Raw genomic sequence first — 72,089 nt, forward strand, 5'->3', positions numbered from 1 at the left:
TTTGGTGATTAATTGGTGATAAGAGTCTCACAGATTTTCCTATTGATGCTGGATTTCAGCTGGGATCCTCAGATCTCAGCCTCTTGAGTGAGAAAGAATACAGGTGTAAAGCATCACCTGTAGTGTGTTCTTTGAAAAGCGATTCTATCTGTGCATGCAGACCTCTAAATTCAGTCAGACAGTAAAAATGATGTTTTGGTTATAATTGCCGATCACATTCATTCCTTAAGGACATCGTTCAATGATGCATTTATTTGATATGTATAAATGTTCTATTTTAATGTACATTCCTTTATACACATTATGAAATGTATGAAAGGTGTAGAAATTTCAGATAGTCTCCTGAGATGAAGGATAATAAATATAGCATGTTGTAATAGTATACCATACCATAGTAAAATAGTAACTAATATCTAATAAAAATTTAAATGGGTCAAAATGTTAGTTATTTTTCTCTGTGTACTTTACCAGAATAAAAATGGTTCATGAAAAGAGATGGGTGCTTTTTTCTTTATTGCGATTAATTATACACACAATCATTTTTACACGTATAAGGATCATCATTATGATTTCCAAAGCTTGTGTTAACAAAAAAATACAAAGAGATCAAGCTCTACATAGGAAAAAAGTTTAACTCTTGAACATTAATGATAAAGTTGTATCTTCTTGATTAGGTGATAGCAAGATAACTAGAAAGCCAAGAGAATGGGAAAAGATTTTACTAGCTATACATTAGACAAGAATGTCATATCTAAAATATACTTAGAGCTAAAAAATTAATCCACCCCCAAAGAAATTCTTGAAAGGGCCAGGAGCATAGCCTAGTGGTAGAGTGCTTGCCTAGCATGCACCAAGCTTGGGTTCAATTCCTTAGTACCACATACACAGAAAAAGCTAAGAAGTGCTGCGGTGGTTCAAGTGGTGGAATGCTAGCCTTGAGCAAAAGAAAGAAGCTCAGGGACAGTTGTCAGGTCCTGAGTTCTAGTCCCAGGACTGGCCAAAAAATGAAAAGAAGTCCTTCAAAGAACAACAACAAGCACCTGGTTAATAAGTGGGCTAAACATTTAAAGAGAGACTTCTCTGATGAAGAAATAAGAACAGGCAATAGATACACAAATAAATGTACTCCACCTTCGGCCATAAAGCATTTGTCAATAAAAACCACATTGAGATTTTATCTCACTCCAGTTAGAATGGCCATTATCAAGAAAACAAATTATAACAGATATTGTTGGGGATGTGTCCAAAAGGGAAACGTTACTACACTGTGGGAATGTAATCTTGTTCAGCCACTTGAGAAAGCAATATGGAGATTCCTTAAAAGACTAAACATAAAACTTCCTTATGACCCAGCAATCTCATTCCTGGATATTTTACCCAAATGACTATAACCAGGCTGTACTAAAGCCACCAGCACAACCATGTTAAGGTTTACTATAGCCAAGATATAGAATCAATCCAGATGCCCCTCAGTGGATGAATGGATCAAGAAAATATGGTATATGTGTATATACACAATGGAATTCTATGCTTCAATTAGAAAGGATGACATTGCCCCATTTGTAAGGAAATGGAAAGACTAGGGAAAATTATATTAAACAAAGTAAGCCAGACCCAAAGAAGCATAGGCTTCATGGATTCTTTTTCTTTTTTGTTGTGGGTCATGGGGCTTGAACTCAGCCTAGGTGCTGTCCCTGAGCTCTTCAACTCAAGGCCATCATTCTATCCCTGAGCCTGGGCGTTTTCACTGAGCTCTTCAGCTGAAGGCTACCATCCTACACTTGAGCCAAACCCCACTTCCCATTTTCTAGCGGTTAATTGGAGATAAGAGTCTCTGGTCCTTTTGTGCTCAGGCTGGCCTTGAACCTTGATTTTCAGATCTCAGTCTCCTGAATAGCTAGGATTACAGGCATGAGCCACCATGCCTGATGTTTTCCCTCATTTGTAATATCAGAATATGCCTGTAAATTTAGAAGTAAACCCAATGGATAGGAAAAAACAAAAAATTATACTTGCACATGATTAAGTAAATAGGACTCTAAACATCCACACAGTGGGAACAAATGAGGATATTCTTAGGAGAGAATCACAAAGGCTCAATACTTAGGCGCATATAATCATATCATTTCATGTTTATCAAAATGAACTCCAAGAAACAGAAATGAAGTTTGTTTTTTTTTTTGCCAGTCCTGGGTCTGAGACTCAGAGCCTGAGCTTGAGTCCTTGGGCTTTCTCAAGGCTAGCACTCTGACACTTGAGCCTTGGCACAATTTTGGCTTTTTTTCTGTGTATCTGGTAGTGAAGAATTAAACCTGCGCCTTTGTTCATGCTAGGCAAGCATTCTACCACTAGGCCAAACTCTTATCCAAAATGAAGTTTTTTTAATTTTTTACTTTTTGTGGGCTTTTCCCCCCTCCTGTTTTTCCTCTTTTCTCACTGTTTTTGATTTCTATACTTTTATCTTGATTATAAGTTTATCTGCTTTGGGGAGGGAAAGGGGAAGCACAGAGATGATGGGACAAAGAGTGAACTAATTCAGTAGTGATACTTGCTAGACACAATGTTAGAAATGAACTATAAAACTTGTGGTCAGAAGGGACAAAAACAGGAGAAAATGAGGGAAGAGATGACACTGTTCAGAAAGAAATGTACTCAATGCATAACATATATAACTCCCCTGTACATTACCTCTGCAGTAAAAGCAAAGTAAACCAGACCCAGAGGGAAAAATGTATACCCCAGGCAAAAACATTAGACCCTACCTGCTAAAAGCCACAGGACAGACAGATGGCTTTTCATGGCAGATCACTTGCTGAATAAGTACCAGGCTCGGATTCCAATCTCTAGTACTGCAGGAAAAGCAAACACAAACCTCAGATCACAATCTTATTTACCACTCCTGAGAATACATGCAAAGGAATGTAACTTGGCATATAGATGCAGGCACACCCAAGTTTATCAGGGCCCTGTTCACAATAGTTAAGCTGTGAATCTGTTCAGGTGCCTATCAATGGATATAAAAATTGTGGTACATATACACAATGCAGAACTACTGAGCTATAAGAAGGATATCATTATTTTGTGAATAGAACTAAAGACTATCTTGTTCAGTGAAACAAGGACAGATATCAAGGTGCATTGTGTTCACCAATAAGTGTGTAAAAATGAAACAGCCTTGTATATACATGACTCATTGATGCTACTAAGAAAGTTAAGAAAGTCTGGTAGAAAGACACAGATAAAAAGAAGAAAGACAAGTATCAAGATTTGTCTACTATGGCACATGCAGATGCTATATACATGCACATGTGAATAGTATTGAAACAGATTGTAGCTATGAAAATAACACAATTGAAACCATGAAGATTCTAGAAGGAAGGATAAGGGAGGAGGGAAAGAAAGAGTAATGCTGGGTGTGAATTTCATTTAAACTGGTTATATAACTGTATGGAAATATAAAACCTGTGTATAAATACTTTCATAGGATAAAACAAAAATTTAAGAATGATACTGTGATTCAGGCACTGGTGGCTCACACCTGTAACCTAGTTCTTCAGGAGGCTGAGATGTGAGAATTGTGGTTCAAAGCCAGCCAGAGTGGGAATGTCTGTGAGACTCTTGTCCCCAGTTTACCACCAGAAAATCCAGAAGTGGAGCTGTAACTCACATGGTAGACTACTAGCCTTGAGTAAAAACTGGGGACAGTGCCCGGACCCCAAGTTTAACCCCCAGGGCTGTCATTCACATACACAAAAAAATCCCAACCATGAAAAAGAAATTTTACTTAGAGATAAAACTACTAAGAATATAGAAAATGATGTTTGATTCTTCATATATATCTAACTCTCCAAATTTATATGTAATTTGTGTGCTGTTAGTGTCATTAACAATTTTTTTAAATGTGCTGGATTTTATTTATTGTTGTTATTATTATTATTATTATTATTATTATTATTATTATATCAGTCCTGGGGACTGAACTCAGAGTCTGAGCACGGTCCTTGGGATTTCCTCAAGGCTAGTGCTCTACCACTTGGGCCACAGCACCACTTTTCTATGTATGTGGTACTGAGGAATTGAACCTGGGTCTTCGTGCATGCTAGGCAAGCATTTTACCACTAGGCCAAACTCCAGGATTCTATTTTATTATTTTTGAGGTAGGGTCTTAGTAGGTAGCCAAGCTTTGAACTTTTCATTCTCCTATGTCAGTATTTGAAGTTCTGAGATTATAGGCATGAGTCACCTTGCCTTTGTGTGTACAATTTATTTTATTAAGATTCATGGGAATTAGAAAATATTCACAGGGGTGACACTGGTCAAGATGCATTGTATTCATAAGCTGTTTTGTTAAATGGCAACTCCTCTGCATAACTACTTAAAGATAAATTTGAGCAAAGAAAAAGGAAAATAAAGATTTATATCTTAAAGGTCAGAAGAAAGGAATCCAGGTGACATAGCCCCCTTGAGGAGTGAAAGGTCTCAAGCCTTACCAAAAATAATAGGTTTTTATTTTGTTCCTATTTCATCAACATTAACAAGTCCTTAGAGACGGAGATACCATGAGCTAATTTGCCTGATAATCAGTGTTCAGCCTTGAGCTCTCAAACCTAGATGATTGTAAATAACCAGCTGGTGTTCTCCAGTTTTGAAGTTTACTAATTCAAGTCCAGTTGTCTTGCTTCATATCTATCCAGACTTGAGGCTTGTGTCAGGAGTCCACACAGGATTCTGTTATTCTGTGGGTCCTGAGGACAGAGCTTTCCTCTCCATCACGCACCACTGATCACGGAGGGGATGGGTAGTCATTTCTTTCTCATTCTCCCTGGTAATGGTAGCATAGTCTGGTGAGTGCTGTGGGTGAGCCTGGCAGGCTGGATTTGGGTAGCATTAAGAACCTTACCATTAAGATGCAAAGATGGAGCAGCTAGCTAAAAGCTGTGCCCCAAATGCAGAGTCTTCCACCCTCCTTCCATCCAGTGCCCCCCATCCCCAAGGGTGCATGGATCATTTTCATTTGATATGAAATCATTTTCAATTTCCTCTCTGATTTCTTCATCGGCCCAGAGATCATGCAAAACTTTGTCATGCTATCTCCATGTGTGTGCATATTTTAATTAATTTCTCATTTTTTCCCCTTTAGGATCCTTGAAGATATAGAGAATTCTTTTCTTTCACTTTGGTATTTGTTAAGACTTGCTTTATGGCCTGAAATGTGATCTAACTTATAGAAAGTTCAAAGGGTCACTGAGAAGGGCTGGTGACTCACCCCTACAATCTGAGCTACTCAGGAGGCTAATAGAGTATTGTGGAGGTATCTATCTGTTAACCTTATTTTATCTATGGTGCTGTTTAACTCTTTCAGTTATCTTTGTGATTTTATTTTATTTATTGGTCTATCCAATGTTGAAAACACTGTATAGAAGTCATTAATTGTTATTGTATCTAGTTTTATTTTTCTGGTCCTGAGACTTGAATTCTGAGCATTCTGTACATTGTTCTTTAGCTTTTGTACTCAAGGCTGGCACTCTACTACTTGAGCCAGATTTCCATTTTTGGCCTTTTGCTGGTTATTTGGAGATAAGAGTCTCATGGACTTTTCTGATCCACTGGCTTGGAACAATGATACTGAGATGCCAGTCTCCTGAGTAGCTGGCATTACAGGTGGGAGTCACTAGATATTTTATTGTACTCAAAGCTTTACCTGGATTGCTCAAATACACATCACTTGGGTGTATCTCTAAAATAAATGGAATGCATGAAAGGACAAATGATGGATGATGGGATTTGTCAGAAATTAATATTTTGGACGAGATTTTCCTCTCCCTTGAGAATTTCCATGTTGGATTATTTAATCTGAATGTAGTTTTAGTGTTACACACTGGTATAGTTACATTTCTTTCTTTTGACACCATTTTTCAATCTTCAAAAGGTGCTCAGGAAACATGGATGCCCACAACCTAACCCCAGTCACCAAGTTCGATCTCCTGAGCCTCTCAGATGACACTGAGCTACAGCGCGTCCTCTTTGGGCTCTTCCTGTCCATGTACCTGATCACAGTGCTCGGAAATCTGCTCATCATCCTCACTGTCACCTCTGACCCTCACCTCCACACACCCATGTACTTCTTCCTCTCCATCCTCTCCTTGGCTGACATTGGCTTCACCTCCACCACGGTCCCCAAGATGCTGGTGGACACATGGAGTCACAGCAGAGCCATCTCCTCTAGTGGGTGCCTGACTCAGATGTCCTTTTTTATGCTTTTTGGTTGTCTGGACAGTCTGCTTCTGACCGTCATGGCTTATGACCGCTTTGTGGCCATCTGTCACCCCCTGCATTACAAGGTCATGATCGACCCTCGACGTTGTGGCTCACTGGTTGTGGTGTCTGTTGTCATAAGCCTGATGGTGTCCCAGTTACATAACTCTATGGTCTTACAGCTCACTTTCTTCAGGAGTGTGGCCATTTCTCATTTCTTCTGTGATCCTTCCCAGCTCCTCATCCTGGCCTGCTCTGACCTCTTCACCAATGACCTTGTCATGTATTTTGTGGGTGCCATGTCTGCTTTTCTCCCTATTTCGGGAGTCCTTTTTTCCTACTCTAGAATAGTTTCTTCCATAGTCAGTGTGTCATCACCAGGCGGGAGATAGAAAGCTTTCTCCACCTGTGGGTCTCACCTGTGTGTGGTGTGCTTGTTTTATGGCACAGGACTTGCGGTGTACCTCAGTTCGGCGGTGTCAGTGTCTCCCAGGATGGGGGCAGTGGCTTCTGTGGCATACACAGTGGTCACCCCCATGCTGAACCCCTTCATTTACAGCCTCAGGAACAGGGACATCAAACGGGCCATAGGGAGACTGCTGAGGAAAGTCTAATCTCAGTGGGATCAGACTCTTCCTTCTGGAGAAAGCAGCAAGCCCACATTGAGACTCAGAAAACAACAACAACAAACATCTCCCGTCGCTGACCATGTCATTCATGTTTAAAAAATTGTTATTGTAAAGGTCATGTATGGAGAGGTTACAGTTAGGTAAGTCAGGTAATGAACACCTTTCTTTTTGGACAACGTAAACCCTTCCCTTTCCTCCCCACCCTCCACAAGTTGTAGAGTTCATTTTCAGCATAGTGTGTAGTGAGTATCACTGCTGAATTAGTTCATCTTTTGTCCTACCATTTTAGTGCTTCCCGCTTACCCTTTGCAAACAGGTAAACTTATAAGCAAGACAAAAGGCACAGAAAACAAAAATAGCAACAGATAGAAAACAAAGACAAAAAACCCCTTTCGTCTCCATTTCTTGGAGTTCATGTCTATAAATATCATTTTATATGACCGTATGCACAGAGCTATTGAGCCTTTGAGATCCTCTCCTAAGAATATCCTTCTTTGGTCTCACTGTGTGAATGTGTATAGTCCTGTACATTTATCATGTTCAAATGTGTCTTTGTCTTTTATCATCCAGTGTGTTTACTTGTAGACTTATAGGCACATTCTAATGATAAAAAATGGTGGAAACCATGCAACCCATGTTTCATTGGATCTCGCTTACTTCACTGAATATAATTTGTTACAAGCCTTTCCATTTTATTATGAATGGCACAAAGTCATTCTTTCTGATGGAAGCATAGAATGCCACTGTGTACATATAAGCACCATATTTTCTTGATCCATTTCTCCATTGAAGGGCATCTGGGTTGATTCCATATCTTGGCTATGGCAAACAATGTTGGAACCAATATGGTTGCCCTGGTAGCCTTAGGGTGGATTTGTATGTGGTCAGTTGGATAGATGACCAGGAGTAGGACTGCTGGGTCATATTATTTTGAGGAACCTCCATACTGTTGTCTAGAGTGGTTGAGCAAGTTTACTTTCCCACCAACAGTGTAGCAGAGTTTCATTTTGGCTACATTCCCACCAGAATCTGTTATTGTTATTTCTTGATAATAACCATCTAACTGGGGTGAGGTGGAATCTCAATGTTGTCTTTATTTGCATTTCTTTTATGGCAAGAGATGTTGAACATTTCTTCATGTGTCTATTGGCCATTCTTACTTCTTCTGAGAAGTCTCTCTTTAATTCTTTATTTTTTTGCCAGTCCTGGCCTTTGCCCTCAGGGCCTGAGCACTGTCTTTGGGCTTTCAAAAAAGCTAGAGCTCTACCACTTGAGCCACAGCACCACTTCTGGCTTTTTCCATGTATGTGGCACTGAGGTATCAAATCTGTGTCTTTGTGCATATTGGGCAAGCATTTTACCACTAGGACAAACTCCGGGCCTCTTTTTAATTCTTTTACCTCCTTATTAAATGGGTAGTTGTTTATCTGAAGATTTTTTTGAGGGCTTAATTTTTTGAGCACTAGGTAAATGTTAGATATGAGACCCTTCTTGTCTGAAGCATAGCTGGTAAAAATCTCCTATTCTGTGGGCTTTCTATATATCTTGTTAGCCATGTTGGCCCTGCAGAAACTCTTCAGTTTGATGCGATCTTTGGTTTCTTGTTATACTGGATCTTTTCTTAAGAAGTTTTGACCTGTGCCTAGGAACCCTAGTGCTTTCCCTACCTCTTCCTGTAATATTTTCCTGGTATCTTGATTTACACTGAGAGATGCCTAGGCTGGCTTCAAATAATGATCTTGAGATCTCAGCCTCCCGAGTAGCTAGAATTACAGGTGTGAGGCACAGGCGCCTAACTAAATTTTTACTCTTATTTTTCTTTAAGCATAATTTTCTTGATGTTTGTGTGTACTTCTATTCAGTCCATTGGCAGTCTTTTTTTTTCTAGTCGTGGGGTTTGAACTCAGGGCCTGAGCACTGTCCTTGAACCTCTTCCTCAAGGCTAGAGCTCTACCACTTGAGCCTCAGCACCACTTCTGGCATTTTTCTATGTATGTGGTACCGAGGAATCTAACCCGGGTCTTTGTGCATGGTAGACAAGCATGCTACCACTGGGCCAAACTCCTGATCTCACCTTAGAAGTCCTTCAGATGGTTATTTTGAACTTGCTGTCAGATAAATTAGAGATCTCTATTTCTTTAAGGACGACTTGAAACTTTTTTATGTACATGTGTGAAAATGGGACAATGAAGCTTGTTGAGATTGATTTCAGAAGAGGAACAGATGAGAGAGTTCTTGTGGGGCTGATTTTGATCATGCTACATCATCTTCACATGTGGACATGTTAAATGGAATCTTCTTGTATAACTGATGGATGCTTTTTATTGAAATAGGTGGGAGGAACATAAATATTTTCTCAACAATTTAATGTATTTCTTGGCTTGATTCGCGTTTGCCCCCACCCTTTCATTTTGCAAGATTGTTCTTTTTTCGTGGGTAATGGGGCTTGAACTCATCCTGGGCATTGTAATCCTGAGCTCTTTAGCTCAAGGCTACCTCTCTACCCTGGAGCCAAGCCCCACTTTCCAATTTGTAGAGGTTAATTGGAGATAAGAGTCTCTGGTTCTTTTGTGCCTGGGCTGGATTTGAACCTTGATCCTCAGATTTCAGCCTCCTCAGTAGCTAGGATTACATGTGTGAGCCACCACACCCAGCTTATTTGGGTGATGTTTTTTTGCCAGTCCTGGGGCTTGAACTCATGGTCTGAATGCTATCCCTGAGTTTCCTTTGTTCAAGATTAGCAGTCTACCGCTCTACTTCCAGCATTTTGGTGGTTAATTGGTCATCTGAGTCTCTTAGACTTTCCTGCCCAGGCTGGTTTCAAACTATGTTTTTGTTGTTGTTCTTGTTGTTTTTGTATTTTTCAGATCTCAGCCTACTGAGAAGCTAGGATTACAGGCGTGAGCTACTGGCATCCATGTTTATTTCTTTTTTTTAAATTGTATTTTATCGTTAGGGTGATGTATAGAGGAGTTACTGATAATAGGTATGTTACTTCTTGAACATTGATACCCCTTCCCATTTTTTCCCAGCTTCCCCCCTCCACTCCCTCCCAGTTATCTTGATTTTCCCCCTTTCCCTTCCCATTTCAAATAAACACATAAACATATATACAATATACCAGGTACCAAAGTCAGATACAGTAACAACATGAGATAAACCATAAGGTGAGAGGGAGGGGGGAGAGAGAAGGAGAAGAGAAATACATTCACAAGTAGGTTAAGAACAACAAACACAAAGATAAACCTCTTGTTTCCATATCCTGGAATTAATTTTGCATATCCTCATCCTGTATGGCCATATGCACACAGCTATTGAGCTATTGTGATCCTCTGCTAGGAGAATCCTGGATGTGTACTAGTTTTTGCAAATGAGGGAAACCAGGGAGCTATGATCCTTTAGGTCTGGCTTACATTATTTAATATTTTTTCCAAGTTTTTCCATTTCCTTATGAATGGGTTGATGCCATTCTTTCTGATGGCAGCATAGAATTCCATTGTGTATAAATACCACATCTTCTTGATCCAATCATGTACTAAGGGGCACCTATCTTCGCTATAGTAAATGATGGCAGCTGTGTTCTTTATTCTTTTGCATGGTTGTGTTCTTTGTTTATATTGGGGTATTTAGTAAAGTCAAACATATATACTTGTTTCTTTGCTTTTGTTTGTTTAGTGTTAGTTCTATGGCTTGAACTCAGATCCTAGGGCTGAGTTTCTTTTGCTTAAGTCTAGTAATCTACTACTTGAGCTGCAGCTGGGCTTCTGGACTTTATTTTTCTAACTGGAGATAAAGAGCCATATGCATTTTTCTACCTGGGCTGACTTTGAATGATGTTCTTTAGATTTCAGGCTCTTGAATCCCTAGGTTACAGTTATAAGCTATCAGTGTCCAGTGAGTAGTTGAAAATTTAGACAAGTGAATATATGCATACATGAGATTTAGAACCACTAGTTAAGCTATTTAAGAACTTTTAAAATCCTTACTACAATGCTCCTGTGCTAGATAATTTTTACCCTCATTTTCCCAATAAGAAGTTGTCCATATGTGTTTTTAAGAATTCATGCATTTTCTCTTTTACCTCTTCTCAGTTAAACCATAGTGAAAGGAAACCAAATAATGAATCTGAGTTACTTTTAAGTAGCAAAATTAAAGCATTTTTGTGTGTATGTATGTATATGCCATATCTGGGGAGGATTGAATTCAGGGCCTTGGCACTGTCTCTTTTCTGGGTACCTCCTAACTCAAGGCTGATGCTCTACCATTTGAGCCACAGCTCCACTTCTGTGAATTCTATTCTCAGTAGCTTCCATTCACAAATGGAGCAAGAAAGAGAAGTTCTTACAAATAAACCCTTCAAGTGTAACCAAAAGCACTTATGTAAGCCCATAAGCACTGTCCTGAAAGGTAGGAATTTTAATTAGCGTGCTGTATGTTTTTTATCAGATAACAAGAAATTATCTGTTTTGCAGGGTCCTGGTGGTTCACACCTGTAATCCTAGCTTTTTACACAATATGCTTGTGATGCAATTTAAAACTGTCAAGCAGGTGGAAATTTCAAATTTTTCCTGTGACCCTTCTTGAATTCTTCATCTCAGCTGTGTTGACACTTTTCTTTAGTCACCTTGTCAAGGATTTTCTAGTTGTTCCCTGTGGTTTCTGCCCATGTCAGGAATCTTCTTCTATTATAAAATTATATCATCCATCATGAGGCTTTTCCTCAGGTGGGAAATGCAAAGCCTTCTTCACCTGTGGCTCTCATCTCTCTGTGGTGTACTTATTTTATGGAAGCGCCATTGGTGCGGGTCAACAGTATCAAAGTCTCCTAAAGAGAGTGTGGTGGCCCCTATTTGAACCCCTTCATCTACAGCCTGAGGAACAGGGACATCAAGTGTGCTTTATTTAAGCTGGGGGGCAGACTAGTCCAATGACGTTCACTACCCTTGTTCCACTGTCCAAGGTATTTATTTTTGGCTTCTTATGCTTATCATCCTATGCCAGACCTGTGCTTCTTCAGACCTGCATCCTCAGATCTCAGACTCCTGAGTAGCTAGGATTACAGGTGTGAACCATCGTGCCTGGAGAGATAGGGGTTTGTTCACTCATCTGAGATTCAGAACTCTCCTGAATCACAAACCTCTTGTACCACAACACCACTTCTGGCTTTTGGCTGGCTAGTTGGAAATAAGAGTCTATTCTTGCCCAGGCTAGCTTTGAACCTTGATCTTCATATCTCAGCCTTCTGAGTAGCTGAGATTACAGGTGTTAAACCACTGGTACTCATTTCTACTTAGTGTTAAATTTGACCTGCCCAGTTCTTCATCACAGCTACCTCTACCATCATTCTTCCCATCTTGACTATTCCCCCCACAAAAAAATTAATTTGAGGTTTCCCACTTCTGTTATCACAGACATACATTGTTGTTCTTTTTTGCCAGCCTTGGGGCTTGAACTCAGGGTTTGAGTACTGTCCTTGGGCTTTTTCCTCAAGGCTAGAGCTCTACTGCGGGGCACGTCACATCAAAGGTAAAAGGCCCACCTCATGGCCCAGTGCTCACTTCCCGGTTTTGGAGGTCCAACCTGCCTGTCTCCTGGTTGGGAGGTTTGGCTATGGATTGTGATGTAAAATAAGGCTACCTCGAATCCATGGATTGGCCCCGCCGCCCTCTCTGACCTCACCTACCTCCCCCTGTCCTGCCTACTTTTATGTTAATAGATTCCTGCTTCTTACTTTAGCCCCTGGTATCTTCCCATTAAACGAGTCTGCTGTGACATTCTCCCTGGCGCGTCTGTGTCTTCCCTCTGGAGAAGGGAGGGCTGGGTGAAGGCGGCCAGCCGGCCCTATCCTTTCTCGGTCTCGTCTTAGTCGGGGCGTGTTCTCTTTGCCCTTCCTGCTGGTCAGGAGGCAAAGAGTGCTAAAAACCCCTACGCTCTACCACTAGAGCCACAGAACCATTTCTGGCTTTTCTATGTATGTGGTGTTGAGGAATCACACCTGGGTCTTCATGCATGCTAGCACTCTACCACTAAAACAAACTCCCAGCCCCTTTGTTCTTTTCTGATTCATACACCTGCTCTCTCCCCAACTAGCAACCTTCCCATTAAACTTACTTTTGCAAAAATCTGTTTTCCAACTTAGTGTTTAGCTTACCCTTCTTGACATTCATGGAACTTTATCAATTGTTTATTTGTTCCTTATCATCTATATTTTCCTATAATGTGGTCAAATGTAATTGAAGGATTTTGTATTTTGTGCAGGTCTTGGGGCTTGGACTCAGGGAATGGGCACTATTCCTGAGGGTTTTTTTCCTCAAGGCTAGCACTCTGTCACTTGAACCATAGCCCTACTTTCAGACTTACGGTAGTTAATTGCAGATAAGAATCTCACAAACTTTTCTGCCTGGGCTGACATTAAACCATGATCTTCAGATCTCAGCTTCCTGGATAGCTAGCATTACAGGTGTGAATACTGGTGTCTAAGTCATTTTTGATGCTATTAAATGCATTCCCACTTGGGTCTGAAGTGGGAACTCAAAGCGATCTTGCCTACCCACTCTGTATGGATCTTCTGTCCAAGGCTCAGTGAACAGTTGTGCTTGCTGTTGGCAAGGGCCTCTGTAATAATTTTGAACCAGGTCAAGAAATATTACTTTGCACCAGTGGCTCATGACTGCAATCCTAGCTACTCAGGAGGCTGAGATCTGAGGATAATGGTTCAAAGCCAGCCCAAGCAGGAAAGTCTGTGAGCCTCTTATGCCCAATTAACCACTAGAAAACTGGAAGTGGCACTGTGGCTCAAATGGAAGAGTGATATCCTTGAGCAAAAAGAGCACAGGAACAGAGCCTAGGCTCCATGACCCACACAAAAGAGAGAGAGAGAGAGAGAGAGAGAGAGAGAGAGAGAGAGAGAGAGAGAGAGAGAGAGAGAGAGAGAAATTTAAGAACTTGTTCCTTACATTCATTATTCATCCATTCAAAAAGAAGCCAAGACTTTAGAGAATGTCTAGCCCTCAAGGACTGATCGATAGCAGAAGTATAATAGCCTCAAATTGGAAATAATCCAAAATGTCCAGTAACTGATGACTAGATAGACAGAACAAGAAATATTTATACAATAGGCTATTATTCAAAGGGGTGAATTACTCTATAGATGAATCATACGTTGATAAATTATGTCCATAAACAATAAAAAGGGGCCTGGAGTTTGGCCTAGTGGTAGAGTGCTTGCCTAGCATGCACAAAGACCCAGGTTTGATTCTCTGTACCATATACATTGAAAAAGCCAGAAGTGGTGCTTTGCGTCAAGTGGTAGTGCTTTAGCCTTGAGAAAGCTCAAGATAAGCTCTGAGTTCAAGCGCCAGGACTGGTAAGAAAAACAAAAAACATAAACAATAAAAAGTATTCCTTTATCTAAGCACCAGTGGTGGTTTATGTCTGTAACCTGCTACTCAGAAATGCTGAGATCTGAGCTTCACAGATGGAAGCCAGCCCAGGAGAGGAGAGTCCATGAGACTCTCATCTCCAGTTAGCCAGCAAACGAAAGAGAGACATGTGCCAAGTTTTAGAGCACTAGCCTTGAGCAAAAACGTTCAAGGACAGCATGCAGGTCCTGAGTTCAAGGCTCAGGATTGGAACACACACACACACACACACACACACACACACACACACACACACACACTGTACCCCCATAATGTGCATAACATGAAACACATGCATTGCTGTATGGTTTCTTTGGGGGTATTGCCTCATTTTTGGTGGGGTGGGGACTTGCTTTTACTTTATATTCTACTTTCTGCACGGATTCATTCACATTTTGTCTTCCCACTTCTAGGATGCTAGCACCTGTGTGGGCTGCCAAAGTCATTAAAGACATTTCTAGTCTTCAATATGCTTGATGGCTCAGTAGCAGAGCCACAGGAACTGTGGTGATGATGGGTTATTTCTCATACAGTTCATTTTTGGTACAAATGGGATCCTGAAAGTCAAGGCTGTTGAGACTTCCTGTAACACTAATATGTCACTCAGGGAGAAACTTCTATTTTAAAATTAAAATCTTTTTTTGCCAGTCATGGGCTTGAGCTCAGGGCCTGAGCACTGTCCTTGGACTTTCTCAAGGCTAGAGCTCTCCACTTGAGCCTCAACACCACATCCGGATTTTTTCTATATGTGGTACTGAGGAATCAAACTCGGGTGCATGCTAGGCAAACACTTTAACCACTAGGCCAACCTCCTGGCCGCTGAAATTAAAGTCGTAAAAATTTTTTTTGTGCCAGTCCTGAGGCTTGAACTCAGGGATTGGGCACCTTGAGCTATTTTGCTCAAGGCTACTGCTCTGCCAGTTGTGCTAGATCTCCATCTCCAGTTTTTGTTTCGTTTGTTTGTTTTTTGGTGGCTAAATTGGAGAAAAGAGTCTCATGGGATTTCCTTCCTGGGCTGGCTTTGAACTGCCATCCTCCGATATTAGCTTCCTCAGAAGGTAGGATGACAGGTGTGAGCCACTGGCACTAAGCCTGAAATTAAAATTTTTAATGGGAGACAGCAATTAGTGAAGTTTGATAAACAGTCATGGGAAACTTCTTGTTTAGAATGAGAAAGGCGATTAAAAATCTCCAGGGCATTGATCATATTAACTAAAAATGATCAAACATAGTAGATAAAGAAAAAAATTAGAGAAAACAAATGTATCTGTCTTTAGAGATTTAGGGGGCTGGCAAGACATTTATTCTGTCTCCCCTTTAAAGTAAAGAACAATTAAATGAAGGAGTTGCTCTGAGAACTCTTTTCTCAAGGTCTTGGAAATATCCCCAAAGAAAACATGGGGATTCTTAAGGCTTAGGGATTACCTAAGGGGGATATCTCCTTGAGCTTGATTGTTTTGTTTGTTGGAAAAAGTTACCAGGGGGAAAGGAGACGTGTCAGACAGGGTTCTATGATGCAGTCTGAAAGTGATGCGTCATAATTGCAAGAGCTTATTTAGAAGTAAATGAAAATTAAATGGAAGCAATAGGGACCCAATAAAGGTCCAAAGTTTCTAAAGTATCTTCTCCAAATTAGTAAGACAAGCCTCCCTTATTAAACACGAGAATTCTGAGCTCCTTTCACAGATCTTTTAAGTCTGAAACTCCTGGAGTCAGACTCAGATTTTTAATGAGCTCTTAAAGTCATTTCTGCATGGTTGAATTTGGGAACGTGTGGCTCTAAGGGGTTTGTTTGCATGAATAACTTTAATGAACAACGATAGACCCATAGAGGACTGCCATTTTCAGATTTCAGGGCTCTCTGCCTCCTTCCGAATGCTCATGTGTACATCTGAAGAAAGAATGATGTGTTCATTTTGGAATTCATTAAAAATACTCTGCATTTTTTTCTTTTGGGAACACTGCACTTTTTCCGTATATTTTTTTATTGTAATTAATAGAAGGGTTACATTATATTCATCAAATAGAAGGTGCATTACTTCACAAATATTGATACCCTTTCTCATGTCCTGTTTCCCATTTTCCTCCCCTCTCCCCCCTCACAACTTGATTTCCCCCTTCCCTCTCCTATTTCAAATAACCAATTAAGCATATATAAGATATATCAGATAACAAGGTTAAGTATTGTAACAATATGGGATAACCAAGGGACAGTAAAAGAAATGAGAGATAACATAGTACATCAAGGACAACAATCACTCATTATATTGCTTTTGTTTCCTTATCCTGGAGGTCCTTACATTTAGTGTTGTACTATTTGGCCTAATGTCTCTAGATTTTGTTCTATTTTAAATCCCTGCTAGGAGAGCCCTAGGTTCCTACTGATTATGACAAATGAGGAAGACTTTTGGGCCTATGTTCCTTTGAGTCTGGCTTACTTCACTTAATATGATTTTTTCTAAGTCTTTCCATTTCCTTACAAATGGGGCGATGTCATTCTTTCTGACAGCAGCATAGTATTCAATTAACACTGAATTTTTTTTAAACTGCCATTTCTTATTGTTTCTATGTTCAGTGGAATGTTATTCCTCATATGAAAATCAAATTATTTATCTTATCTATTTTTATTAAAGAGTTTATTAACATTGATTTTTACATCATATTTCAAATGATGTATTTAACAAATAAATATTCAAGAAGTGAATCTCTATTAATCACTGGCACTTACATTTTAGAACATAATTAAAATTAGGCTGAGGGTTTGTATATCATAGATACATATTTGCCAATCCTGGGACTTGAACTCAGGGCCTTGGCACTGTCTTTGGACATTCAAGGCTAATGTTCTGCCACTTGAGCCACAGCGCTATTTCCAGCTTTTTCTGTGTATGTGGTACTGAGGAATTGAACCCAGGCGCCATGTATACTAGGTGAGCACTCTACCATTAGTCTGTGCTCTGGCCCCAATTATTTATCATTTTAAATGGGCATCTTGATCTTTTCCATTTGAATGTCTGCATGCATGCTTCTCCCTTCTCATGCACATTGGCAATTCCAGGTGGCATTACAAATTACAGACAACAGCTGGGAGTCTGGCGTACTGGTAGAGTGCTTGCCTAGCATGCACAAAGACCTAGGTTTGATTCCTCGGTACCACATCCATAGAAAAATTTCAGAAGTGGTACTGAGGCTCAGGTGGTAGAGCTCTAGCATCGAGAAAGTCCAAGGACAGGGTTCAGGCCCTGAGTTCAAGCTGAGGATTGGCAAAAAAAATTAGATGTAAATTTTGATTTCTATTGTACTGAAGTAGATATATTTACCTGAACACGTAATGCATATTTATTTATTTTTGTTTGTTAATGCATATTTATATCATAAGAGTGATGCACATTTAAATTCCTGGGAGAAATTGGTCAGATGTGGGGCTTGAACTCACAGCCTGGGTACTGTTCCTGAGCTTTTGTGTGCAAGGCTAGCACTCTACCACTTTGAGTCACAGCACTGCTTCCAGTTTTCTGGTTCAGGATCAGGAGAAAGGCTTTGTCTCCAAGGTGGCTCCGAGCGGCTGGCGGCGATCCACACTGTCTTCTTGATTCAGTTTTCTGCCTTTTTCCTCTCTGCCTGAGACCACTGTGGTGCTAAAGCTTACTTAATGTTGGTCTTTGGGTATGAACTTTCCCCTATGATTTTAGAACTGGTATCTTGGTGAGAGCACAGAAAGACTCACACTAAACCGTAGCCATCTTCTGCCACTGACAAGTTCTTTTATCTCTATTAGTATTAGTATTATTTTAATAGTTGTACTAAGGATTTGACAGTTACCAAAGGAGTTTTTGAATATAATATATCTCCATCAATGTCACTTCTCCAAAAATGTCACCTTCCCCTACTCGTGCCTTCACTCTCTCCTCGCCCCGAACTTTTTAATGACCCATCTGCTTCTTTCCATTTCACTGAGAGAAATCATACAACACAAAGCTTTGACTTCTCCCCCATATTAAGCTCAAATTTGAGAGCACATATTCATATTATAGTAGAAGGACAGTGACATATGTCTTAATAAAACCCCTTATTTATTTCTACAAAATGAAGATTTTATCATTATGTTTCTGAGTATCAGAAAATGAGGTAATGGAAATCTAGAGGGTAGGACAGAAGATGGTAGAAGAATGAAGACAGAAGGGGGGAAATGTTATTAAAGATTTTATACATACCCTTCAAAATGAAGACAATTTAAGGGAGGGGAGTTTGGGTAGAATTAAGGAGAATGAAAGTGTTGATAAGGATCAAGATGCATTGTGTTCATCAACTGTTTTATTGAGTGGAAACTCCTTGGACAATTACTTTAATGTAATTCAAATGTTTATCTTTTTTAAAAAATAGAATATTGAAGACATTGTTGATGTTGGGACAGTTGGGGAGACAGAAAGGGTATCAACAACCAAAATACATTGTACTCACAAACTGATATGTTGAACTGTATCATCTTGCTACAACAAATTAATATTAATATGGTAATGAAGAAACCAGTGCACAACTACATAAAATCCTATTCTTTTTTTTGCCATTCCAGGGGCTTGAGCTCAGGGCCTGGGCATTGTCCTTGAACACATTTTTTCTCAATGACACTATTCTTCCACTTGAGTCACAGCACAACTTCTGGTTTTTATTTTCTTTTTATGAGTTTCAAGGGAATTGAATGTAGGGCTCTGTGCATAATAGGCGAGGTCACTACTCTAGGCTACACTCCTGGCCACATGTCATGTATTGTTTTCATGATTCTGCTATCTCTGTGTTGGAAATGTCCAGAGACTTGGCCTATTAATACACACAGTTTGGTTAATTGTGACCTGTGGGTATTAATCCTTCAAGGCCATGTAGAAGCCAGGATGAACCATCCCTTTCCTATCTCCAGAAAACTGGTCCTATATCTGTCTCCTCATCAACACCATCTCTGCTCCTTCTGTGTCTTCATCTCTTTCCTGAGGACAGAGGCTGGACTTATGCTGGGCACCAGATCTGGGGTGCTCAGATCTGTCTACCTGGGCCATAGCTGAAGAGGGTAGCAGCTTAAACAATAGAATGGGGTGGGATGGGTGGTGAAGGAATATTTTCTCTGGAGCATGAAGACAGGTAGGATGGTTTGGGCATCACAGGTGGTGAGGATGCTCTTGTAAAACCTTACACACAAGGAGTCTGGAAAGTGTATGTCAGTGAATTTGCAGGTAGGGGTTGAAAGTTAGGGGTACCAGTATATGTAATGGAGAATTCTATAGCTACTGTGCTTTTCGTTCTCATTTGTGGGTCACCAAATGTAGCAGCATATAAATGGTTCAAACCACTTTCCTAAGTTCCTGGAGGTCCTTTCATTTTGCCTCCTCCTAACTTCCTACATTTTGCTAGTTAATTGAAAACAAGAGTTTCTCAGAAACTCTTGTCCCTGCCACGGACTGGCTTCCACCTGTGAATCTCAGACCTCAGCCTCTGTAATAGTTAGGATTAGAAGTGTGAGCCACCTGCCCCTGGAACACTGTGTATTTTTTTTAAGAATGTTTTTTATTTTTATTTATTTATTTATTTATTTATTTATTTATTTGTTTGTTTGTTTGTTTGTTTGCCACTCCTGGGCTTGAGCTCAGGGACTGAGCTCTGTCCTTGGGATTTCTCAAGGCTAGAGTTCTACCACTTGAGCCTCAGCACCACTTCTGGCTTTTTCCTGTGTATGTGGTACCGAGGAATTGAATCCAGGTTTCGTGCATGCTAGGCAGGCACTCTACCACTAGGCCAAACTCCTGGCCCCAACACTGTGTATTTCTGAAGAGCAGGCTATTTCAGTTTCCTCCTATTCATGTGGTTAAACTATAGAGAGGAGTTGTTCGATCAGAATTCTTTTCTGCCACACTTTACTCAATTTGCGTGTTCATTGATCCACATGACCCAATGTGTATTCATATATGCTGAAAATTGAGATTTAATTTCTGTGGTTTAGAGAAGGACAAATACCTTTTGTTTCTCTGAGCCTGACTTATTTCACTCAATACCACATTTTCAGGCCTGCCCATTTACCTACAAATGCCATAACACCAGAAGAGGCAAGTCTAGGGGAATCAGAAGTAGATTCCTGCCTGCCTGATGAAAAAATAGAAATGAATAAGGAGTGACTGTCCATGGGATTGGATTTTCTTTTCAGTGGGATAAAAATATTCACTGCACTAATGGATAGGAAACTGCTTTGTTCTCCTAACTCAATATTGCTCTAGTGGCTTGAACTACTGCTGGCCCTTCCTCCAGGAGAATCTTCCTGAAATCCTCCAGCCCAGTTTACAATCCAGAATCTCAATCTACACATAAAAGCCCACTCTCCCACCCTGTCAGTGGATGGCCTTCCAAAAACCTAGGGCAGGGCTCTGTCTCCAAAAAATAGGCCTCTAGACAGCGACATGCAGCATAAACATGTAAAACTCTTAGATCCCTTCTGCTGCCCTGGAACCTGCTCCCCCACACTACAAAAGGGTGGGCTTTACTGTCAGGTGATCTTCCTCTAGCCAGCCTTTATGTTCTTGGCTTTCCAACGCAGCTGTGTGTCACTGGGCAGACTTGTACCCAAAAGACAGGAATAGGCATCACAGAATGAGAAAATTATAGAAGTAAATCATTGCAACAATTCACAAACACTAGAACAATGTACTTCATAGATGGTGCATTGTTCAAACTTGTAAATACTTTGAGTTTCAAATATTTAGAGCTGAAAATACCTGGATATATGTTTTCCTTTGTACCAAAACATTTTTGTTTTTGAGCAGATGTCCAGGTGATAAAGAAGCACAAAATCTAACCCATGTTACTGATTTCCTTCTCCTGAGAATCTCAGAGGATCCAAAATTACAGTCCATGCTCTTTTGGTTCTTCCTGTCCGTGTACCTGATCACTGTAATGGGAAATCTGCTCATCATCCTGGCCATCAGCTCTGACTCCCACCTCCACACCCCCATGTACTTCTTCCTCTCCATCCTCTCCTTAGATGACATCTGCTTCATCTCCACCACCGTGCCCAAGATGCTAGTGAACCTGCAGAGTCACAGCAGAGCCATCTCCTGTGTAGGCTGCCTCACACAGATGTGCCTCTTCATCTTTTTTGGCTGCATGGATGGTATGCTTCTTACTGTGATGGCCTATGACCGCTTTGTGGCCATCTGTCACCCCCTGAATTACCCTCTCATCATGAACCCTCATCTCTGTTTCTCCTTGGTTCTGCTGTCTCTTGTTGTCAGCTTCTTGGAAGGACAGCTGCACGTGTGGATGGCATTGCAGATAACCCATTTCATGGAAATGGAAATCCCAAATTTCTTCTGTGACCTTTCTCAAATTCTGGATCTTTCCTGTAGAGACACATTCTCAAATGATGTCTTCAAATATGTTGTTGCTATCATTTATGGATTTCCTACAATCTTTGGAATCCTTCTCTCTTACTATAAAATGATTTCTTCAGTGCTGAGAATTCCATCATCAGGAGGGAAGTACAAAGCCTTCTCCACATGTGGCTCTCACCTGTCAGTGGTGTGTTTACTCTTTGGGACAGCATTGGGTGTTTATGTTGAATCAGCTGTGTCACATTCTTCCAGGGGCAGTGCTGTGTCCTCAGTGATGTACACAGTGGTCACTCCTTTCCTGAACCCCTTCATCTACAGCCTGAGGAACAGGGACCTCAAAAGTGTCCTGATTAGGCTGTTCAAACAAGGAGTTGACACCAGGAGTTAGGAAATCCATCTGTAATACGGTTTTGCATTGGAAGAAAATTTAGCTCACATTCCTGTAAATTCTACCTGTCTGTGCACATTCTTTGTATTTGTCTGGTATTATCAATATAATTGATGACACAGGAGCAGTAGAGAAAATTGCTGGCCATGTCAAGGATATTAATAGTCAGGATTCAACTGATTTAAATGCATAAAATTTTAGTTTGCAAAGATGACACATGCCTGGAAATGATATTCCAACTGAATTTTACAGTGGTTTAGATATGACGTTTCTGTCATTGATATTTTACCTCAATAAAACTGGAGAAAAACATTATTTTGGTTTTGGTAACACTGGTGTTTGAACTTGGGCTTTCTCATTTCTTGGCAAATGATTTACGACCAACACGTTGTTTTTAGTTATTTTATACATAGGTTCCAGGGATTTTTTTATGGTTCAGGGGGATGAACTCAGCGTGAGTGCGTTCCCTGAGCTCTTTAGATCAAGTCCAAGCCCACCTTTGACCATAGTCCCACTTGACATTTTTAGAGGTAATTTTGAGATAAAAGTCTCAAGTCCTTTTGTGCCCAGGCTGGTTTTGGACCTTAATCCACAGATCTAAGCCACTCGAGTAGCTAGGATTACCGGCTTGAGCCACCCCAACGGCTAGGATCTAGTGCTTGTTACAGAACAGGACCGGCCATATGCCCAGATTTCAGGGGTGAGGCTCTACTTCCTGACTAACAAAAGTAAGAAGGGTATTATTTTCGAGGTTTCCTTGTTTTTTTTTTTTTAGTTTGTTTGAAGCAGTGCTGGTGCTTGAACTCAGCGTCTGGACACTGTCCCTGAGCTTTTTTGCTCAGGTCTATTCTTCTACTACTTGATGCATAACTGCACTTCTGGGTTTGTGTTTGTGTGTGTGTGGTGTGTGTGTGTGTGTGTGTGTGTGTGTGTGTGTGTGTGTGTGTATCTTTAATTGGAGCTCAAATTCTGATGGACTTTCCAGCCCTAGATGGCTTTGAAACTGAAATTCTCAGGTTTCTGATCCTGAGTCTCTTGGATATTCTGTGTGAACTACAGGTACACAGCTAAACCTGTTTTACTCCATAGAAACCAATAAATGATTATCATTTGTGACTGGGTAGGAAAATGAGTACATAAGCTATCTTACATTACAGAAAGTTTATTGATTTAGAGAATATGTTTGAGACAAATACTATGATGTAAGATCAATAATGTAAAATGTATTTTTTTAATTATCGGGAGAAGAATGTGTGCTGATATCATTTGTGTGCTTGCTTCTCCACACATACTTAACTGAAACAGTTTTACAATAGTTTGTATTTCAAAGAAGTCACTGATGATAGTTAAAGACTATATCATTTAATAATTTGACTAAGCTACTTTTTCTCTTTAACACTTTTCTCTTAACTTCCTTGTAGAAACACATTTCACATTAGCAAGTCCATACACTTGTACAAAGTATCCTCATCAGATTCACCTCTTCCATCATTCTTCTCTTCCACCTACCCTTTCACCAATGTGCACATTGAGATCCAAATTTCATTTTTTACACACATGAACATGGATTATCATGACTGCATTCTCCTATGGCTCCTGGTTTCCATTCATTCTCACACCTCCTAATGGAACCCCACTCAAGACAGTGATATTCAGAATATTTCTGTTGTTAAATTGTCCTACTCAAAAATCTTACACCTTGGAATTGAATTCCTCTATATGCTATAGTTAGCCAAATTTTTTGCCAGTCCTGGGTCTTAAACACAGGGTCTGGACACTGTACTTAGGCTTTGTCAAGGCTAGAGCTCAAGGCCCATTGAGCCACAGCACCACTTCCAACTTTTTTTTCTACTGAGGAATCAAACCCAGATGTTCGTGTATGCTAGGCATGCAGTCCACCACCAGGGCAAATTCTTGGCCCCAATTAGCCATATTTTTGAAGCTTTGCTTTCCAGAGGACAAATATAAAATCTAATGTTTGGGACATTTTTTACCTCTCATCCATGTTAGTGACTTGATTGGGATTTGTAAGCTTTGGATTAATTTTTCAAACTGTGAGTTCTGCAAATCAGGTTCCATGATGGTAGGAGAGCCTGTCATCAGCCTGTCCTCTGGCATCTCATCAAATCTCCAACACCATATGATCCTGCAGCTGGAAATCCTCCATGTCCACCTATACAGAATACATTCTGTGAGATTCTTTTTCCTCTTCTTTTCTTGTCTTTTCTTCTTTACCCATCCTGGAGCCTGAACTGAGCGCTGGGGCACTGTCTTTGCACTTTCTCAGGGCTAGTGCTCTACCACTTGAGACATAGCCACTTTTTCCTTTTTCTCTCAATGTGGTATCAAAGAATCAAACCCATAGCTTTGTGCATGCTTGGCACGCACTGTACCACCTAAGCATGCTCCTAGCCCTGCATAATCCATTCTGAAGAGAGAAAGCTGTGTTTTTTGTTCAGCTGTGGAGCTTAAACTTGGGGCCTGTGCACTGTCCCTGATCCTCTTATTCTCAAGAACAGTGCTCTCCCACTTGAAGCATTTAGGTTGAGTAAACTGGAAAAAAGTTTTGTTTACTTTTTCATATATTTTTATTGTAAATAAAAGAAGGGTTACATTATATTCACCAGATAGAAGGTACATTACTTCACAAACATTTATACCCTTTTTCATGTCTGGGTCCCCATTTCACTCCCCCCACTTCCACCCCTCATCTTTTTTGCCCTGTTCCCTATCTGATGTCAAATAACTAACTAAACATATATACAATATATTAGATAACAAGGTAAAATACTGTAACAATATGAGATAACCAAGGGATAGCAAAAGAGATGAGAAATAATCAGTAGAAACCTTGGGATCTCCTGACAGAGATTTACAATAGAGCAAAACCTAGATACATAAGGCTATACATTTTGACGCTAAATGAAAGGAACTCCAGGATATAGGAAAAAATCCATATAATGAGTGATTGTTTTCTTAAAGTATAGTTTGTTTTGGGTACCTATGGCTCACACCTGTGTTCCTAGCTATTCAAGGCACTGAGATCTGAGAATCCCAGTTCAAAGCCAACTGAGGCAATAAAGGCCATGAGAATCTTATCTCCAATTAACCATCAAAGAGCCAAAAGTAGAGGTGTGACTCAGGGGTATAAAGAGAAGAAACATCTCAGTGAGGTTCCCAGAATCTGAATACAAGTCCTTGAGGTATCATACACACAGAAAGAAAGAAAGAAAGAAAGAAAGAAAGAAAGAAAGAAAGAAAGAAAGAAAGAAAGAAAGAAGAAAGGAAGGAAAGAAGGAAGAAAGGAAGAAAAGGAAGGAACCAGGATGGGAATTAGAAAACCTGGAAGAAGAACCAGGATAAAGAAAAGAAATCTCCTTAGAGATAGATGGCTCAGCATAGTATTTTCTAGTGCTGAATCATAGGTATGAATTAAGGGTGAGAAACCAATTGTCTATGTTTTCCAGAACGTTTACAAGGATCATATCTTCAGAAAATGTCACTATTTCTTTATTAATAAAGAAAGTATACATGGGTTTTTCTTTATAGATTGGATGAGATTGAGTTTCACCAACCAGGATGCCTTCTGTGGATTTTTCTCCAGTGATCTTGAAAGAGGAGCCTCTATTGTTCTTTGATCCAAAAACATTCCATATAATGTTCATTTTCTTTCTTTCTTTCTTTCTTTCTTTCTTTCTTTCTTTCTTTCTTTCTTTCTTTCTTTCTTTCTTTCTCTATTTCTTTTTGTCTCTCTTTCTTTTTCTTTCATGTTTTTTTGTTGTTTTTTTATAGTCCTGGGGATTGAACTCAGGGCCTGGGCTCTATACTGAGCCTCTCTGTTCTCAAGGCTAGCACTCTACCTCTTGGAGCCACAGCACCACTTGCAGAGTCTTCTGTGTATGTGGTACAGAGTCGGTCAACCTAGTGCTTCCTACTTGCTAGGCAAGCATTCTACCCCTAAGCCACATGCCCAGCCCCTTCTGTTCTAATATAGTTGAATGTCTAACATGAGTACCTAGAAGTTGATTGAAATGAGGAATGTAGAATAGAGTACCATTTTACAAATATACATATAAACACCTGCTGGATCACAGGTGACTATGAACAAATGCATTGACAAACAATGGACTATACAGGAGATGATGCCAATGGTGTGATTTTTTTGAGCCATGAACTTATTAGGTAACCTAAAAAATATGAAGTAGCTTGTACTTGAATTGTTGGGGATGGGGATCAAACCAAGAGGAAGGGTGTAGAAGGGTGAAGATGGAATGGTAAGGGAGAAAACACTCATGATACTCAGTAAGCATATTCAATATTATCCACTATATGTGAAAATGAAAGTAGGACAATCAGGAGATGTATAGGGTTGAGAGATATGGGGTGGAATGATGAAAGGTGTGACGTGGACCCATATACATAAAGTGACATACTAAATTGTGAACACTTTGACATCCACTTAAAAACAATAAAACTATTCCTTGAAAGGAGTGTGGTTATTTCCATGCTGACTTCAATGGTCACTTATACACCGAATAACTCAATCTGAAACCTTAAAAGCCTTTATCTACAGATCTGGCCAGATGCTCTGATGTTACCATTGCGCATGTGAGCCTCTTTCTCATGGTTAATAAAAGTTGCATCATACATTGGGGTGGAGAATTAGTTATTTGTTTGTACCAGTCCTCAGGACTTGTTACTATCCATAAATTTATTTCCTGAAGACTGGTGACCTATCACTGGAGCTATACTCCACTTCTCTCTCTGTTTGTGTGTGTGTGTGTGTGTGTGTGTGTGTGTGTGTGTGTGTTTAGTTGAAAATCGCAGTTTTATGGGATTTCCAACTGTGGCTGACCTCAAAATGCAAATAGTGAGATTTCTTCCTTGTGAGCAGCTAGGGTAGCAACCATGGTCCAACAGAGCCTGGCTGTTAGTGTTTTGGGTCAGGAAAAAAAATAATAAATGAACTTTCCTTGCAAATTTACCTAGAAAAATGTTAAATACACTCTCTCACATGACAGAAAGTTCATGGGCCTGTAGAATATGGTTGAAACAAATGAAACGGCCTAAAATAAATCATATGATATGTGTGCCTCATAGTTCATAGTTTTTAATTATGGGGAGGCTATGTGTGTCCTGATGTCACTTCTGGAATCTGCTATAGCATACTGCCACGTGCATTTAACTGATAATTCTAAATAAAATTTTGCATTTTACACGAGTAATTGATGAGAGTTAAATATAAGTTACATTCTGTTTTTAACCTTTTTTGTGCTGGTCCTTCTGGCTGAACTCAGGGATTATACACTGCCCATGAGCTTTTTGGCTCAAGTCCAGTGCTCTACACCTTGAGCCACAGTGCCATTTCCAGCCATTGCTGAGTTGTTTATTGGAGATCAGAGTCTCACAGACTTTCCTGCCCATGCTGGCTTACAAGCCTGATGTTGTAACTATAAAAGCATGATGAAAGAAATTAAAGAGGACACTAGGAAAGGGAAAGACATCTCATGATCATGGATAGGGAGAACCAACATAATGAAAATGGCTATACTGCCAAAATTGATATAAAATTCAATGCAATCCCCATCAAAATGCCAAAGACATTCTTTACTGAAATAGAAGATATAATCCAAGGATTCATATGGAACAAGAAAAGACCTAGAATAGCCAAAACAATTCTAGGTGGTATTACAACCAGACTTAAACTCTACTATAGATCCATACTAACAAAAACCGCTTGATATTGGCACAAAAACAGACCAGAAGATCAGTGGAACAGAATAGAAGACCCAGAAATAGAACCACATACCTATAGTCAACTTGTATTTGACAAAGGAGCCGAGATATACAGTGGAACAAACAGTCTATTCAATTATTGGTGCTGGGAAAACTGGGTAGCCACATGCAGAAAACTAAAAATTGACCCTAGCCTTTCGCCATGCACAAGCATTAACTCAAAGTGGATTAGAGACCTCAATGTCAGACTGGAAACTGAAACTGCTACATGATAAAGTATGAGAGACACTGGAACTCATAGGCAAAGGCAAAAGATCCCTGAACAGAATCCCAGGGTCACAACAGATTGGAGGGACACGATAAATGGGACTACCTAAAAATATTGTCATTTTCACGATGTTGATTCTTCCAATCCAGGAGCATGGGAGGTTTTTCCATTTCCTCAGTTCTGCTTTAATTTCCTTTTTCAGGGTTTTAAAGTTTTCATCAAAAAGGTCCTTTACATTCTTATGTAAGCTAATTCCTAGGTATTTTATTTTCTTTGAGGCTATTGCGAAAGGAGTTGCTTTCCTGATTGTTGCCTCGTTCTTCTCACTGTTGGCATAGAGGAAGGCAGTTGATTTTTGAGGGTTAATTTTATAGCCTGCTACCCTTCCAAAGTTTTGCATCTGCTCGAGGAGCTTGGGAGTAGAGTCTGTAGGATTCTTTTTCTTTGCCAGTCCTGAGCTTGAGCTCAGGGGTTGAGCACTGTCTTTGGACTTTCTCGAGGCTAGCACTCTACGACTTGAGCCTCAGCACCACTTCTGGCTTCTTTCTATGTATGTGGGGTACCGAGGAATCCAACCCAGGTCTTCATGCGTGCTAGGCAAGCACTCTACCACTATCCCAAACTCCCGGCCCCAGTCTATAGGATTCTTTAAATACAGAATCATGGCATCTGCAAAGAGGTATAGTTTTACTTCCTCTTTCACTACTTGGATCCCCTTTATGCTTGCTCCTTGCCTTATTGCACTGGCTAGGAATTCTAATACTATGTTAAAGAGGAGTGGAGAGAGTGGGCATCCTTGTCTTGTTCCTGATTTTAGAGGGAATGGCTTTAGCTTTTCGCCATTAAGTACAATACTAGCTGTGGGTTTGTCATAGATTGCCTTTATTATACTGAGGAATGTTCCATGGATTCCTAATTTCTCCAGAGCTTTTAGCATAAAAGGGTGTTGGATCTTGTCAAATGCCTTTTCTGCATCTATTGAGACATTCATGTGATTTTTGTCCTTGCTCCTGTTGATGTGTTGAATTATATTACTTGATTTGCATATGTTGAACCAGCTTTCCCTCCCTGTGATGAATCCTGTTTGATCATAGTGTATAATTTTTGGTGAGTTGTTGGAGATGGTTGGCCAGTATTTTGTTGAGACGTTTTGCATCCATATTCATCAAGGAAATGGGCCTGTAGTTATCTTTCTTTGATGGATCTCTGTCTCTTTTGGGGATGAGGGTTATACAAGTTTCAAAGAATGAGCCTTCATTTTCAATTTCTTTGAAGAGCTTGAGGAGTATTGGTGTGAGCTCTGTTTTGAAAACTTTATAGAATTCAGCTGTGACTCCATCTGGCCCTGGGGTTTTCTTAGGTGGAAGTTCTCTTATTGCCTTTTTTATTTCAGTGCTTGAAATTGGCCTATTTAGTTGGTTTAGGTCTTCTTAGTTCAGTGTGGGTATGTTAATATTGGCTAGGAATTCATCCATTTCTTCTAGATTCTCAAATTTGTAGGCATGAAGGTTTGAGAAGTATTCACTCATGATCCTCTGGATTTTGGTAATTTCTGTCGTGATATTACCATTCTCATCTGTGATTTTGTTTATTTCGCTATGCTCCCTTCTTTATTTGGTAAGATTTGCTAAGGGCCTGCCAATTTTGTTAATTTTTTAAAGAAGCAACTCCTTGTTTTGTTGATACTTTTTATAGTTTTTTTGGACTACAATTCATTGAATTCTGCTTTGGTTTTAATAATTTGCTTCCTTCCAGTGGGATCAGGGTTGGTTTGTTGCTCTTCCTCCAGACGCTTAAGGTGACACGTTAAATTGGGGGTTTATGATTTTTCCAATTTGTTATTGTAGGCACACAGAGGTTAAATTTTCCTCTGAATACTGCCTTTGCTGTGTGCCAAAGGAGCTGGTATTTTGTGTGCTCATTTTTGTTGAATTTCATAAACTGTTGGATTTCTGTTCTGATCTCTTCGATGACCCATTGTTGATTCAACAGTGTATTGTTCAATCTCCATGAGTTACAGGGTTTTCGTTGGTGGAGACTGGTGTTCAGTTCCAATTTGATGCTCTTGTGGTCTGAGAGAGTGCAGGGAATAATTTCAGTGTTTCTGAATCTGCCCAGGTTTGTTTTATGCCCTAAAATGTGGTCTATTTTGGAAAATGTTCCATGTGCTGCTGAAAAAAACGTGTTTTGTGTTGTTACGGGTTGAAATAATCTGCAGATACCTGTTAGACCTCATTGGTATATACAGTTGTTCAATTCTAGGGTTTCTCTGTTTAGTTTTTGCCTTGTTGATCTGACCATAGGTGAGAGTGGTGTATTAAAGTCACCAACAATCACTGTGTTTTGATCTATGTATGGTTTCAAAGAATGTAATGTTTGCTTGATGAAGTTCGGTGCTCTGGGATTAGGTGTGTAGATATTTAGGTTAGTTATGTCCTCCCGGAGGAGAGATCCATTTATTAGTATGTAGTAACCTTCTTTGTCTTTTCTCACTAATTTTAGTTTGAAGTCTATTTTATCTGATATGAGGATGGCAACTCCAGCCTGTTAATGGGTGCCGTTACCTTGATAAATTTTGTTCCAAACTCTCACTTTCAAAAGATGATTGTGTTTTGGGGCAAGATGTGTCTCAATAAGACAACAGAACGATGGATCTTGCTTTTTGATTCTGTATTTAAAGAATCCTGTAGACTCCACTCCCAAGCTTCTTGAGCTGATTCAAAACTTACAAGGGTAAGAGGGTATAAAATTAACCCTCAAATATCAACCGCCTTCCCCTATGCCAACAGTGAGAGGAATGAGACAACAATTAGGACAGCAACTCCTTTTGCAATAGCCTTAATAAAAATAAAGTACCTATGAATTATATTAACTAAGAATGTAAGGGACCTTTTTGATGAAAACTTTAAAATCCTGAAAAAGGAAATTAAAGCAGAAGTGAGGAAATGGAAAAAATCTCCCATTCTCCTGGTTTGGAAGAATCAACATCGTGAAAATGACAATCTTGCCAAGGGCAATACCCATCAATACCCCAATGTGATTCTTTGAAGAAATAGAAGAGGCAATCCAAATTTCGTATGGAATAATAAAAGACCCTGTATAGCAAAAAGACTTCTTAGCAGAAGGAACAGCGCAGGAGGAATTTCAATACCAATCTTTAGACTCCATTACAGAGATATAATTATCAAAACAGCTTGGTACTGGCACAAGAACAGGCCTGAAGACCAATGAAATAGAACTGACGACCCAGATATTAAACCACATACCTATGGCCACCTAATCTTGGACAAGGGAGCCAAAAAATAGAATGGAAGAAAGACAGCCTCTTCAATAAGTGATGGTGGCAGAACTGGTTAAGCACCTGCAGAAATCTAAAGTTGGGTCCTTATTTGTCACCCTGCAGTAGAAATAATTCCAAATGGATCAAAGACCTGGATGTAAAGCTGACACACAGAAAACTTTACAAGAAGGAATAGGAGACACATTAGGCCTCCTTGGCACAGGTCCAAACTTTGTTAATAAGGACCAAGAAACACAACAAATCAGAGAAAAGCTGGATAAGTGGGACTGATTAAACTGCAGAGCTTCTGTATGGCAAGGGCATAGCTGGTAAATTAATTAGTAAGCCTACAGAATGGGAGAAGATTTTTGCTAACCATACAACAGACAAAGGCCTCGTATCTAAAATATATCAACAGCTCAAAAAATTGAATCACTGCAAAACTAATCTCCAAAGAAACAACCATCCAATGAAAAGATGGGCCAAAGATTTAAAGAGAGTCTTTTCTGAAGGAGAAACAAAAATGGCCTTAGACACATGAAGAAATGCTCAACATCTGTGGTCATAAAAGAAATGCAAGTCAAAACAACTCTAAGATTCCACCTCACTCCAGTTAGAATGGCCAGGATCAGGAAAACTAATAACAACAGATGCTGGAGGAGATGTGGCCAGGAGGGATCACTACTACACTGCAGGGGGGAGTGCAAACTCGCTCAACCACTATGGAAAGCAGTATGGCATAGAGCTCCCCTGTGACCCAGCAATTCCACTACTTGGCATTTACCCATTCATCCAGAAACAAAGGCGTACTAAATCCACTACCACAACAATGTTCATTGCAGCACTATTTACCATAGCAAAGATATACAACCAACCCAGATGCCCTTCAGTTGATGAGTGGATCAACAAGATGTGGTATTTGTACACAATGGAATTCTATGCTGCTGTGAGAAAGAATGATATCGCCCCATTTGTAAGGAAATGGAACGACTTGGAAAAAATCCAATTAAGTGAAGTAAGCCAGACTGAAAGGAACATAGCTTCAATGGTTTCCCTTGTTTGTCATAATCAGAAACCTTGGGCTCTCCTAGCAGAGACTTACATAGAGTAAAACCTAGATACATAATGTCATATAGGATGACACTAAGTGAAAGTACTTCCAGGACATAGAAAGAAAAGCCATACAATGAGTGATTGTTGTACTTAATGTACTATGTTATTTCTCATCTCTTTTGCTGTCCCTTGGTTATCTCATAAAGTTATAGTATTTCACTTTGTTGTCTGATGTGTTGGATATATGTGTATTTGGTTATTTGAAATTGTATAGGAAAGGGGGGGAAAATAAAATGAGGGTGGGGTGAGGAAGGGAGGGAAATGGGGACCAAGACATGAGAAATGGTATCAATGTATGTGAAGTAATGCACCTTCCCTCTGGTGAATGTAATGTATGCCTTCTATTAATTAAAATAAAAAATATGCGGAAAAGAAGAGTGCAAATAAAAAAATAAAAGTTTCTGTACAGATATAAGTATAGTCGCAAAAGTAGAGAGATAACCAACCAACTGGGAAAAGATATTTACCAATAATACAATGGACAAATGCTTAATATCAAGTATCTACAGGGAACTCAAGAAACTAATCCCCCCCAAACCCAACAAACCATTCACCAAATGGGCAAGGGAACTAAGGAGAGACTTCTCAGAAGAAGAGATTAAAATGCAGAAAAGCATATGATAAAATGTTAATCATCCCTGGTCATAAAGGAAATGCAAATAAAAACAACCATACGATACCACCTTACCACAACAAGAATGGCCAAGATTTTGTACTCAGACAATGACAATTGGTGACAGAGTTGTGGAGAAAAAGGAACCCTACTGCACTGCTGGTGGGATTGTTAACTAGTTCAGCCACTCTGGAAAGTAGTGTGGAAGTTTCTTAAAGAACTGAAAATAGATCTTCCCTACGATCCTGCCATTCCACTTCTGGGCATCTACACTGAACATCATAACCCAAGATATGACAAGGACACCTGCTCAGCTATGTTTATCTTTGCACTATTCACAAGAGCCAGGTGATGGAAACAATCCAGATGCCCTAAGCGGATGAATGGATACATGAAATGTGATATATATATCTCTATATATCTCTCTCTATATATGTATACAATGGAATTCTACATAGCCAACAGACAGAATAAAATAACGGCATTTGCAGGGAAGTGGATGAATCTAGAGAGAATCATGTTGAGTGAGACAAGTGAAGACCAAAAGAATAAAAGGCGAATGGTGTCCTTAATATGTGGCTATTATATCCAAAGAGTAGAAGAGCGAGGACACAATAGTTGCATACCCAATGCTATGGACATGGTAATGGAAATATAAACATAACTACATAGACATAAAAACCTATGACTTTATAGACATAATGTTTTATTTCATAAATTAATGTTTGTATGATGTACAAACCCTGAGCCTAATTTTGATTCAATTCTAAAAACTAAGTCCCAGTGATTGTATATAGAGATTCCCTTCTTGAACATTTGTTTGTTAAACTTGTTATTTGAAATATGATGTAAAAATCAATGTTAATAAATTCTTTAATTAAAAAAACCTGATCTTTCACTCACAGCACCCTGAGTAGCTAGGATCACAGATGTGAGCCAGCAGTGCAGCCTCGTTTTGGAGATATTAATTCTTCACTTGTTTGTAGACAGAACTTTCTATTTAAGACATTCATGTACATGTACAACGCATCTTAAACCCAATCACACCTTCCAAAATACTCCCTCTTTCCCTTCCCGACCTGCCACATTAATATCCACACTTCCTTTTATGCATGCACATTGAGTATGGTGACAAAATTTTCTCACTCTCTGTTCAATGATTCCATGTGATTTATTCCTTCCTGCTAGTCCCGTATTCAGGACACTGATATTCTAAATATTTCCTTTATGAACTGTCTGGGAACTGTCCAAAGGGTTTGCAATACGGAATAACCTTCCTGTATAGTCCATAATTACCCATACTTTTCATCTTGTCATCTTTGCATAGACAGACCAGTTTTGTTTACCAAAGGACATGCTTCAAAACTATACTTTAAGGCATTTGTTCTGCCTCACCCCCTCCATGTTATGGAGTGCCTAGAGATGATTTCTTCGGCATCATTTTGACAAATTGTGATCTCTGTGAATTGTGCATCCACAATCATAGAAGAGCCTATTACCAGCCAGTCCCCTGACATCTTCCTAAATATCTTCAATGCAATATTAGCACCAGTTGGAAATTCTCCTGTGTTGCCCTACTAATGGTCCACTGTGAGGATTGAGCCTGTGGTTTTCATACACCTCAGGCATGGAACAATGTTTTCATCTGTACATCATGGACATGACCCAACAGAGAAGCAACACAACCAAGTGTGGAGTGAGTGTACCATACAATTCATACAAGCGTGCTTTCTGCAAGATTCCTGGTGATTTAGAGTTTTCCTTCTTGTCAAGAAATGCAGTCAAATGCCTTGTTTCCTAACTAAAGAGCTAATAGCTACAAGGACTGCTTGAATATAATGAAGACAAGCCAGTAATTTGGTATCCTGTTAGAGGAGTCTCAGGAATAACAGTAGTGAAGAATGTAAAAATTATTAATCTGTTCTATAGAATGTCACAGGATTCTTACTTAAAATCTCTTATTGTTTACTGCAGTCTGTCTAGTTATCTAACAGGATATGACTGAACACTCAATTTATATGGAAGTGGTGGTAGATGGTTAGATAAAAAACAGTGTAAATCTAACTTTCTATTTGTCTATTGTCACTGAATATTAAATACTGGAAAGTGGTGTGATAGGCTTTGTTAGTCCCCCAGTGAAAATCTGGACATCTGTCTCATTTCTCTCTGATTTCCAGAAAGAGAACACTAATTTCTTCTCTAGGGTATTATTGACTGATCACAAAACAGCCACCGTGGTCACAGCTAGCAATCAGTATAGGAAGTGCAATAATCTGATAGATGATTGAAAAGGAAGAAACCCAGTAACTAAATGTCAACCAACATTGCCTACATCCAAGGAATCCCTTGCTCCACTGTCAGAAAATTCCTCAATTCCTGAAATTACTTCAGGAAGAAGTAGATGTCATATTGGAGATCTTGATTTATTTATATGGAGGAGACTGAAGAGTTTGTGGGTTTTTTTAAATTATGCTACAGTCCAAGCCCTGATTACTCATACCTGGAATCCTAGCTACTCAACAGGCTGAGTTCTGTGGATAGAGGTTCAGAGGCAGCGTGGGCAGCAAAACCTGTGAGCTCTCATCTCCGATTAGCTACCAGGAAGCCAAAAGTGGAGTTTCTTACTCAAGTGTTTGAGCTTTCCTTTGGGCAGGAAAGCCTCACTGTCAGTACCCAGGCCTAGAATCAGAATCCTAGGACACACACGGACACAAATTCAAAGAGAGAGAGAGAGAGAGAGAGAGAGAGAGAGAGAGAGAGAGAGAGAGAGAGAGAGAGAGAGAGAGAGAGAGAGAGAGACAGAGACAGAGACAGAGACACAGAGAGACAGAGACAGAGACAGAGCGAGAGAGACAGAGAAATACAGACAGAGACAGAGACAGAGAAAGGCAGACAGAGACAGAGAAAGACAGAGAGAAAAAGAGGAGATGGAGGGAAAAAAGATGAAACTTAGAAAAAAAGCAAGGATGAAGAAATCTCCTGGGATATTGCAGGCATGGTAGAGGATTTTCTAGTCCTGGACTCTCGATGTGAAATTGCTTTGGATCATGCAGCTCTGTATATTTTACAGAGTTTTCATAAGTAGGACAATTTGAATTTTTCACCATGGCCCTATTCACTATTTCCCTATCATAAAATGAAGCATGTATGCATGCTTCTTTACAGATTGGATGAAAATGAATTTCACAAATTAAAAAATCACACCTGTGAAGTAGACTGTAATAAAGAATAAGCTGTATTTCCTCTGATCAGAAAGCACTACCTATAATGTCCTTACACAGTTGAGTATTTAAAATGAATGCATGAAAGGGAATCAATGAGAAAGAAAAAAATCTAGGATGATTGGGTTTGTGATAACTGAAAAGTATCGGACAGAATGTTGTTATGAACTGTGCATATTTGAGTTCAGAATGATTGTTGAATTCTGACTTCTTCATTAAGTATTGCTCTCTCTTTATATCGAAGATCTCCAACTAATGCAGAGATGTGTAATCTAGCACACATCTCAGAATTTTACCTCCTGGGACTCTCAGATGACCCTGAGCTACAACCCATGCTCTTTGGGCTCTTCCTGTCCATGTACCTGATCACTGTGCTTGGAAATCTGCTCATCATCCTGGCTGTCACCTCTGACCCCCACCTCCACACCCCCATGTACTTCTTCCTCTCCAACCTGTCCTTAGCTGACATTGGCTTCACCTCCACCACAGTTCCCATGATGCTGGTGGACATCCAGACTCACAGCAGAGCCATCTCCTATGGGAGCTGCCTCACACAGATGTCTATTTTTCTCATTTTTGGTTGTATGGATGTTTTGCTTCTTACTGCCATGGCCTATGACAGCTTTGTGGCCATCTGTCACCCCCTGAATTACCCACTCATCGTGAACCCTCATCTCTGTGTCTTCTTGATTCTGCTGTCATTTGTCGCCAGCACCTTGGAAGGACAACTGCATGTGTGGATGATGTTACAGATGACCGATTTCAAGCAATTGGAAAGCCCAAGTTTTTTCTGTGACCCTTCTCAAGTGCTGGATCTTTCCTGTGAGCATACATTTACAAATGATTTTTTAAAATACATTATTGGTACCATATACGGTTTCCTTCCTTTCCTAGGGATCCTTTTCTCTTACTAGAAGATTATTTCTTCTGTACTGAGAATGTCGTCTTCAAGCGGGAAGTACAAAGCCTTCTCCACATGTGGCTCTCACCTGTCTGTGGCCTGCTTATTCTTTGGGACAGCATTGGGTGTCTACTTTGAGTCGGCTGTGTCACATTCTCCCAAGGGCACTGCTGTGTTCTCAGCAATGTGCACAGTGGTCACTCCTCGCCTGAACCCTTTCATCTACAGTCTGAGGAACAGGGACCTCAAAAATGCCCTGAGCAGGTTGTACAAACCAGGAGCTGACATCAGGAGGTAGGAAGTTCATTTGTTATGTGGTTTTGACAGAAGCAAGAATCTTCAGCATATAGTCCTATAAATTCTACCTGTCTGTATGTGTCTAGTTTAATTAGTACAATTCATTAGCAGTGGAAAACCATTCTGGCTATGTCAGGATGGATTCCTTAAGGAGGATTGTAATGTTTAAATTGTTAGTTTGTAAAGAATGATGGATGTTTACAGATGTTAGTACCAACAAAAAATATTGCAAGGATTGAGTGGCAAATTTTGTAATATGTACATTTTACCTCAATACTATTGGACAGACTTTGAAGTCAGAACATGTTATTTTGTAGCCAGCTATCCCGTCCTGTCCTTTAGCTTGAGTTAATTTAAAAATTATAAACTAGTGCCTTAATTTTTTCCCCTTATGACTTTTGTTATATTAAAGGTGTTATATAAATGGGCTACCATTACATAAGTGAGGCAAAGAGTGCATTTCATTCTGGATAAGGTAATTCCTACCTTCCCACTGTCCCAGTTCTTCCCTCCCATCATCACCTATGAGTTTTAAATTCAATTACAACACACACGCAGAGCAAAAAGTCAAGCTATGGCTCAAGAAGGAGAAAAATAGTCCTGAGGAAAAAAATCAGGGAAAGTGTCCACATCCTGAGTTCAAACCCCAGGAATGGTACAAACCAAGATGCAAAGAGGCAAGCAAACAATAAAAATCATCCACCTTGCTTTTAAGAGCCAGCAGTTAGAGGCTCATCACTGAGATATAAGCATCTGGGCAGACCTGTGTGTTAAAAAGTCCTAGATTGTGCTCGCTTCAGCAGCACATATACTAAAATTGGAATGATACAGAGAAGATTAGCATGGCCCCTGCGCAAGGATGACGTGCAAATTTGTGAAGCATTCCATATTTTTACAGTTGCTGGTGGGGTTGTGGAGAAAAAGGAACCCTACTACACTGCTGGTGGGAATGCAGATTAGTTCAGCCACTCTGGAAAGCAGTGTGGAGGTTTCTTAAAGAACTGAAAATAGACTTCCCTACAATCCCGCCATACCACTTCTGGGCATCTATCCTAAACATCATGACCCAAGATATTACAAGGACACCTGCTCAGCTACGTTCATCTCTGCACTATTCACAATAGCCAGGTGATGGAAACAATGCAGATGCCCTACTGCAGATAAATGGATACAGAAAATGTGGTATATATACATAATGGAATTCTACATAGCCAACAGACAAGATAAAACAATGGTATTCGCAGGGAAATGGATGAACCTGGAGCGAATCATGTTGAGTGAGACAAGTCAAGACCTAAGGAACAAAAGGTGCATGGTATCCCTAATATGTGGCTATTAAATCCAAAGAGTACAAGAGTATGGACACAATATTTGCATATCCAATGCTATGGACATGGTAATGGAAATATAAACATAACTATATAGACATAAAAATCTATGACTCTATAGACATAATGTCTTATTTCTTAAGTTAGTATGTTTCTATGACATGCGAACCCTTAGCCTAATTTTGATTAAGTTTTACATACTAAGTCCCAGTGATTGTAAATAGAGATTCCCTACTTGAACACTTTTTTGTTAAACTTGTCATTTAAAATATGCTGTAAAAAATCAACATTAATAAATTCTTAAAAAAAAAACCAAAAAAGTCCTAGATCCCATCTGTAAATTACTAAAAACAAAGAAAGCATGTTATGTATCATTTGCCAAGAAAACAGAAAGCCCTGAGTTCAAACACCAGTGCTACCAAACAAAAATGATTTGTTTGTGTCCACTTTTTAAAAGTTTTTTTTTATTATTTGTTGTAATGTATAGTGGAGCTACAGGTATATTTGACACATAGTTGGGATTATCATTATTTATTGAAATGGGTATAAACAACATAAAATGTGCTCAGAATGGTTAAAAACATCAGGAAACACTAAAGGGAAATAAAGCTGTGTGATGCTGGCTTATGCTTGTCATCTTAGCTATTCAGGAGGCTGAGACCTGAAGGTCATGGTTCAAAACCAGCACTAGGGCAGCACCCAGACCCTGAGTTCAAAAGAATATCATGACTGCATTTTCTCATGTACATATATGGAAAGGGATCCAGACAAACTGAGGGGATGGGTAGGGCATGAGAGAGTCTAGAAGAACTGTGGAATGAATGACTTTAATCATAGAGTTCATAAATAAACATGACAAGTTGAACTCTCTGGTACAGCTTTTAACCATAGTAAAATTCTGAAAAAAGGGAAAAGAAAGAACACTCCGAGATTATGAGATCTCAAACAGTGAGATTTCAAAACTAAATCTGTTTAGATTTCTGAAATTTAGCACTACAATCCTCTTTTCTGGGTCTTGAACTCTGGACCTTACCCTGTTCCTGATTTTTTTCTCTTTTTGTCAAGGCTGGCCCTCCTTTCATTCAGACATAATAACACTTTCAACTTTTTTGGTGTTTAATTGAAGGTCAGAGTCTTGTTGTCTTTCTTCAACACATAAGGATGTCCATTTCTAGGTCCCTATGTAGATTTGTTGTGTATCGGAAAACAACTTCTTTCCTTCCTCATGTGAGAAGCAAAAAGCTTTAGCCTCTACCTCATTTCCCTGCCATCTGCTTAGGATCTGCCACAACATCTCCTACATCTGAGAGAATTCCTGCACTCGTCACCACAGCAGATGTATGGTAACGGTGAAGATGGTATTAAATGGACAAATGTTAATTTGATATTAGAGTGCTTAGCCAGCATGCGTAGAGCCCTGGGTTCAACTGCTCAGTGCTACATGCACAGAAAAAGTAGGAAGTGGGGCTGTGAGCGTAGCCCAATTGTAGAGTGCTCACCTCCCATGCACAAAGCCCTGGATTCAATTCCTTGGCACCATACACACAGAAAAAGCTGGAAGTGGCACTGTGCCTCAAATGGCAGAGTACTAAAAAGTGTCTAAGGACAGTGTCCAGGCCCCGAGTTCAAGCCCCAGGACTGACAAAAAATGCAAATCAAAAAACTGTGAGATTCCACCAAACCTCAGTTAGATGACCATTATGTAGAAAACTGATAATCACAGATGCTGGTGGGGATGTGGCCAGAAAGGGACATTCCTACGTTCTTGGTAAAATTTCTGGAAAGCTATGGAGATTCCTTAAAAGACTGAACAGAGATCCTCTATGACCCACCATTCCCACTCTGGGTCATTTGATAAAAATCCACTACAAACATTTCCCCACTGCAACTGTCAGTACCACCATTTTCATTGAAGCATTGTTTACTTATCCAAGATATGCAATCGACCGAGATACCCCTCGGTGGATGAGTGAATCAAGAAAATGTGGTGTATAAACGCAATGAAATTGTATACACCCATCAGAAAAAATATATTGTACTGTTTGTAAGGGAATAGACAGACCTGGAAAATTAATACCCAACTTCTCAACTCGTTGTCTTTATTGTATTTGTAATTTCAGGGTTTATACTGCTTCAGTGTTTACATATCCATAAATCCCGTAATGTTTTCTGTAGGCATTTGGGGGTGGGAAGAAAAGAAAATGTTTGATTAAATGTTTATATGAATAATAAAACAAAATAAAATTAGAAAAGATGTAAACTTTGAAGTTGGAATCATAATAATTCTGAAGATATATGGTATGGATAGAGAACAATGAAAATTCATTAAAAGTCACCACAGTTTGGAGATCAATTATAAGGACTGTGAAAAGTCCATGCCCTCTCTCTATCAGATAAGCATAAGTGATAGAAGTTTTAGTATATTAATCATCTGCATAGGCAGAGAGTCTTGAACCAGCATGGATTTCCTTTAGGTCTTCTCAGCTCTCTGTTTGAAATGTGCACAGAGACTTGGTCATTGATTTGTTCAACTTGGCTAGTTGGGAGCTGTGGGCCTCAGTCCTCCAAGGCCACCTAGAATTGGAGGGGGAGCCTGTGCTCCCTGCCCTTCACTCTCCTGCCTGCAGGACCCGCCTCCTCCTTGTCAGCATCCCCCAGCTCTGCTTCCATGGTGTCTTCATATCCACTCTGAGGACAGAGGCTGAATTGGTGCTACACGGCAGGTCTGTGGACCACAGACCTGTCCACTTGGTCATGGTTGAAGAGAAAGGCAGCTTCAGCGAGTGAGTGCTGAGGGTGGATGGAGAAGGGATTTGGAGGTGTGTTTTGTGGACCATGAGGACAGCTTTACTGAGAGGATGTGGATGATAATGATAATGATGACGATGATGATGATGATGATAGTGATGATGATGATGATAATGATGATGACGACGACGAGATGGAGGAGGTGGTGGAGGCTGCTGCTGCTGTCTGTGACAGGAACACCACACAACAATGAGCCATGGTTGACAGAATGCCATGTGATTATCTCTGAGATCAGATTGGATTTTTCTCTTTGAACTCAGAGTCTGAGGGCTGTTCCTGAGCCTTCAGTTGAAGGCTACTGCACTACTCCTTGAACCACAGTGCCAATTCTGGTTTTCTGATGTCTAATTGGAGATAAGCATCTCACAGACTTCATGCCAAGGGTGGTTTTGAACCATGATCTGCAGATCTCAGCTCCTGAGTAGCTAGGATTACAAAGTGGTTCACCAGAGCCTGGCTTCAGGGCTCAGATTTTTTATTGTAATTAATAAAAGGTTACATGATATTTGCCAAATAGAAGGTGCATTAATTCACATACATTGATACCCTTTCACATGTCTTGGTACCCATTACCCTCCTCCCAACCCCCCACACGTCTTGGTTTTCCCCCCTACCCTATCAAATTTCAAATAACCAAATACAAATAAATTCAATATATCAGGTAACAAAGTGAGATACTGTAACAATATGAGATACCCAAGGGACAGCAAAGGAGATGAGAGAAAACATAGTACATTAAGGACAACAATCATTCCTTATATGGCTTTTGTTTCAATATCCTGGATGTCCTTTCAATTAGCTTCATACTTTATTGCCTTATGTATCAAGATTTTCCTCTATTGCAGATCTCTGTTAGTAGAGCCCAAGGTTTCTACTGATTATGACAAATGAGGGAAACCATTGAGCCAAAGTTCCTTTGAGTCTGGCTTACTTCACTTGATATGATTTTTTCTAAGTCTTTCCATTTCCTAACAAATGGGGCGATGTTGTTTTTGTCTAACAGCAGCATAGAATTCCATTGTGTACAAATACCCCAACTTGTTGATCCACTCATCAACTGAGGGACATCTAGGTTGGTTCCATATCTTTGCTATGTTGAATAATGCTGCAATGAACATTGTTGTGCTAGTGGATTTAGTATGCCCTAGATTCTGGATGGTTTGGTAAATGCCAAGTAGTGGAATTGCTGGGTCATAAGGGAGTTCTATTTTTAGCCTTTTGAGCCACTGCCACAATGATTTCCACAGTGGTTGAACGAGTTTGCACTCCCACCAACAGTGTAGTAGTGATCCCTCAAGGCCACATCCCCTCCAGCATCTGTTATTATTCGTTTTCCTGATCCTGGCCATTCTAACTGGAGTGAGGTGGAATCTTAGAGTTGTTTTGATTTGCATTCCTTTCTGACCAGAAATGTTGAGCATTTCTTCATGTGTCTATAGGCCATTTTTTTTTCTTCTTCAGTGAAGACTCTCCTTAAGTCTTTGGCCCATTTTTTAATGGGATGGTTGTTACTTTGGAGATTAGTTTTGGAGTGATTCAATTATTTGAGTTGTTGATATATGTTAGATATGAGGCCTTTGTCCGTTGTTTGGTTGGTGAAGATCTTCTCCCACTGTGTAGGCTTCCTAATTAATTTACTAGCTATGGCCTTTGTTGTACAAAAGCTCCGCAGTTTAATGCCGTCCCCCTTATCCAGCCTTTCTCTGATTTGTTGTGATTCTTGGTCTTTGTTAAGAAAGTTTCGACCTGTGCCAAGGAGGCATAGTGTATCTCCTACTCCTTCCTGTAAAGTTATCACTGTGTCAGCTTTTACCTCCAGGTCTTTGATCCATTTGGAGTTAATTCTACTGCACGGTGACAAAGAAGGTGCTCAACCAGCTCTGCCAGCACAACTTGTTGAAGAGGCTGTCTTTCTTCCATTCTATTTTGTTGGCTCTCTTGTCAAAGATTAGGTGGCTAATGGTCTGTGGTTTAATATCTGGGTCCTCAGTTCTATTCCATTGGTCTTCAGGCCTGTTCTTGTGCTAGTACCAAGCTGTTTTGATAATTATAGCCCTGCAATAGAGTCTAAAGTTTGGAATTGAAATTCCTCCAGTGCTGTTCTTTCTGCTAAGAAGTGTTTTTTGCTATACAGGGTTTTTTTATTATTCCATATGAAATTTTGAATTGCCTCTTCTATTTCTTTAAAGAATGACATTGGGATATTGATGGGTATTGCATTGAAGTTGGAGATAGCCCTTGGCAAGATTGTCATTTTCACAATATTGATTCTTCTAATCCAGGAGCATGGGAGGTTTTTCCATTTCCTTAGTTCTGCTTTAATTTCCTTTTTTAGGGTTTTAAAATTTTCATGAAAAAGGTCCTTTACATTAAAATGTCTGGGAGCTGTTCTAAGGCCTTACAATACACCACTGCATTCCTGCATCTTCCATTCTGAACGATACTTTTCATCCTCTCATCTATGTATAGAACACACAAGCTTTTCTTATCAGAGGAAGAGCCTCAAATCTATTCTTTTGGACATTCTTTCCACTTTAGTGAGTCCATAGAGATTTGTATGCCTAGAAACAATCTGTTTAATTGTGATCTCTGGGAATTAAGCATCTAAGATCAAAGGAAAGCCGATTATCAGCCTGTCCTCTGACATCTCCATAAATATGTCCAATGTTATATTATTCTACAGCTGGAATTTCTCCTGTGTCAAAGTACATAAGATTGATTGTGAGGAGTGTAGCTGAGATTTTATTATACTTCAGGCACGCAGGGATCTTCTGATCTGTACTTCATGACCATGACCCAACAGAGAAGCAGTTCAACCCAGTAAGTAGAGAGTGATATCACAATAAATATGCAAGCATGCTTTGTATAACTTTCCTGGTGATCCAGAGGTTTCATTAATATAGAAAAACACAGTTCTATGTCTTCTGTCCTTAACTAGAGAGTAGAACAGCTATTACTACATAACAAGGACAAGCCAACAGTTGCAATATGCAACTGGAGGAGGATGAGGAATAGCAGTAATGAGAACTTTCTTAGGACTTTTGTTCTGCTGAAGGTTACAGAAATCTGACTTCAAAGCTTTCTACTGTGTTTTGTTTTTCCTGTAGTTGAAAATGTTTCCTAATAGAGTATGATTGAACACAGTATTCTTTCTTTTTTCTTTTTGTCGGTCATGAGGCTTGAACTCTGGGCCTGGGTGCTGTCCCTGAGCTCTTCAGCTCAAGGCTACTGCACTTAAGACACAGTGTCACCTCTGTTTTTTTTTAGTGGCTAACTGGAGCTAAGAGTCTCAGGGACTTTCAAGCCTAGGCTGCCTTTGAACCGTGATCCTCAGATCTCAACCCTCTGAGTAGCTAGGATCACAGGTGGGAGCCACTGTGCCCAGCTTGAACACACTACTCTTATAGAAGCTGTGGTAGATGGTAAGGTTAAAAAAAGAAAACTGTGAAGCCATATTTCTGTTTGTCTATTGACACAGAATAGCAAATTTTGGAAAGTGGGATTTGTTAAAGACTTTGATAGGCACACAGTGGAAACCAGAGCATCTGTCTCACTTCTCTCTGACATCCAAGAAGAGGATGCTGATTTCTTCTTTGGGAGATTCCTAATTGGTCACAAAACAGAAAAGCAGGAGTCATGGCTTGAAATCAGTACAGGAAGTGCAAGCTTCGATCAATGGCAGAACAGGAAGGACTAAATGTCAACCACCATTGCTCATATCAACATACTCCTAAATTCCTGAAATTGGTTCAGGGAAAAGTAGATATAACATCAGGTATTAATTTAGTCATGTTCAGAAAAATGCAAAGAGTTAAAAATGCATACTTTATTCCCAGAACTGGTGGCTTACCCCTGCAATCCTAGCTAATAAAGAGGCTGAGAGAGGTTCTGAGGATTCAAGTGCAAAGCCAGCCCAGGTAGCAGAACCCCAGAGGCTCTTATCTCCATTTAGTCACTTGAAAGTCAAAAGTGGAGCTGTGCATCAGATTGGCTCTCTTTAGAGCCAATCTAAAGCAATGTCGATTATATCTGTCTACAAAGAAAGGAAGACCTGAATGTTTATGGAAAAACATTGTTTTCATTTCTCAATTAAACAACAGATATTGAACTCCCAAAAAAGGTAGAGCTTTGGCTAAAGTGGAAGAGCACTACATTGGGCAGGAAGGAAAGATTCAAATTCTAGGACTCACTGTCTCTGTCTCTGTCTCTCTGTTTCTCTCTCTCTCTCTCTCTTTCACACACACACACACACTCACACACACAGAATATCAAGATGGAAATTAATAAATGAAAGAATGAGGAAGAAATTTCCTGGGAGATAACAGGTGCTGTACAATATTTTCTAGAACTGATTTGTTTGTATGAAATTAATGTTTGATAATTCAGTTCTGTATATTTTATGAAGTGTTTTAAGTAGCATATCTCTAGAAATTTCACTATTCATGACTTTAGTATTTGTTTATGATAAAATAAAGTTTGTAGGAATGTTTCTTTCTTTCTTTTTTTGGTTGGGAGACTTGAACTCTGGGCCTGGGCACTGTCTCTGAGCTCTTCAGCTTAAGGCTACAGCACTACCCCTGAGCCACAGTGCCATTTCTGGTTTTCTGGTGGTTAATTGGAGATAAGAGTCTCATGGACTTTAGCACCCAGGCTGGCTTTGAACCATGATTCTAAGATCTCAGCCTCCTGAGTAGCTAGGATTACAGGTGTGAGCCACCATGTCCAGCAAGAATGTTTCTTTATAGAATGTATGAGAATGAATCTCACAAAGAAAGACCACTGTGGAATATCTTGTAATAATCTTACAAGAATATGCTATATTTTCTGTGATAAGAAAGCACTTCCTGTAATGTTCTAACGTAGTTGAGTATCTAAAATGCATTTATAAAAGGGGTATATGAGAAAGAAGAAATCCAGGATGACTGGGTAGATGACAACGGAAACTATTATTGATGGACTCAAAAGAGTCCTCAACTAAAACACTTGAATTCAAAATTATTGCTGAATTCTGAGTTCTTCAGTAGTTATTGCTCTCTTTTTTGCATCAAAGGTGTCCAATAAATATAGGGCTGCGTAATCTAACACACATCTCAAAATTTTATCTCCTGGGACTCTCAGATGACCTTGAGCTACAACCTATGCTCTTTGGGCTCTTCCTGTCCATGTACCTGATCACTGTGCTTGGAAATCTGCTGATCATCCTGGCAGTCACCTCTGACCCCCACCTCCACACCCCCATGTACTTCTTCCTCTCCATCTTGTCTTGTGTTGACATTGGCTACGGTCCCCAAGATGTTGGTGGACATTCAGGGTCTCAGCAGAACCATCTCCTATGTGGGCTGCCTCACCCAGATATCTGTTTTTCTCATTTTTGGCTGTGTGGAAGTTTTGCTTCTTACTTTGATGGCCTATGACCGCTTTGTGGCCATCTGTCACCCCCTGAAGTACCCTCTCATCATGAACCCTCGTCTCTGTGTCTCCTTGGTTCTGATATCATTTGTAGCCAGCATCTTGGAATCTCAACTTCATGTGTTGATGGCATTACAGATCACCACTTTCAGAGAGGTGGAAATCCTGGATTTCTTCTGTGACCCTTTTCAAGTCCTGGATCTTGCCTGTGTTCACAGCTTCACAGATAACATAATTAAATATTTTATAGGTACATTATTTGGTTTCTTTCCCACCTTAGGGACTCTTTTCTCTTATTATAAAATTACTACCTCACTACTGAGAATTCCAACATCAGGAGGGAAGTACAAAGCCTTCTCCACCTGTGGCTCTCACCTGTCTGTGGTCTGCTTATTCTTTGGGACAGGAATTGGAGACTACATTGGATCTGCTGTGTCACATTCTCCCAGGAATATTGCAGTGCCCTCAGCAATGTACACAGTGGTCACTCCTCTTCTGAACCCCTTCATCTACAGCTTGAGGAACAGGGACATTAAAAGAGCCCTGAGGAGACTCTACAAGGCAGCAAGCTGGTGACAAGATAGGTTACATTTGGTTATGTTGTTAATTTTCTTGCTGTTCATTTGTGTGTGTGTGTGTGTGTGTGTGTGTGTGTGCGTGCGTGTGTGTGTGTGTGTGTGTGTGTGTGTGTGTTGTTCCTGGGACTTGTTCTCAGCACCTAAGCACTGTTCCTGAGCTTTTATGCTCGTGGTTGTCCCTCTACCACTTGAACCGTTCCTCCACTTTCTAAACTTTGGTGATTAATTGGTGATAAGAGTCTCACAGATTTTCCTATTGATGCTGGATTTCAGCTGGGATCCTCAGATCTCAGCCTCTTGGGCGAGAAAGAATACAAGTGTAAAGCATCACCTGCAGTGTGTTTTTTGAAAATCGAATCTATCTGTGCATGCAGACCTCTAAATTCAGCCAGAGAGTAAAAATCCTGTTTTGGAAAAAGAAAAGATGAATATGTACACATATAATTTCAAAAAAATCATGTTTTGGTTATAATTGCTGATCATGTTCACTCCTTAATGACATCGTTCAATGATGCATTTATTTGATATGTATAAATGTTCTATTTTAATGTACATTCCTTTATACACATTATGAAAGGTATGAAAGGTGTAGAAATTTCAGATAGAAAATTTCCTGAGATGAAGTGTAATAAACATACCATGTTGTAATAGAATACCATACCATATTATAATAATAACTAATATCTAATAAAAATTTATTTTTTTATTTTTTATTGTAATTAGTAAAAGGGTTACATGATATTTGCCAGATAGAAGGTGCATTAATTCACATACATTGATACGATTTCACATGTCTTGGTACCCATTACCCTCACCCCCACACCCTCTAATAAAAATTTAAATGGGTCAGAATGTTAGTTCTTTTTCTCTGTGTACTTTACCAGACTAAAAATGGTTCATGAAAAGAGATGGATGCTTTTTTCTTTATTGCGATTAATTATATACACAATCCTTTTTACACGTATAAGGATCATCATAATGATTTCCAAAGCGTGTGTTAACAAAAAGATAGAAAGAGATCAAGCCCCACATAGGAAAAAAGTTTACCTCTTGAACATTAATGATAAAGTTGTATCTTCTTGATTGGATGATAGCAAGATAACTAGAAAGCCAAGAGAATGGGAAAAGATTTTACTAGCTATACATTAGACAAGAATCTCATATCTAAAATATACTTAGAGCTAAAAAATTAATCCAACCCCAAAGAAATTTTTGAAAGGGCCAGGAGCATGGCCTAGTGGTAGAGTGCTTGCCTAGCATGCACCAAGCTTGGGTTCAATTCCTTAGTACCTCATACACAGAAAAAGCCAAGAAGTGGTGCTGTGGTTCAAGTGGTGGAATGCTAGCCTTGAGCAAAAGAAAGAAGCTCACTCCTGAGCCAAGTCCTGAGTTCTAGTACCAGGACTGGCCAAAAAATGAAAAGAAGTCCTTCAAAGAACAACAACAAGCACCTGGTTAATAAGTGGGCTAAACATTTAAGGAGAGACTTCTCTGATGAAGAAATAAGAAGAGGCAATAGATACACAAATAAATGTTCTCCATTTTTGGCCATGAAACATTTGTCAGTAAAAACCACATTGAGATTTTATCTCACTCCAGTTAGAATGGCCATTATCAAGAAAACAAATTATAACAGATATTGGTGGGGATGTGGCCAAAAGGGAAACATTACTACACTGTGGGAATGTAATCTTGTTCAGCCACTTGTGAAAGCAATATGGAGATTCCTTAAAAGACTAAACATAGAACTTCCTTATGACCCAGCAATCTCATTCCTGGATATTTTACCCAAATGACTATAACCAGGCTGTACTAAAGCCACCGGCACAACCATGTTAAGGTTTACAATAGCCAAGATATAGAATCAATCCAGATGCCCCTCAGTGGATGAATGGATCAAGAAAATATGGTATATGTGTATATACACAATGGAATTCTGTGCTTCAATTAGAAAGGATGACATTGCCCCATTTGTAAGGAAATGGAAAGACTAGGGAAAATTATATTAAACAAAGTAAGCCAGACCCAAATAAGCATAGGCTTCATGGTTTCTTTTTCTTTTTTTGTGGGTCATGGGGCTTGAACTCAGCCTAGGTGCTGTCCCTGAGCTCTTCAACTCAAGGCCATCACTCTATCCCTGAGCCTTGGCATTTTCACTGAGCTCTTCAACTGAAGGCTACCACCCTACACTTGAGCCAAGCCACACTTCCCATTTTCTAGTGGTTAATTGGAGATAAGAGTCCCTGGTCCTTTTGTGCTCAGGCTGGCTTTGAACCTTGATCTTCAGATCTCAGTCTCCTGAATAGCTAGGATTACAGGCATGAGCCACCATGCCTGGTGTTTTCCCTCATTTGAAATATCAGAATATGCCTGTAAATTTAGAAGTAAACCCAATGGATAGGAAAAAACAAAAAAATGATACTTGCACATGATTAATTAAATAGGACTCTAAACATCCACACAGTGGGAACAAATGAGGATATTCTTAGGAGAGAATCACAAGGGCTCAATATTTAGGCGCATATAATAATATCATTTCATGTTTATCAAAATGAACTCCAAGAAACAGAAATGAAGAATTTTTGCCAGTCCTGGGTCTCAGACTCAGAACCTGAGCACTGTCCTTGTGCTTTCTCAAAGCTAGCACCCTGACACTTGAGCCTTGGCACAATTTCGGCTTTTTTTCTGTGTATCTGGTACTGAAGAATTGAACCTGGGTCTTTGTTCATGCTAGGCAAGCATTCTACCACTAGGCCAATCTCCTAGCCAAAATGAAGTTTTTTAAATTTTTTACTTTTTGTGGGCTTTTCCCCCCCTCCTGTTTTTCCTCTTTTCTCAATGTTTTTGATTTCTATACTTTTATCTTGATTATAAGTTTATTTGCTTTGGGGAGGGAAAGGGGAAGCACAGAGATGATGGGCCAAAGAGTGAACTAATTCAGTAGTGATACTTGCTAGACACAGTGTTGGAAATGAACTATAAAACTTGTGGTCAGAAGGGACAAAAACAGGAGAAAATGAGGGAAGAGATGACACTGTTCAGAAAGAAATGTATTCAATGCATAACTTATATACCTCCCCTGTACATTACCTCTGCAGTAAAAGCAAAGTAAACCATACCCAGAGGGAAAAATGTATACCCCAGGCCAAAACATGAGACCCTACCTGCTAAAAGCCACAGGACAGACACATGGCTTTTCATGGCAGATCACTTGCTAAATAAGTACCAGGCTTGGAGTCCAATCTCTAGTACTGCAGGAAAAGCAAACACAAACCTCAGATCACAATCTTATCTACCACTCCTGAGAATACATGCAAAGGAATGTAACTTGGCATATAGATGCAGGCACACCCAAGTTTATCAGGGCCCTGTTCACAATAGTTAAGCTGTGAATCTGTTCAGGTGCCTATCAATGGATATAAAAATTGTGGTACATATACACAATGCTATAAGAAGGATATCATTATTTTGTGAATAGAACTAAAGACTATCTTGTTCAGTGAAACAAGGACAGATATCAAGATGCATTGTGTTCACCAGTAAGTGTGTAAAAATGAAACAGCCTTGTATATACATGACTCATTGATGCTACTAAGAAAGTTAACAAAGTCTGGTAGAAAGACACAGATAAAAAGAAGAAAGACAAGTATCAAGATTTGTCTACTATGGCACATGCAGATGCTATATACATGCACATCTGAATAGTATTGAAACAGATTGTAGCTATGAAAATAACACAATTGAAACCATGAAGATTCTAGAAGGAAGGATAAGGGAGGAGGGAAAGAAAGAGTAATGCTGGGTGTGAATTTCATTTAAACTGGTTATATAACTGTATGGAAATATAAAACCTGTGTGTAAATACTTTCATAGGATAAAACAAAAATTTAAGAATGATACTGTGATTCAGGCACTGGTGGCTCACACCTGTAATCTAGTTATTCAGGAGGCTGAGATGTGAGAATTGTGGTTCAAAGCCAGCCAGAGTGGGAATGTCTGTGAGACTCTTGTCCCCAGTTTACCACCAGAAAATCCAGAAGTGGAGCTGTAACTCACATGGTAGACTACTAGCCTTGAGTAAAAGACTGGGGACAGTGCCCAGACCCCAAGTTTAACCCCCAGGGCTGTCATTCACATACACAAAAAAACCACAACCACGAAAAAGAAATTTTACTTAGAGATAAAACTAAGAATACATAAAATGATGATTGATTCTTGATATTTATCTAACTCTCCAAATTTATATATAATTTGTGTGCTGTTTGTGTCATTAACAATTTTTTTAAAAATGTGCTGGATTTTATTTATTATTATTATTATTATTATTATTATTATTATTATTATTATTATTATACCAGTCCTGGGGACTGAACTCAGAGTCTGAGCACTGTCCTTGGGATTTCCTCAAGGCTACTGCTCTACCACTTGGGCCACAGCACCACTTTTCTATGTATGTGGTACTGAGGAATTGAACCTGGGTCTTCGTGCATGCTAGGCAAGCATTTTACCACTAGGCCAAACTCCAGGATTCTATTTTATTATTTTTGAGGTAGGGTCTTAGCAGGTAGCCAAGCTTTGAACCTTTCATTCTCCTATGTCAGTATTTGAAGTTCTGAGATTATAGGCATGAGTCACCTTAATGTACTATGTTGTCTCTCATCTCCTTTGCTGTCCCTTGGTTATCACATATTGGTATCGTATCTCACTTTGTTATCTGATATATTGAATTTATTTGTATTTGGATATTTGAAATTTGATAGGGAAGGGGGGAAAACCAAGACGGGTAGGGGGTGTGGGGGGGAGGGATACGGGTAACAAGACATGTGAAAGGGTATCAATGTATGTAAATTAATGCACCTTCTATCTGGCAAATATCATGTAACCCTTTTACTAATTACAATAAAAAAAGATTCATGGGAATTAGAAAATATTGACAGGGGTGACACTGGTCAAGATGCATTGTATTCATAAGCTGTTTGTGGACGATGGGATTTGTCAGAAATCTATATTTTTCGATGAGATTTCCTCCCTTGATAACTTCCCTGTTGTATTGATTTAATCTGAATGTAGTTTTAGTGTCATACTCTGGTATACTTACATTTCTTTCTTTTGACACCTTTTTTTCAATCTACAAAAGGTGCCCAGGCAACATGGGTGCCCACAACCTAACCCCAGTCACCAAGTTCCATCTCCTGGGCCTCTCAGATGACACTGAGCTACAGCCTGTCCTCTCTGGGCTCTTCCTGTCCATGTACCTGATCACTGTGCTCAGAAATCTGCTCATCATCCTGGCTCTCCCCTTGACCCCCACCTCCACACCCCCATGTACTTCTTCCTCTCCATCCTCTCCTTGACTGACATTGGCTTCACCTCCACCACGGTCCCCTAGATGCTGGTGGACACACGGAGTCACAGCAGAGCCATCTCCTCTAGTGGGTGCCTGACTCAGATGTCCTTTTTTATGCTTTTTGGTTGTCTGGACAGTCTGCTTCTCACCGTCATGGCTCATGACCGCTTTGTGGCCATCTGTCACCCCCTGCATTAAAAGGTCATGATGGACCCTCGACGTTGTGGCTCACTGGTTGTGGTGTCTGTTGTCATAAGCCTGCTGGTGTCCCAGTTACATAACTCTATGGTCTTACAGCTCACTTTCTTCAGGAGTGTGGCCATTTCTCATTTCTTCTGTGATCCTTCCCAACTCCTCAGCCCTGCCTGCTCTGACCCCTTCACCAATGACCTTGTCATGTATTTTGTGGGTGCCATGTCTGGTTTTCTCCCTATTTCTGGAGTCCTTTTTTCCTACTCTAGAATAGTTTCTTCCATACTCAGTGTGTCATCGCCAGGCGGGAGGTGGAAAGCTTTCTCCACCTGTGGGTCTCACCTGTGTGTGGTGTGCTTGTTTTATGGCACAGGACTTGGGGTGTACCTCAGTTCGGCGGTGTCAGTGTCTCTCAGGATGGGGCAGTGGCTTCTGTGGCATACACAGTGGTCACCCCCATGCTGAACCCCTTCATTTACAGCCTCAGGAACAGGGACATCAAACGGGCCATAGGGAGACTGCTGAGGAAAGTCTAATCTCAGTGGGATCAGACTCTTCCTTCTGGAGAAAGCAGGAAGCCCACATTGAGACTCAGAAAACAACAACAACAAACATCTCCCGTCGCTGACCATGTCATTCATGTTTAAAAAATTGTTATTGTAAAGGTCATGTATGGAGAGGTTACAGTTAGGTAAGTCAGGTAATGAACACCTTTCTTTTTGGACAACATAAACCCTTCCCTTTCCTCCCCACCCTCCACAAGTTGTAGAGTTCATTTTCAGCATAGTGTGTAGTGAGTATCACTGCTGAATTAGTTCATCTTTTGTCCTACCATTTTAGTGCTTCCCGCTTACCCTTTGCAAACAGGTAAACTTATAAGCAAGACAAAAGGCACAGAAAACAAAAATAGCAACAGATAGAAAACAAAGACAAAAAAACCCTTTCGTCTCCATTTTTTGGAGTTCATGTCTATAAATATCATTTTATATGACTGTATGCACAGAGCTATTGAGCCTTTGAGATCCTCTCCTAAGAATATCCTTCTTTGGTCTCACTGTGTGAATGTGTATAGTCCTGTACATTTATCATGTTCAAATGTGTCTTTGTTTTTATCATCCAGTGTGTTTACTTGTAGACTTATAGGCACATTCTAATGATTAAAAATGGTGGAAACCATGCAACCCATGTTTCATTGGATCTCGCTTACTTCACTGAATATAATTTGTTACAAGCCTTTCCATTTTATTATGAATGGCACAAAGTCATTCTTTCTGATGGAAGCATAGAATGCCACTGTGTATATATAAGCACCATATTTTCTTGATCCATTTCTCCATTGAAGGGCATCTGGGTTGATTCCACATCTTGGCTATGGCAAACAATGTTGGAACCAATATGGTTGCCCTGGTAGCCTTAGGGTGGATTTGTATGTGGCCAGTTGGATAGATGACCAGGAGTAGGACTGCTGGGTCATATTATTTTGAGGAACCTCCATACTATTGTCTAGAGTGGTTGAACAAGTTTACATACCCACCAACTGTGTAGCAGAGTTTCATTTTGGCTACATTCCCAACAGAATCTGTTATTGTTATTTCTTGATAATAACCATCTAACTAGGGTGAGGTGGAATCTCAATGTTGTCTTTATTTTCATTTCTTTTATGGCAAGAGATGTTGAACATTTCTTCATGTGTCTATTGGACATTCTTACTTCTTCTGAGAAGTCTCTCTTTAATTCTTAATTTTTTGCCAGTCCTGGCCTTTGCACTCGGGGTCTGAGCACTGTCTTTGGGCTTTCTCAAAGCTAGAGCTCTACCCTTGAGCCACAGCACCACTTCTGGTTTTTTCCATGTATGTGGCACTGAGGAATCAAATCTGCATGTTTGTGCATGTTTGGCAAGCATTTTACCACTAGGACAAACTCCTGGCCTCTTTTTAGTTCTTTTACCTCCTTATTAAATGGGTAGTTTATTTGAAGATTTTTTTAAGGGTTTAATTTTTTGAGCACTAAGAAAATGTTAGATATGAGACCCTTTTTGTCTGAAGCATAGCTGGTAAAAATCTCCCATTCTGTGGGCTTTCTATATATCTTGTTAGCCATGTTGGCCATGCAGAAACTCTTCAGTTTGATGTGATCTTTGGTTTCTTGTCATACTGGATCTTTTCTTAACAAGTTTTGACCTGTGCCTAGGAACCTAGTGCTTTCCCTACCTCTTCCTGTAATATTTTCCTGGTATCTTGATTTACACTGAGAGATGTCTAGGCTGGCTTCAGATAATGATCTTGAGATCTCAGCCTCCCAAGTAGCTAGAATTACAGGTGTGAAACACAGGCGCCTGACTAAATTTTTACTCTTATTTTTTTAAGCATCATTTTCTTGATGTTTGTGTGTACTTGTATTCAGCCCCTCGGTGGGTCTTTTTTTTCCAGTCATGGGGTTTGAACTCAGGGCCTGAGCACTGTCCTTAGGCCTCTTCCTCAAGGCTAGAGCTGTACCACTTGAGACTCAGCACCACTTCTGGCAATTTTCTATATATGTGGTACCAAGGAATCAAACCTGGGTCTTTGTGCATGGTAGACAAGCATGCTACCACTGGGCCAAACTCCTGATCTCACCTAGGAAGTCTTTCAGATGGTTATTTTGAACTTGCTGTCAGATAAGTTAGAGATCTCTATTTCTTTAAGGAAGACTTGATACTTTTTTATGTACATGTGTGAAAATGGGACAATGAAGCTTGTTGAGATTGATTTCAGAAGAGGAACAGATGAGAGAGTTCTTGTGGGGCTGATTTTGATCATGCTACATCATCTTCTCATGTGGACATGTGAAATGGAACCTTCTTGTATAACTGATGGATGCTTTTTATTAAAATAGGTGGGAAGAACCTAAATATTTTCTCAACAATTTAATGTATTTCTTGACGTGGTTTGCGTTTGCCCCCACCCTTTCATTTTGCAAGATTGTTATTTTTTGATGGGTATGGGGCTTGTACCCATCCTCGGCGTTGTAATCCTGAGCTCTTCAGCTCAAGGCTACATCTCTACCCTTGAGCCAAGCCCCACTTTCAATTTTCTAGAGGTTAATTGGAGATAAGAGACTCTGGTTCGAGAAGGAAGATGGCACCGAGACAATAGGGACGCTGCCTAGCTTCCTCTGACAAAAAGAGAGAACCAGGGAGTCCCACGAGCCAAAGAAATCCAAAACAACAAACTCAAAAAGCAACGGAGAAGGACTCAAACCGGAAAAGAAATCCAGATAAAGCTCACATCCAACTTTCTCAAAGAATTCGGAACGCGAGGACCCCTCCCCCACCTCTCTCCCAAAACCGCGGAAAGCTGCCATAAACGGCAGCTGGTGCCTGACCAAGACACGAAAAGCGGCTTGAGCGGGCGCCGGCTCCACGCGGCGGGGGCGGGCACCGGCTCTAATCCACGAAAAGCAGCAGCAGTGGAGGGCACCACGCTGGGAGCCCAATGGCTGCAGAAACCAGCACAGAACAGGGCCAGAGAAAGGCGGAAGCAGCGGAACCCAGACGCGGAACCAGAACAGCAAGCAGCGGAACCCAGACGCAGAACACAGGCGGTGGCGGAGACCCGAGGGGAGTGAAAGACTCCCCACCACCGTGGAGAACCCGCAGATGGACTCAGAGGCGTGAGTAATACAGCGCATCCCCAAACACATGGGGAAAGCCGAGCGGGTGCCAAGCAATAGAACTTAACTCAGACCCCAACACACTGCCTGAGAAAGACCGGCGGGAGCAGGGGGGCAAGGAATTTAGAATCCTGTCCCTCCTCTGAACAGCCCCCTCCCTCAGGCCATTGACTGGAGATTGACAGGCGGGCTACCCATAAGACCCAGCACCCCACCAAAGGAGGCGGGGTTGTCCCAACTCCCACCCGCCCAATGGGCTCAATCCCCAACCCTCTGACTGGAGACTGACAAGCGAGCGGACCCTAGGACTCAGCACCCCACCAGGGGAGGCGGAGCTGTCCCAGCTCCCACCCACCCACCAGGCTCCTCACCAAGGTCACTGGATCTGGAGAGTGGAGGGCTTTCGGATCCTGCCTTACAACAGTGGGCAGGGGGTGTGGGTAAATAGGAGCCAACATCTGCCCCCCCTCAAATCTCGAGTGGGGCATCCTCCAGCTGGGAATCCTGAGCAAGACACCACCGAGGGACCCCCCCACAGTCACAGACTCTGACAAAGCACTGGAAACACAGGAGGGATCTGAAGGGCCGACCAGCAGCCAAGCTCCCCTTCTGAGAACCAAAAAGGTGCAGCTCCACCCTTGGAGCCCTTGCCCCCAGCTGGGCCCCGCCCCTGGGAACAGAGGGGCCTCCTGCTGGTCCTGCTGAGAGCTCCTGAAACTCTCAATCCCCGGACCCTTGGCTTGGGGCCGCCCCTGGAAGCAGCACAGGAAAACGTCCGCCAACCATGCTCAGACGGAAGCTCGCAGATCCATCCCATGGTCCACTGTGAGGCCACTGGCTGGGCTAAGAGCTAGTCGCGCAGCAACACATAAGTTTTATTCTAATACTTTCCAAACTTTGTACTCAAATACTCTACCTACTTACCCCCTGACCTCTCTCATTCTATTTTTCTATCTCTGGACCTCTGCTCCTCTTTCAACCCTTATACTGCATGGATCTACACTTGATGGCTGTTGAGCAACATTGTATATCTAGGTGTTTAATTATTCTCTAGGCTCAGAGGGACATAAAGACAATAGAGATTGGATTGAGAGGCTTATTGTTTTGGATATAAATCGCTTATCAGTGAATAATTAGACTAGTCCATAACTGCACAAAAAGAAAAGTGATAACACCAATCAAAACTTGTGAACATCTAGAGTCTGCCAGCTACAGAGGTGTAGGTTGGTTATATCTGAAAAACTATAATCGTGTTTAGTATTAATCTTGCTCCCATTTTCAAATGGGCAGAACAAGAAACTCAAGAAACATGTCAAATCAAGAAACAACATCTCCCACCTACCACACCCAATGTAAACAGCCAATGGAGCAGTCACTGGCAAACCTAGAGGAAAGTCTTCCAAGTGCTGTACAAATGCAATTGATAAACATCATTAATGAAAAATGTGAAAATATAAAGAAAGAGATAAGGGAAGAAGCCATAGCTGAACAAGAGGAAACCATAAACAAGGTGATAAGTGAAAAGGAAGCCATAATAAAGGCTGTTCAAAGAAAGATGGGTGAATTCATAGAATCCACAAATAAAAAGGTGACCGAACTCCAGCAAATGTTCAAAGAAAATAAAGCTACTGAGCTAACCATTCAAATGGAAATCAAGGAGCTAAAGAAATCCATACATGATCTAAAAGAAGAGATGCAAGGCATCAAAAATGAGCAATTAGTAGCAAGGGAGATGAAAAATAAAGTAGATAGCTTTGATAGCAGGTTAGACAATGCAGAGGAGAGAATTTCCGGGGCTGAAGATAATTTAGTTATTATAGAGAAAGAACAGAAAATGAGTCAATCCAAATCTAGGAAAAATGAGAGAGTGCTTCAGGAGGTCCAAGATACAATTAGGAAGCCTAATTTAAGGCTAATTGGTATTGAGGAGTGTCTGGAGAAAGAGGTCAATGGTATGGGAAATATACTTCAGGGAATCATCTCAGAGAATTTCCCAAATATCCAGAAGGGCAGACCCATCCAGATACAAGAAGCTTTTAGAACCCCAAACAGACCTGACTAGAAAAGAACATCTCACCGCCACATCGTAATCCGAACTGGATCAGTAGAAACCAAAAAAAGGATCCTAAAGGCAGCCAGGGAAAAGGGTTCAGTAACCTATAAAGGAAACCAATCAGAATAACCCCATATTACTCAGCAGAGACCATGCAAGCAAGAAGTGACTGCAAGCATATATGTCATGCACTTAAGTCGAATAACTACCAACCAAGAATACTGTACCCAGCTAAGCTCTCATTCATAACTGAGGGAACAATAAAAACATTCCATTCCAGGGAAAAGCTGCAACAATATGTCGCAACAAAACCAACACTACAGAGAATTCTGAAAGATGTCCTATACATAGAAAACCAAAATAAATACAATATAGGGAAAGAAATGGCACCTAAACAGCATACCACCTAAGGACCACAAGAACTGTCAAGACACAGGCCCAAATAAAAGCTTTTAAAAATGGTAGGACCTAATAAATATCTCTCAATCCTAACTCTCAATATCAATGGACTCAACTCTCCAATTAAACGGCATAGGCTGTCTAGTTGGATCAAAAAGCAAGAGCCATCGTTGTGCTGTCTTCAAAAGACACATCTTACCCAAAAAACAAGCATCTTTTGAAAGTGAGAGGTTGGAATAAACTCTATCAAGCTAACGGCCCCCATAAACAGGCTGGAGTTGCCATCCTCATATCAGATAAAATAGACTTCAAACCAAAATTAGTAAGAAAAGACAAAGAAGGTTACTACATACTACTGAAGGGATCTTTCCTCCAGGAAGACATAACGATCCTAAATATTTACACACCCAGTCCCGGAGCTCCAAACTTCATCAAGCAAACTTTACTTACACTGAAACCATACATAGATTGAAACACAGTGACTGTCGGCGACTTTAACACACCACTTTCACCTATGGACAGATCAACAAGGCAAAAACTCAAGAGAGAAACCTTAGAACTGAACAAGTATATAGACCAAATAGATCTAACAGACATCTGCAGAATATTCCACCCAGCAACAACACAATATACGTTTTTCTCAGCAGCACATGGAACATTTTCCAAAATAGATCACATCTTAGGCCATAAAACAAACCTGAACAGATTCAGAAACACAGAAATTATTCCATGCACACTCTCATACCACAAAGACATCAAACTGGAACTGAACACACATCTCCACCAACGAAAACCCTGTAACTCATGGAGACTGAACAACACATTGTTGAATCACCAATGGGCATCGAAGAGATCAGAACAGAAATCAACAGTTTATGAAATTTAACAGTAAGGAGCACACAAAATACCAACTCCTTTGGGACACAGCAAAGACAGTACTCAGAGGAAAATTTATAGCGCTGAGTGCCTACAACAACAAGTTGGAAAAGTTGCAAACCAACAAGTTAATGTCCCACCTTAAGCTCCTGGGAAAAGAGCAAAAAAGCAATCCTAACCCCAGTAGAAGAAAGCAAATAATTAAAATCAAAGCAGAACTAAACGATTTGAAATCCAAAAAAAACTATAGAAAGAATCAACAAAACAAAGATTTGGTTCTTTGAAAGAATTAACAAAATTGACAAGCCCTTAGCAAATCTTACCAAAAAAAAGAAGATAGCATATCGAAATGAACAAAATCACAGATGAAAATGGTAATATCACGACAGAAATTACCAAGATCCAGAATATCATGAGGGAATACTACTCAAACATTTATGCCAACAAATTTGAGAATCTAGATGAAATGGATGAATTCCTAGCCAATATTAACATACCCACACTGAACCAAGAAGAACTAAGCCAACTCAACAGCCTATTTCAAGCTCTGAAATAGAAATGGCAATTAGAGAACTTCCACCTAAGAAAAGCCCAGGGCCAGATGGATTCACAGCTGAATTCTATAAGGTCTTCAAAGCAGAGCTCACACCAATACTCCTCAAGCTCTTCAACGAAATTGAAAATGAAGGTTCCTTACCAAACTGATTCTACGAAGCCAGTATAACCCTCATCCCCAAACCAGACAGAGATTCATCAAAGAAAGAGAACTATAGACCTATATCTTTGATGAACATCGATGCAAAACTTTTCAACAAAATACTGGCCAACCGTCTACAACAACTCATCAAAACAATTATACACTATGATCAAACTGGATTCATCACGGGGAGGCAAAGCTGGTTCAACATACGCAAATCAATTAATACAATTCAACACATCAACAGGAGCAAAGACAAAAATCACATGATTGTCTCAATAGACGCGGAAAAGGCATTTGACAAGATCCAACACCCCTTTATGTTAAAAGCTCTGGAGAAACTAGGAATCCATGGAACATTCCTCAATGTAATAAAGCCCGTGTATGAGAAACCTACTGCTAGTATTACACTTAATGGTGAAAATCTAAAGCCATTCCCTCTAAAATCAGGAACGAGACAAGGATGCCCACTATCTCCACTCCTCTTTAACATAGTACTAGAATTCCTAGCCAGTGCAATAAGGCAAGAAGCAAGCATAAAGGGGATCCAAGTAGGGAAAGAGGAAATAAAATTATCCCTCTTTGCAGATGACATGATTCTGTATTTAAAGAATCCTATAGACTCTACTCCAAAGCTCCTACAGCTGATTCAAAGCTTTGGAAGTGTAGCAGGCTATAAAATCAACTCTCAAAAATCAACTGCCTTCCTTTATGACAACAGTGAGAGGAACAAGGCAATAATCAGGAAAGAAACTCCTTTCACAATAGCCTCAAAGAAAATAAAGTACCTAGGTATTAGCTTAACTAAGAATGTAAAGGACCTTTTTGACAAAATTTTAAAACCCTAAAAAAGGAAATTAAAGCAGAACTAAGGAAATGGAAAAACCTCCCATGCTCCTGGATTGGAAGAATCAACATTGTGAAAATGACAATCTTGCCAAGAGCTATCTACAAATTCAATGCAATACCCATCAACATCCCAATGTCATTCTTTAAAGAAATAGAAGAGGCAATCCAAAATTTCATATGGAATAATAAAAGACCCCGTATAGCAAAAACACTTCTTAGCAGAAAGAACAGCGCTGGAGGAATTTCAATTCCAAACTTTAGACTCTATTACAGAGCTATAATTCTCAAAACAGCTTGGTACTGGCACACTATGGAAAGGAGTGTGGCAGTGCCTCCAAAGGCTAAACATAGAACTCCCCTATGACCCAGCAATTCCACTACTTGGCATTTACCCAACCACCCAGAAACAAGGACATACTAAACCCACTAGCACAACAATGTTCATTGCAGCACTATTCACCATAGCAAAGATATGGAACCAACCTAGATGTCCCTCAGTTGATGAGTGGATCAACAAGTTGTGGTATTTGTACACAATGGAATTCTATGCTGCTGTCAGAAAAAATGACATCGCCCCATTTGTTAGGAAATGGAAAGACTTAGAAAAAATCATATTAAGTGAAGTAAGCCAAACTGAAAGGAACTTAGGCACAATGGTTTCCCTCATTTGTCATAATCAGTAGAAACCTTGGGCTCTACTAGCAGAGATTTGCAATAGAGCAAAATCTTGATACATAAGAACATATAATGTGAAGCTAATTGAAAGGACCTCCAGCATAGTGAAACAAAAGCCATATAATGAATTATTGTTGTCCTTAATGTACTATGTTTTCTCTCATCTCCTTTGCTGTCCCTTGGTTATCTCATATTGGTATAGTATCTCACTTTGTTATCTGATATATTGAATTTATTTGTATTTGAATATTTGAAATTTGATAGGGAAGGGGGGAAACCAAGACGGGTGGGGGGTGTGGGGGGGGAGGGAAACGGGTACCAAGACATGTGAAAAGGTATCAATGTATGTGAATTAATGCACCTTCTATCTGGCAAATATCATGTAACCCTTTTACTAATTACAATAAAAAAATAAAAGTAAATAAAAAAAGTAAAATGAATTCTCTTTAAATATATATATATATATATATATATATATATATATATATATATATATATATATATATATATATAAAGAGACTCTGTTTCTTTTGTGCCTGGGCTGGATTTGAACCTTGATCTTCAGATTTCAGCCTCCTTAATAGCTAGGATTACAGGTGTGAGCCACCATACCCAGCTTATTTGGGTGATGTTTTTTGCCAGTCCTGGGGCTTGGACTCATGGTCTGAATGCTATCGCTGAGTTTCTTTTGTTCAAGATTAACACTCTACTGCTCTACTTCCAGCCTTTTGGTGGTTAATTGGTGATCTGAGTCTCTCAGACTTTCCATCCCAGGCTGGTTTCAAACTATGTTTTATTTTCAGATCTCAGCCTACTGAGAAGGTAGGATTAGAGGCGTGAGCTACTGGCATCCGTGTTTATTTCTATTTTAAAATTGTATTTTATCGTTAGGGTGATGTATGGAGGAGTTACAGATAGCAGGTACGTTACTTCTTGAACATTGATACCCCTTCCCATTTTTTCCCAGCTTCCCCCCTCCACCCTCTCCCAGTTATCTTGATTTTCCCCCTTTCCCTTCCCATTTCAAACAAACAAATAAACATTTATACAATATACCAGGTACCAAAGTCAGATACAGTAACAACATAAGATAAATCATATTGAGAGAGGGAGGGAGGGAGGGAGAGAGAAGGTGAAGAGAAATACATTCACAGGTAGGTTAAGAACAACAAACACAAAGATAAACCTCTTGTTTCCATATCCTGGAATTAATTTTGCGTTTCCTCATTCTGTATGGCCATATGCACATAGCTTTTGAGCTATTGTGACCCTCAGCTAGGAGAATCCTGGATGTGTACTAGTTCTTGCAATTGAGGGAAACCAGGGAGCTATGATCCTTTAGGTCTGGCTTACTTTATTTAATATTTTTTCCAAGTTTTTCCATTTCCTTTTGAATGGGTTGATGCCATTCTTTCTGATGGCAGCATAGAATTCCATTGTGTATAGATACCACATCTTCTTGATCCAATCATGCACTAAGGGGCACCTATCTTTGCTATGGTAAATGATGGCATCTGTGTTCTTTATTCTTTTGCATGGTTGTGTTCTTTGTTTATATTGGGGTATTTAGTAAAGTCAGACATATATACTTGTTTCTTTGCTTTTGTTTGTTTAGTGTTAGTTCTAGGGCTTAAACTCAGATCCTAGTGATGATTTTCTTTTGCTTAAGTCTAGTAATCTACTACTTGAGCTGCATCTGGACTTCTGGGCTTTATTTTTCTAATTGGAGATAAAGAGCCACATGCATTTTTCTACCTGGGCTGACTTTGAATGATGTTCTTTAGATTTCAGGCTCTTGAATCCCTAGGTTACAGTTATAATCTATCACAGTCCAGTGAGTAGTTGAAAATTTAGACAAGTGAATATATGCATACATGAGAGTTACAACCACTAGTTAAGCTATTTAAAAACTTTAAAGATCCTTACTACAATGCTCCTGTGCTAGATATTTTTTCCCTCATTTTCCCAATAAGAAGTTGCCCATATGTGTTTTCAAGTATTCATGCATTTTTTTCTTTTACCTCTTCTCAGTTAAACCATAGTGAAAGGAAACCAAATAATGAATCTGTGTTACCTTTAAGTAGCAAAAGTAAAGCATTTTTGTGTGTATGCATGTATATGCCATATCTTGGGAGGATTGAATTCAGGGCCTGGGCACTGTCTCTTTTCTAGGTACCTTCTCACTCAAGGCTGATGCTCTACCATTTGAGCCACAGCTCCACTTCTGTGAATCCTATTCTCAGTTGCTTCCATTCACAAATGGAGCAAGAAAGAGAGGTTCTTACAAATAAACCCTTCGAATGTAACCAAAAGCACTTATGTAAGCCCATAAGCGCTGTCCTGAAAGGTAGGAATTTTAATTAGCTTGCTGTATGTTTTTTTATCAGATAACAAGAAATTATCTTTCTTGCAGGGCCCTGGTGGTTCACACCTGTAATCCTAGCTTTTTACACAATATGCTTGTGATGCAATTTAAAAACTTCAAGCATGTGGAAATTTCAAATTTCTCTTGTGACCCTTCTTGAATTCTTCATCTCAGCTGTGTTGACACTTTTCTTTAGTCACCTTGTCAACGATTTTCTAGTTGTTCTCTGTGGTTTCTGCCCCATGTCAGGAATCTTCTTCTCCGATAATAGAATTATTTCATCCATCATGAGGCCTTTTCTCAGGTGGGAAATACAAAGCCTTCTTCACCTGTGGCTCTCATCTCTCTGTGGTGTGCTTATTTTATGGAAGCGCCACTGGTGTGGGTCGACAGTATCAAAGTCTCCTAAAGATTTGGTGCTGTATGCTGTGGCCACCCTATTTGAACCCCTTCATCTACAGCCTGAGGAACAGGGACATCAAGTCTGCTTTATTTAAGCGGGGGGGCAGACTAGTCCAATGACATTCACTACCTTTGTTTCAGTGTCCAAGGTATTTATTTTTGGCTTCTTATGCTTGTCATCCTATGCCAAATCTGTGCTTCTCCAGGCCTGCATCCTCAGATCTCAGACTACTGAGTAGCTAGGATTACAGGTGTGAACCATCGTTCCTCGCAAGATAGGGGTTTGTTCACTCATCTGAGATTCAGAGCTCTCCTGAAGTCACAAACCTCTTGTACCACAACACCACTTCTGGCTTTTGGCTGGCTAGTTGGAAATAAGAGTCTCTTCTTGCCCAGGCTAGCTTTGAACCTTGATCTTCATGTCTCAGCCTTCTGAGTAGCTGAGATTACAGGTGTTAAACCACTGGTACTCATTTCTACTTAGTGTTAAATTTGACCTGCCCAGTACTTCATCACAGCTACCTCTACCATCATTCTTCCCATCTTGACTATTCCCCCACAAAAAATTAATTTGAGGTTTCCCACTTCTGTTATCACAGATCCACATTGTCCGTTTTTCTTTTTTTGCCAGCCTTGGGGCTTGAACTCAGGGTCTGAGCACTGTCCTTGGGCTTTATCCTCAAGGCTAGAGCTCTATCACTTGAGCCACAGCACCATTTCTGGCTTTTCTATGTATGTGGTGTTGAGGAATCAAACCTGGGTCTTCATGCATGCTAGTACTCTACCACTAAAACAAACTCCCTGCCACTTTGTTCTTTTTTGATTCATCCACCTGCCCTCGCCCCAACTAGCAACCTTCCCATTAAACTTATTTTTGCTAAAATCTGTTTTCCAACTTAGTGTTTAGCTCACCCTTCTTGACATTCATGGAACTTTATCAATTGTTTATTTGTTCCTATTCATCTATATTTGCCTATAATGTGGTCAAATGTAATTGAAGGATTTTGTATTTTGTGCAGGTCTTGGGGCTTGGACTCAGGAAATGGGCACTATTCCTGAGGGTTTTTTTTTCTCAAGGCTAGCACTCTGTCACTTGAACCATAGCCCTACTTTCAGACTTATGGTAGTTAATTGGAGATAAGAATCTCACAGACTTTTCTGCCTGGGCTGACATTAAACCATGATCTTCAGATCTCAGCTTCCTGGATAGCTAGCATTACAGGTGTGAATACTGGTGTCTGACTAAGTCATTTTTGATGCTATTAAATGCATTCCCACTTGGGTCTGAAGTGGGAATTCAAAGCGATCTTGACTACCCATTCTGTATGGATCTTGTGTCCAAGGCTCAGTGAACAGTTGTGCTTGCTGTTGGCAAGGGCCTGTGTAATAATTTTGAACCAGGTCAAGAAATATTACTTTGCACCAGTGGCTCATGACTGCAATCCTAGCTACTCAGGAGGCTGAGATCTGAGGATAATGGTTCAAAGCCAGCCCAAGCAGGAAAGTCTGTGAGCTTCTTATGCCCAATTAACCACTAGAAAACTGGAAGTGGCACTGTGGCTCAAATGGAATAGTGTTATCCTTCAGCAAAAAGAGCACAGGGACAAAGCGTAGGCTCCATGACCCACACGAGAGAGAGAGAGAGAGGGGGGGGGGAGGCAAACAGACAGACAGACAGAGAGAAATTTAAGAACTTGATCCTTACATTCATTATTCATCCATTCAAAAAGAAGCCAAGACTTTAGAGAATGTCTAGCCCTCAAGGATTGATTGATAGCAGAAGTATAATAGCCTCAAATTGGAAATAATCCAAAATGCCCATTAACTGATGACTAGATAGGCAAAACAAGAAATATTTATACAATAGGCCATTATTCAAAGGGGTGAATTACTTGATAGATGAATCATACATTGATAAATTATGTCCATAAACAATAAAAAAGGGGCCTGGAGTTTGGCCTAGTGGTAGAGTGCTTGCCAGCATGCACAAAGACCCAGGTTTGATTCTCTGTACCACATACATAGAAAAAGCCAGAAGTGGTGCTTTGGGTCAAGTGGTAGAGCTTTAGCCTTAAGAAAGCTCAAGATAAGCTCTGAGTTCAAGAGCCAGGACTGGTAAGAAAAACAAAAAACATAAACAATAAAAAGTATTCCTTTATCTAAGCACAAGTGGTGGTTTATGTCTGTAACCTGGTACTCAAAAATGCTGAGATCTGAGCTTCACAGATGGAAGCCAGCCCAGGAGAGGAGAGTCCATAAGATTCTCTTCTCCAGTTAGCCATCAAAAGAAAGAAAGACATGTCTCAAGTTTTAGAGCACTAGTCTTGAGCAAAAATGTTCAAGGACAGCAATCAGGTCCTGAGTTCAAGGCTCAGGATTGGAACACACACACACACACACACACACACACACACACACACACACACACACACACACACACACTGCACCCCCATAATGTGCATAACATGAAACACATGCATTGCTGTATGGTTTCTTTGGGGGTATTGCCTCATTTTTGGCACGGGGGGTATTTGCTTTTACTTTATATTCTACTTTCTGCACGGATTCTTCATTCCTCAAATTCATTCACATTTTGTCTTCCTACTTCCAGGATGCTAGCACCTGTATGAGCTGCACCGCCTAAGTCATTAAAGACATTTCTAGTCCTCAATATGCTTGATGGCTCAGTAGCAGAGCCAGAGGAACTGTGGTTGCTCATTGTAAGATGGTGATTATGGGTTATTTCTCATACAGTTCATGTTTGGTACAAATGGGATCCTGAAAGTCAAGGCTGTTGAGACTTCCTGTAACACTAATATGTTACTCAGGGAGAAAATTCTATTTTGAAATTAAATTTTTTTGCCACTCTTGGGCTTGTGCTCAGGGCCTGAGCACTGTCCTTGGACTTTCTCAAGGCTAGAGCACTCCACTTGAACCTCAGCACCACTTCCGGCTTTTATCTATATGTGGTACTGAGGAATCGAACCCGGGTCTTCATGCATGCTAGGCAAGCACTTTAACCACTAGGCCTATCTCCCGGCCCCTGAAATTAAAATCTTTAAAAAAAATTTTGTGCCAGTCCTGAGGCTTGAACTCAGCGATTGGGCACCTTGCGCTATTGTGCTCGGCCAGTTGTGCTAGATCTCCATTTCCAGTTTTTGTTTTGTTTGTTTGTTTTTTGGTGGCTAAATTGGAGAAAAGAGTCTCAGGGGATTTCCTTCCTGGGCTGGCTTTGAACTGCCATGCTCAGATCTTAGCTTCCTCAGTAGCTAGGATGACAGGCGTGAGCCACTGGCACTCAGCCTGAAATTAAAATCTTTTATTATTCCATATGAAATTTTGGATTGCCTCTTCTATTTCGTTAAAGATTGACATTGTGATATTGATGGGTATTGCATTGAATTTGTAGATAGCTCTTGGCAAGATTGTCATTTTCACAATGTTGATTCTTCCAATCCAGGAGCATGGGAGGTTTTTCCATTTCCTTAGTTCTGCTTTAATTTCCTTTTTTAGGGTTTTAAAGTTTTCGTCAAAAAGGTCCTTTACATTCTTAGTTAAGCTAATTCTTAGGTACTTTATTTTCTTTGAGGCTATTGTGAAAGGAGTTTCTTTCCTGATTATTGCCTTGTTCCTCTCACTGTTGGCATAAAGGAAGGCAGTTGATATTTGAGGGTTGAGTTTATAGCCTGCTACTCTTCCAAAGCTTTGAATCAGCTCAAGGAGCTTTGGAGTAGAGTCTATAGGATTCTTTAAATACAGAATCATGTCATCTGCAAAGAGGGATAGTTTTATTTCCTCTTTCCCTACTTGGATCCCCTTTATGCTTGCTTCTTGCCTTATTGCACTGGCTAGGAATTCTAGTACTATGTTAAAGAGGAGTGGAGATAGTTGGCAAACTTGTCTCATTCCTGGTTTTAGAGGGAATGGCTTTAGATTTTCACCATTAAGTGTAATACTAGCAGTAGGTTTCTCATACACGGGCTTTATTACATTGAGGAATGTTCCATGGATTCCTAGTTTCTCCAGAGCTTTTAACATAAAGGGGTGTTGGATCTTGTCAAATGCCTTTTCCGCGTCTATTGAGACAATCATGTGATTTTTGTCTTTGCTCCTGTTGATGTGTTGAATAATATTAATTGATTTGCGTATGTTGAACCAGCTTTGCCTCCCCGTGATGAATCCAGTTTGATCATAGTGTATAATTGTTTTGATGAGTTGTTGTAGACGGTTGGCCATTATTTTGTTGAGAAGTTTTGCATCGATGTTCATCAAAGATATAGGTCTATAGTTCTCTTTCTTTGATGAATCTCTGTCTGGTTTGGGGATGAGGGTTATACTGGCTTCATAGAATGAGTTTGGTAAGGAACCTTCATTTTCAATTTTGTTGAAGAGCTTGAGGAGTATTGGTGTGAGCTCTGCTTTGAAGACCTTATAGAATTCAGCTGTGAATCCATCTGGCCCTGGGCTTTTCTTAGGTGGAAGTTCTCTAATTGCCATTTCTATTTCAGAGCTTGAAATAGGCCTGTTGAGTTGGCTTAGTTCTTCTTGGTTCAGTGTATGTATGTTAATATTGGCTAGGAATTCATCCATTTCATCTAGATTCTCAAATTTGTTGGCATAAATGTGTGAGAAGTATTCCCTCATGACATTCTGGATCTTGGTAATTTCTGTCGTGATATTACCATTTTCATCTGCGATTTTGTTTATTTCGATATGCTCTCTTCTTTTTTTTGGTAAGATTTGCTAAGGGCTTGTCAATTTTGTTAATTCTTTCAAAGAACCAACTCCTTGTTTTGTTGATTCTTTCTATAGTTTTTTTGGATTCCAAATCATTTAATTCTGCTTTGATTTTAATTATTTGTTTCCTTCTACTGGGAGTAGGGTTGCTTTGTTGCTCTTTTTCCAGGAGCTTAAGGTGAGACATTAACTTGTTGGTTTGCAATGTTTCCAACTTGTTGTTGTAGGCACTCAGCGCTATAAATTTTCCTCTGAGTACTGCCTATGCTGTGTCCCAACGGAGTTGGTATTTTGTGTGCTCCTTACCGTTAAATTTCATAAACTGTTGGATTTCTATTCTGATCTCTTCGATGACCCATTGGTGATTCAACAATGTGTTGTTCAGTCTCCATGAGTTACAGGGTTTTCGTTGGTGGAGATGTGTGTTCAGTTCCAGTTTGATGCCTTTGTGGTCTGAGAGTGTGCATGGAATAATTTCAGTGTTTCTGAATCTGTCCAGGTTTGTTTTATGGCCTAAGATGTGATCTATTTTGGAAAATGTTCCATGTGCTGCTGAGAAAAACTTATATTGTGTTGTTGCTGGGTGGAATATTCTGCAGATGTCTGTTAGATCTAGTTGGTCTATATAGTTTTTCAGTTCTAAGGTTTCTCTGTTCAGTTTTTGCCTTGTTGATCTGTCCATAGCTGAGAGTGGTGTGTTAAAGTCACCGACAATCACTGTATTTCGTTCTATGTATGGTTTCAGTGTAAGTAAAGTTTGCTTGATGAAGTTTGGAGCTCCAGGATTGGGTGTGTATATATTTAGGATGGTTATGTCTTCCTGGAGGAAAGATCCCTTTAGTAGGATGTAGTAACCTTCTTTGTCTTTTCTTACTAATTTTAGTTTGAAGTCTATTTTATCTGATATGAGGATGGCAACTCCAGTCTGTTAGCTTTAGAGAGTTTATTCCAACCTCTCACTTTCAAAAGATGATTGTTTTTTTGCGTAAGATGTGTCTCTTGAAGACAGCAGAATGATGGCTCTTGCTTTTTGATCCAACTAGACAGCCTATGCCATTTAATTGGAGAGTTAAGACCATTGATATTGAGAGTTAGGAATGAGAGATATTTATTAGGTCCTATCATTTTTAAAAGCTTGGATTTGGGCCTGTGTCTTGACAGTTCTTGTGGTCCTTAGATGGTATGCTGTTTAGGTGCCATTTCTTTCCCTATATTGCATTTATTTTGGTTTTCTATGTATAGAACATCTTTGAGAATTCTCTGTAGTGTTGGTTTCTTAGCAGAAAGAACAGCGCTGGAGGAATTTCAATTCCAAACTTTAGATTCTATTACAGAGCTATAATTATCAAAACAGCTTGGTACTGGCACAGGAACAGGCCTGAAGACCAATGGAATAGAACTGAAGATCCAGATATTAAACCACAGACCTATGGCCACCTAATTTTGACAAGGGAGCCAAAAAAAATAGAATGGAGGAAAGACAGCCTCTTCAACATGTTGTGCTGGCAGAACTGGTTAAGCACCTGCAGAAAACTAAAGCTGGATCCTTCTTTGTCACCTTACACTAGAATTAACTCCAAATGGATCAAAGACTTGGAGGTAAAAGCTGACACACTGAAAACTTTACAGGAAGGAATAGGAGACACACTAGGCCTCCTTGGCACAGGTTGAAACTTTCTTAATAAGGACCAAGAAACACAAGAAATCAGAGAAAGGCTGGATAAATGGGACTGCATTAAACTGCAGAGCTTTTGTATGGCAAAGGACATAGCTAGTAAACTGCTCAGGAAGCCTACAGAGTGGGAGAAGATCTTCACCAACCAAACAACGGGCAAAGGCTTCATATCTAAAATATATCAACAACTCAAAAAATTGAATCACTCCAAAACTAACCTCCAAAGTAACAACCACCCCATTAAAAAATTGGCCAAAGACTTAAAGAGAGTCTTCTCTGAAGAAGAAACAAAAATGGCCTATAGACACATGAAGAAATGCTCAACATCTCTGGTCATAAAAGAGTGCAAATCAAAACAACTCTAAGATTCCAACTCACTCCAGTTAGAATGGCCAGGATCAGGAAAACTAATAACAACAGATGCTGGAGAAGATGTGACCAGGAGGGATCACTATTACACTGTTTGTGGGAGTGCAAACTCTTTCAATCCCTATGGAAAACAGTATGGCAATGCCTCAATAGGCTAAACATAGAACTCCCCTATGACCCAGGAATT

General features: G+C 40.0%; 1 protein-coding gene, 1 non-coding gene and 4 pseudogenes across 2 annotated transcripts; all 6 read left to right on the forward strand.

Moving 5' to 3' along the window:
• Positions 1-678, forward strand: part of LOC150068076 (olfactory receptor 7E178-like) — an 8,667-nt pseudogene extending 7,989 nt beyond the window's left edge.
• Positions 679-5,924: 5,246 nt separating this feature from the next.
• On the forward strand, positions 5,925-6,869 carry LOC150068077 (olfactory receptor 7E178-like; annotated as a pseudogene).
• Positions 6,870-19,397: 12,528 nt separating this feature from the next.
• Positions 19,398-22,063, forward strand: LOC150068078 (olfactory receptor 7E178-like). Its single transcript, XM_090338717.1, has 2 exons — positions 19,398-19,438; positions 21,109-22,063. Exons 1-2 carry the CDS (start codon positions 19,398-19,400, stop codon positions 22,061-22,063), a joined length of 996 nt encoding a protein of 331 aa, XP_090194843.1.
• Positions 22,064-36,557: 14,494 nt separating this feature from the next.
• On the forward strand, positions 36,558-41,607 carry LOC150068079 (olfactory receptor 7E178-like; annotated as a pseudogene).
• LOC150068080 (U6 spliceosomal RNA) lies at positions 38,280-38,386 on the forward strand. The gene has a single exon (XR_016538626.1). It is a non-coding gene; the product is annotated as a U6 spliceosomal RNA (small nuclear RNA).
• Positions 41,608-52,765: 11,158 nt separating the features above from the next.
• Positions 52,766-53,690, forward strand: LOC150068081 (olfactory receptor 7E178-like; annotated as a pseudogene).
• The last annotated feature ends 18,399 nt before the right edge of the window (positions 53,691-72,089 follow it).

The sequence above is a fragment of the Megascapheus bottae genome, chromosome 1, assembly GCF_031878675.1.
Source record: "Megascapheus bottae isolate mThoBot1 chromosome 1, mThoBot2.hap1, whole genome shotgun sequence".
NCBI lineage: Eukaryota > Metazoa > Chordata > Mammalia > Rodentia > Geomyidae > Megascapheus > Megascapheus bottae.

What these genes read in the sequence shown, in the direction of transcription:
- LOC150068078 (XM_090338717.1), top strand. Translation starts at nt 19,398, where the DNA reads ATGGGTGGTGAAGGAATATTTTCTCTGGAGCATGAAGACAG. An exon ending in TCTCTGGAGCATGAAGACAG is followed by an intron (nt 19,439 to 21,108) that starts GTAGGATGGTTT and finishes GTTTTTGAGCAG; the next exon opens with ATGTCCAGGTGATAAAGAAG.